The following is a 72,089-nucleotide window of genomic DNA, read 5'->3' as shown; positions in this document are numbered from 1 at the left end:
CAGGAAGCCCAAATAACCTGACCCAGACTGGTGCATCAAGCATTTTCTCCTTTTCAGGATTATATCTCTCCTCCCAAAACTTCATAAATAGACCCGCATTGTTCAAGAAATAAGGCCCCTCTTCGAAGATTCTGTTCTTGTCCTCCAAATTCGAAAATATTGCTGTGAAGAAACCTTGAGCACCAAGTTTGAGATCTACCTGCCCCTTAGGTCTCCAGCGCTGATCAATCCATCTGTATAGTTCCCGCTCAGAAGGCCAATACCCAACAAATCGGCAGATTAGAGCATGGTCCTTCATATAGCAGTTGTATTCCTCCAATTTATTATGGGGAACAACATACCTAGGCTGTTTCTGAGCCCTCGGTAAGCATTTTCCTCTCATTCGTTTCTGCCATAAGTTGCCCATTACTGGGATTTGATTTTCCCGTTCCTTATGCTTCTCTCCTCCCGTACTTGTCTCCCCCATTACCACGTTTTTGAAGGAGGGGATCTCTCCCCCCCCCCTTGACTCTCCCATTTCGTTCAGGGTGATACCACAAGGTTAGGTTCTCCCTCACTGGTTTTTTTTACCTAACCCAACCCGTGCCAGCAAACTGATATACTCTGCCCTGGCAGGTCTGCGCGCTCAGCCCACGGTCAAAACCAGTCCGTGACCCTGTCACCCTTGTCTGCTAGCGAGAACCCTAGCGCTCATCCCGTCGCCGGACTAGAAACATTCATCTTGCTCCCTCATCTTTATTTTCCTCTTCCACGAGAATTTGTTGAGATCGGTGAGCTTGGTCTTGTGAAGGTTGAACTAGTTTGAGCCCTAACTCCTTATAACATGACCTCATTGGGGACATGCATAGAAAAATGAAGAAAGAAAAGACTTATCTAATAACACTGATCCAGATATGTGAAGGAATGAAATGGAATATAGATATGACATGTACAATACCTCGTTAGAACTATTTATCCAGAATATTGACCTCTTCCTGGAAACTTCGACCTCGCATCAACTTTTAGCAGCTAAGAGCTTCCAACAACAATCCAACATGGAAGACTTCATTCTCCCAATCCAGAGCACGAAAGAAGGAGAGACCACTGCCGAAATTTTGATTTTCCTTGACTCCTTAGACTCCCCCAAACTCGCATTCACTTCAACTTCCCCACAACAAACTTTTTCAGCTACCCACTTCACACTTCTGCCCAGCAACAAGATTTTTCACACTTCTTCCATGTAGAGATAATTCAAACTTCATGAGAAGTGATGCTCCAAATGAATTCGATGTCCTTTGTTTTATAGGCTTCTTGTCGGGTGGAATAGGCTTTTAGGCTGACCTGATATTCCCTTAGGCCAATATGGTTTGGAGGTTCCATAATTCATATTTGACTCAATACTAAACCTTTTTATGTGATTCAAAATCCCAATACAATATCTACCATGGGGCATGATTCACCATTTTTGGAGTAAAAAAGATAAAAAATTAAAAAATAACACTGCTTTTTCAAATCGTATTTTCAACTTATTTCCCTAAGGGTTTACTCAAATTTAGGGTGGGAGTACTCGTTGGGTACTAAATTTAGTTCCTTATCCAGGGAGTACCCATGTTGCATACTTTTGATGGACCCTGCTACATGAAAAATAAGAAATACATGAAAAAATCATGATTGGATTAACATTTCTCATGTATTTCTCATTTTTCATGTAGTACGATCCATCAAAAGTATAAAACATGGGTACTCCTTGGATAAGGAATCAAATTTTGCATCAAACAAGTGTTTTCGCTCGAAATTTGAGTGAACCCATAAGGAGATAAGTTGAGAAAACAAATTATTTATTTTTCCCTCTAAAATTTGATGATGTAATGTAATCTTATTTTATTATTTCTGCTATTATTTTATTGATTCCAGAGCATCTAACCTCGGTCAATTGTTTATTAGAGAAGTTAGTTTAAAAAGCTAGGATTTAATCATTTACTGTATTTTCCTATAGTTTTTAAGGGAGAATAATTATTATTGTAAATAGGAGAAGAGTCGAGAGTATTGTGGAAGGTTTGAGAGGATTATGGATTAGTTAGCTCTTATCTAGGGACAAGGATTTGGATGAGAGATTTTAGGGATCAAGAGAGATTTTTTTGGAGTTTTTTAAGGGATCTAGAACCTACTTGGGTTCTAATCCATTTGTATAAATTGAGGAGAGCCTATGAGGTATGTAAGATGTAGAATTTTGAGACTTTTGATTTAGTTAGAGATTTTGAGTGTGATCCTTTTCGTGTGTTCAGGTATTGGAAGTGATGCACCATTTATAATTTCCTTAGCAGGCCCATTTTAGACCTCAAAATTCCTCTAATGAACTTTCAACTGCAAACACTTGTCGCGGGCCGAGAGATTGCTCGTTTTCAAGAATAAATCCTGAAGTTCACGACCCAAAGAAACTACTTAACATAGTAAATTGTGCTACAATTAAGAAAACTAAAAGATATAATGGTGGGATCCAAGTGGAATAGGTAGGTGGCTACTAATATTCACCTCGATTAATATTATAAACCCGAGGATTAATATATTGAACCATAGGATTCCTATTAAATCTTATGATAAATATTATAATCCATATGATTAAAATCATAAGCCCTAGGACTTATATTATAAAACCTAAAATTAATGTTATAAACCCTAGGATTATTATTATATATTAATATTATATAAACGCTAGTATAATATTATAGACCATAAGATTAATATTATAAACATTAAGGTTATAAAACATAGGATTAATATATCAAACCCTAAATTTAATATATTAAACCCTAGGATTATAAACCCTAATGTTATAAATCATAACATTAAACACTAATATTATAAATTATAAACCCAATATTAGAAATCCTAATAAAACCAAATATTAAGAGATAATATAAAACCTATCATTATAAAATCTCATATAATAAACCATAAAATTAATATTATAAAACCTAATATTAAACCTCAATATAGAACTCAATATAGTAAACCCTAAGATTAAAAAACTTAAGTTTATTATATTAAACCGTAAGATTAATATTAAACCCTACGATTAATATTATAAACACTAGGATTAATATTATAAACCTTAATCTTTTAAGTTCAATATCAAAAACCCTAATATTATAAATGTTAGGATTAATATTATAAAACCTAGAATTAATATTATAAAACCTAATATTATAAATTATAAAATTAATATTAAAACCTAATAGTGTCAACCCACTATTAAAAACTCTAATACTATAAAACCTAATACTAAGCCCAAATTTTCTAATTTGGCAATGAGACATTAAATAGATTGCAATGCAATATAATGTAAAGCTTAAGATTAATAAACCATAAGATTATAAATGCTCATATTAATATTATAAATAAAGGATTACAAACACTAGGATTAATATATTAAAACATAAGTTTAATATATTAAATCATAAAATTAATATTGTAATTCCTAATATTAATATATTAATATTTTAAACTTTGATGTTATAAAACCCAATATTATACGTCCTAATGTTAATATAAATATATTAAAAAACAATATTATAATCCCTAATGTTAATATTATAAACGTTAAGATTATAAACCTTAATATAAATATATTAAACCCTAAAATTAATATTATAAACATGAGACTTGGGCTCGATGGCAAGTTTCAAGACAAAATCTCGCAAAGACTTTGGAGGCACAAGGGATGGATGAAAATTATATTCTTTATGTCGTTGGTATACCACAGAAAAATCCTGACATGGGACAACATTAGGAAAAGGGGTGTTTTGGGGCCCTCTAGATGCCTACTCTGTGGGGAACATCAAGAAACAATGGAGCATCTTCTCAACAATTGCATTTTCACCTCCTCGTTATGGGACATATTTGTCGAAATCTTTCAACAATCAGACAGGGACAGAGGAAGCATTTTCAATACCCTCAATAGTTGGAGGGGAAATTTTTCGGACTATGAGATTCTCAATTCAACCTAGGCCCTTATACCAAGCTTCATCATATGGAATGTTTGGAAGGAGAGGAACAAAATAACTTTCAGGGAAGAAATAAATCCCCCTTATCGTCTATTTGAGAAAATTCTGAAACAACTTAAGGAAACTGTGGGTACCACTATTCACAACCACCCTAATAAGCCTCCCTTAGATTTGGATGGAAAAATTCTCAAACAACTCGGGCTGCAAGGTCTTACTCCTCAAGGTCTTATTAGGAAGGTTACAGATAGGGATTTGGAGAAGGACTTCTGGCAGCCTCCCCCAAAAGGATTTCTAAAATACAATATTGATGGAGCATCAAAAGGAAACCCGAGAACTACAAAGTTCGGAGGAGTCCTTAGGGATGCAAAGGAAAGTACTATCGTCATCTTCCATTGTCACATAGGAACAACCACCAATAACATGGCCGAATTAATGGCTTTAGAACATTGCCTGGATTTTTTAAGTCACGAAAATTATTGCAATGTAATAGTAGAAGAAGACTCTGAATTAGTAATTAACTCAGTAAAAAGAATGATTGGTGGAACAGCGCCAGAGAAAGTCTCCCAACACTGGAAAGTAATCACGGTTTTCTAGAAAATTCAGGGTCACCTTCAAAACCTGTGCACTGTCAACTTCCAGCATGTTTGCAGAAATACCAACAATCTAGCAGATCTTCTTGCCAGCTAGGGGGTCAGCAGTACAGAGGTCATGGTTTCAATGGAGTGGTAGGAGTTGCAAAAAAGTAGATTGAGAACTCTTTGCTGTGAACAAGAAGAAGAAGATATGAAAGTGTTCAGGTTCAAAGCTATGGAGGCAAGCTCTTAACCTTTTGGCCTTAATATGTGTCATAAGTCTCTAGCATGGAGGGTCACGAATTACCCTAAAGTCAGCGAGATGGTCAACACTATACACCAGCGGGATTGCAGCAGATACAATAGTTTCTTAGTTTCAGGCGAGCCTCTATTATTCTTTGGGATTCAGGTTCAAGAAAGAAATTCGGGCAGACGAGGTAGGAATCATTGTTTGACTGGCTACTAGAAGCTTCACAGTTTTGGGCCTTGGAGGAGAAAACCGTGTTCTTGGTGGTATTGGGAGGATCACACTGCTAAAAAATGGAATACGGTTTTAGCAATTTGGTTGTGATTCCATACATCTTCCTACACATGGCAGAGTGAAGGTGCGGAAAACTGCCCTCCATCGCACACTATTGTTTGGTCAACTTGTGCGATGTGATATGTTTCTTTACTGTTGGATCTTTCTGGGTGGATCAACGGCCATGATCTTCTCTGCAGCTTGGAGGGGCTACCCATTAATCTTCGGTCATATTTGTAGTGTGATTCCTTTCCTAACCGTTGGTTTAGGCAATGGAATGGACGACTCAAATTAAAGGAACTCACCTATGGTCAGTTGGGCGAAAAATCTCATGGGCTTCTGAAGGTTGGTTACAACTTTAGGTCTTCTGTATTTGGGTCAAGATTCAACATTATCTACTGGACATGATGAGCTGTGAAGCCAGAATTAGTGGCATTTGGGTGGATTACATGTGGGAGGTTTATTCTACCACGTGGACCCGAAATGGGTTTAGTATGAACTCTATTTTTCATCGGATCCGTTTTGGGAATCTGAGAATATACCTTTTTCGGTCCCGATATGCGTCTCTTCTGATAAGAACTTTCCAAACTATGAGGACGGTTTAGGCTTTAGCTTGTTTTTTGGAGGTCCCACAGTTAAGTTTGTGGGTTCTTAGTCCATTGGTCTAGTTTTTGGATGGGTGCCCAAGCCCTAAGTCTTTTTTTCCCTTAGGTCTCATTGGCCAGTTGTATTATTTGTAATTTGTAACTTTGTTTATAAGGAATAGAAGGCACGACTCTTGCTTTAGCAAGAAAAAAATATTAAAAACATGAGGATTAATATTAACCCTAAAATTAATATTATAAACCCTAGTATTATAAACAATAGGATTAATAATATAAACTCTCACATTAATATATTAAGCCCTAGGATTAATATTATAAACCCTAGGATTAGTAATATAAATCTTAAGATTAATATTAAATATTAGAATTAATATTTTTCCTTTTTGTAAGCATGGTCATCATGTTCAACTTCTCACATGCCAATTGAGTTATCCCAGACAAACCTTAGAATTAATATTATAAATTCTAGTAATAAATTTTAATATTTTAAATTATAAAGCTAATAATAAAGCTTGACATTATGTTGTAGTCGATATAACACCACCCAAATTTTTGGGCATATCCAAAATTTTTGGTACACCAATTCTTGGCCGCTGCTAACATTTAGTTAAAACCTTCAACGGGTTACTCTCCCCATGAACTTACCTACCCAACTGTTTTGATGCACCCACTCACGCTATATACATTGCATCCGCACATCAATTTTGATCTAAAATATAAGCCTTAAGATCGCCTTAGGGTTTTATAAGTAAATAGCTCCATTGATGCATTACGAGTCTCCCATGATTTTGAAACTCATTTTTGCATGATATATATTGCTATCAGTAATTTCCCTATATTTAGCATGCATTTCAATTTGGCTTTCCTTGCGATTAACATTATTAGGGTTTGGGAGAAACCCTGGATCTTCAAAAGGAGTGATCTCCTCCCTGTTTTAAACTAATTTCATTCCTTGAGGGGTGCTTTCTCATTAGCATCATGGTGAGAGTCATTGCAGGACATTTTCCCCTAGGTTCTTGACTAGTCTTACCCCTCTGCATGTGCATTCGAATTCGGGAGAATGTAGGGTTTGAAAATACTATGGTTTTTTTCATATACTATAAAAACCTAGGTTATCATAACCAATAATGTAAGTTTATACCTAGTGCTCTTAAGCTCCGCTTTGGCTGACATTACTCGGCTTGCCATCCACCAACTTTTAATGATTCTCATTTGCATCAACCACCCATCATGCCTTTAATTCTCATGATTGTAGGCATTCATTTCCGAGAGTAGGGTTTGTTTATGCATGGTAGTTATAGCCCACAAAACGTGGCATTTTTCTTCACATGTTAATATTTGAATTAATGTTTCAACATTCTAGTCATTTTTGTTTACCAAGCCACCTAAGGTATCTGTAGTGCATTCAAATGCGAAATCTACTTAGGCTAAGGATAATTTGATCATGCTTGCTGAAGTATTTTATTTTGGTTGATCACCTCGCTCTGATATTGCAAATATGAAATGACATTAGATGTCAATACGCTAAAGTCATAAAGGGATTTATCTTTTCTATTATGATCTGTATTATTTTAGGTTGTAGCTTATACCGCCTTGAAATATCACATGCAGTTCCAACCATGCCACGTCGGATTGGAATATGCCATGGAATAAGGGTTATATGAGGAAACACATAACGAATTAACTCTACACATCATAAGTCACATTTTTATAAATAATATGTGTGTTACTAGGCATGCAACGCCAAATGCGCACTTCTATGCAAGCCATATTTTTTTAACCCCCTAGAATAAACCAAGTCAGAGCGAAGGATGTATAATAAGGCTTTCTGAGAGGTCGTGTTCCTTGGTGATGAGGAAGGCATTTCTAATATGTGTCTTCCTCCAAAAATTTATGTGTGCCATATTACAAACCACGCACTCGATACATTCATTTGAAGGTGTGGCGATGGTACCTCCGTTCACCTTGGCTCTCATCCCTGGTCAAACTCATTAAATGCAACACAAGTCAACAACTAGTTTGAGATATTCATTAATGCATACAATAACTATTTTTTCAGATGTCTTGTGATTATGGGATTTGATAAAAAAAAAAAACAAGGAATAGTTTCAACCTCGTCTTGACAAAGATTCTTAGGAAGCATGAGCACAAGGATATATGATTCAAGTGCCTGAGGATGTAGAATGCTTGAGAGCGACAGTGAAAATGAAGAGAAAATCATGGTCCCAAATTCTACAAATGCCAAGATCAAAAGAGGAAGCCACAATCGATGAAATGGACTGATCTGGAAGAGTGAGTAGAGAAAATCAATATTGCATCAGTTCATAAACTTCCCATGCAGCGTTGGCTTTTTTTACCAAGGTTGGAAAGTTGCATAATTAAAGCTCAAGTTGGTGATCCTGAAATGTGACTAGCTCTTTGCTACCACTAATACCTCCAGTGGGTTGCATTTCCACCCCGGTCACTAGGTCGCACCTCAGGCAAGCCCCTACGACGCGACCTGAATCAAATTGTGACTATGCAACCTCTAGTGAGCCGCACTCCCAGTTAGAGTCATTGGGTGGCATGTTATCACCTATGCCAAGCCTCCAAGAAGTGCAACCTATCTGAGATACTAATTTTTGACCTCCAAGAAGTCGCACTCCCACTCATAGTTGTTGATCACATTTTAAAGCCTCAGGGATGCTGCCATAAGTGTGATTAACCATTATCTACGACCATGCAGCCCCTAGTCGTAGAGTCACACTCCAACCTACAGCGAGAAGTGAGACCTTCCCTCAAATGTAACCAGGCGACATAGATCACAATAGATGTGACTCCTCCTCTGCTCTGATTACGCAACCTCTTCGACAAAGTTACGACCTAAGGAATATGCATGTCCAAATCTGCATTCGCTAAAGGCATCTTCATGATAAGAGGAAATGGGAATAAGAGGGATGCACTATAACAACGCGCAGGCCCAAAAAGTCAAATTTAACTTAAAAAAAATATAGGTGGGCATTTGTCTTAGAGTCACAGTGCCTTCTTGGCATGGAAAAACATAAAACTCCATTCTATACTTGTTATGTGAATAATAACAGATCTACCTATTTGCCATGTGTGAAAAAATAGGCGCACGATATTATACTCATGCACTAGAACAGTTTCATAAAGCTCGCAATTGAAATATCCAATAGGGGTCGAAGAAGACTTGACAAACAAATCTCAACATAAATGTTTCAGGACTATGAGTGCTTCTCCATTTATGTCTCACTGTTGTTATGGGAATCGATTATTTTCGATAACAATTGTTTCTTATTTTATTGATTAAATCTGACACTTTATTAAGTGACCATGTGTCTACAATATATATGTGGATAATATAATTTGTTTTCTTGCAGATCACTGGAGAAAGCAGAAGTATGACCCAGATGAAGGGAGCTAGGTTTTCTACAGAACCCATACAAATAGGGCTTCAATGAAGAACACAACAAGAGGTGGTCAAGTGTGGGCAAGGCACAATGACAAGAACTTCAATGATTCATGTCTCCATGGTTTCTCAACAATGTCAGCAATGTGACCCAACACTAGGGTTTCCTTTCAGCAAGCCAAATGCCCCCTTCCAATTTCCAAGAACCTTTCAATAAACTGGAAGGTGCATCACTAGAAGATTGATGGATGTAAGCTAAGCATAGTAGCATCAAAATAGTATTGTCCTAGGATCAAGCATCCACAACCTGGCAGCATATATATAACATGGGTTCTAGGGTTTACAAAACCCTCTACACCCATTTCCTCCTATCCATCATGATGCAAATATTCATCACTGAAAACAATAATAACTATGCTAAGATCGACTTTAGCATGTATCAGTCTATTAGGCTTGACAAGTAGTATGTAATATCAAGGGTCACAATGGTAGTCGAAAGGGCATGAGGGGAGGTCAAGGGTCATGCTAGGTGAATGGTCACCGGAACTCTATAAATGCACCCTCACACCTCATTATATAGGACTTTGGCACTTGATTTGAAGCTAAGACTAGAGATAGTGGGTTTATGCTTGAGAGATAGAGCCACTCAATTCTTGGCAGCAAGTAGAGTGGATTTTCACTAGGGCTAGGGTTTTGGCATCATTCAATGATGTCAATAGCCCATGTTCCACTATTGGGTTTTGACCAATTGCATGATATGTATTTGAAGTTGCAGCAATATATATAAGATGGCATTTATCGTTTATCGTTGGCGTTGGTTTGCATGTTAACTCATGGTGGTTGTATTACTTGTCTAGTACTTCACTATATTTGTATGCTCCCTTTCATACATAGTGGTTGCATGTATGTTTCGATTTTGAAACTATGTTCACTTGTTCCTTAACTTGTCGATGACCTATTGTGAACTAATTTTCAATTGAATTTTGGCATGTTCCTGTTTATTATGTTTGATGAGGTTTTAACTCACTAATCCCTCTCATGGTATACCTATTTTTATTGTTTTTGGGAAGTGTTTCTACCTATTTCTACAATTTGTCAATCTTGGGCTAATTTTGTTTCACTGCCTAAGGATTTCATTCTTGTCCCACTCTCACACCTCATTTGATAACCAAGAGCAGAAACATTCATGGTGGCACCCAATCCCACATACCGGATGGGGCTCATATGGCAAACTATGTGGGGTTTAATTGGGACTTCACACTCGGAAGATCAGGTAACACATTATAAACCTAATATTTAAAAATCTAATATTATTTAAGTAAACCCTAATTTTTTACAACTTTTTTTTTTAACGATTAGACACTATAGTATTTATTTGTCTTTACTAAGAAATTAAAAAATATAGCAATTTATTTATTTTTACTCACATTACTCAACCTTTTACTATTAACTTTTATTTATTTATTTTTAAATTATTAATTATATTTACCTAATAAATAAAACCAAAAATTAATTATAACCTAACCACTCGCTATCACTCCTACTCCATCTCCTTTCCTCTCATGTTGGTCTAGTCAACCTTTTCCAACATAAAAGTTATCTTTCCTCTCTTTTTTATTTCCTTTCTTGCCTCAGAAAAATGACTTGCTATCACAACTCGACACTCCATCTCTTTTCCTCTCTTATTGGTCGAGCCAATCTTTTGCAACGTAAAAGTTTTCTGAGAATAAGAGGCATTTCCTCATCCAGCTATGGTTACCATCTAAATGTTCCTTTTAATTTTAAATATTTTAAAATTGAAGCACCCCAATTCAAATATAGACCGAGCTTATAATGATAAATATATTTAAAAAAAACAATCACAACTTATTTTTATTTTTATTTTTATCTTATAAAATGATATATTATTTATTTATATTTTTATTTTATAAAATGATATATTATAATTTCATTTGTAACCTAATATTATTCTATGTTTTTTCAATTTCTTCACTAAAGAACAACTTTGTTGTTCAATACATTTATTATAATATTGTACTAACCTGTATTTGTCCATTCGTTTGAAGGTAGCTTTCACATCATCAAAAATGGTGCGATTTTATATATGCAGGCTTTATGTTAGAATCTAATTCATTCAAATATTGAAAAGATAAAGTTGTTACATATAACTTTCAAGGTTTGGATTGAATGCAGTTACCATAACCATGTGATTCACTCTGTATTTGTCTTGTTGCGCTATGAATGGCTAGCTAACACTACATGTTATGGTGTCATTTATAGTGTATTTCACAAAGTACTTATTTAAGAAAAGGGAGTGAAATTATAACTAGCACAACCATATTTACTAATGTGGTTGATATAGGTTGATAGGCTTATATCAAACTATAACATACTTTACTTAATATTCTAAATCAATGGATTAATAAACACAAGGAATTTATATTATAAACTCAATAGATTATAAACCCAAGAGATTTAAATTAGACCCTAAGATTACTATTATAAATCTATTTAATATTTTTATACCATAGCAATATGAACTGTTCGATTAATAAATCGAATTGATTGATATAATAAGCACAAGGGGATGATAAATCAAGGGATTATAAACCCTAAACTAAAACTTAAATGATTAATACTATAAACACAAAGAATTATAAACTTAAGTGATTAATATTAAAGCCTAAGATTAATATTATATACCATAGGCTTAGTATTAAAACCTAACATTAATATCATAAACCCAAGGGATTAATATTTAAAACCTTAGAGATTAGGAACCAAAGGGAATAACATTAGACCCTAGGATTAACATTAAATCCTAGGAAGATAAACCCTATAATCAATATTATAAACCTTAGGATTAGTATTATAAACCTAAGGGAATAACATTAGATCCTATGATTAACATTAAAACCTAGGAATATAAACTATATGATTAATATTATAAACCTTTTATAAACCCAAGAGATTAATACTAAAATTTCAAGGGTTTATAAACCCAAGGGAATAATATTAAAGCCAAGGGATATAGACGTCAAGATAAATATTATAAACTCTAAAATAAACATTAAACACAAATATTCATATCACGAACCTTACGATTAATTTTAAAAATTCAATGGATTAATACACCCAAGGAATAATGTTAAAACCTAGATGGAATGTTAAACCATAGGAATAAAAACCCTAAAATTAATAAACTGAAGGGATTAATATTATAGACCCTAGGCTTAATCTTATCCTAGGTTAGAGAAACATATTATTTATGATTGTATTTGGGCTTAATATTAAAAACCCAAGGGAATAAAATTAAACGCTAGGACTATACATCTTAAAATTAATAAACCCAATCGATTAATATTGTTAAACATAGGCCTAATATTGAACCCAAGGAATTTATATTACAAACCCAATAGATTGTAAACGTGAGGGGTTTATATTAAATAGATTTATATTAAACTCTATATCAAACCCTATATCAATAATATGCTGGCCTAATAATATAAACCCTTACATTAATAAATGATCTATATTTAAACAGGAACACAACAAATTATAGAGATAACCACAAACAGAGAGATGTAGCAGAAATAATACTTCATTTCATTAATGTAAAATACTGAAATATGCTTAGAAACAAAGATGGAAATAAACCAGCTAGGGCGATTGTAGCTTATGTCTAAGAAGAGATGTGGCAGCTAAATGCCTTTGAACTATGTTACAATGAGGCTAGAAGGCATATTTATTGTTGAGAAACAATGGAAAACCCTAAACATCTAGAAACCTAACCCTAGAAGATGAAACGCCAAATTGTGGGCCTCGCTTGGGTAAATTGGTACATCAACTTCCCGGGGTCATAACTTTGGCATATGATCTCCATTTAACGTGCACAATATCTCATTAAAAATATCTATCCGAGAACTACAACTTTGAGAAGAGAAAAATTAATGTCATTTTTTCAAAAAAAAATGTTGTTTATGACCTCAAAACGGCTCTAGAAGTTCACGATCCGAAAAACTACTAAAAATAGTAAGTTGTGCTACAATTAAGGAAACTGAAAAAGCTGAGAGAACAATGGTGGGGGTCCAAGTGGAATTGGCAGGTGGCCACCAATATCCACCTGGATCAATAAACCCAAGGGATTGATATTATAAACCCAAGGCACTAATAAAATCAAGGGATTAATTCTAAGAACCCAGAAACCCCAAAGGATTAATATTATAAACCCAAGGTATATAAACCCTAAGATAAATATTATAAATCATAAAACAAATATTGTTGACCATGGCTAACCATGCTTTATTTTCATATTGTGATAATATTTGTCACAATGTGACATTAGACCATGGTTGACCATGGTTGATTTCCATATTGGGAGAATATTTGTCATAATGTGACATTGGACCATGGTTCAAAATGGATGATTTTCATATTGACAATATTTATCACAATATGATGTTGGACCGTGGTCAAGCATGGTTAACCATGAATGACCATGGTTGTGACAATGTGACTTTGGAACATGAGACAATCTTTGTCATAATGTGACCATGGCTATTGACGATCATTGACCATGATTAACCATAGCTGACCATATTTTATTTTCATATTGATAGAATCTTTGTCACAACGTGATATTAGACCATGGCTATTAATAACTAACCATGCTCGACCATTGTTGATGATGGTTGACCATAGTAATCATAGGGCATGGATATTATGTCTGGTTGGAATCACACTAATCATTGTTACTCTTTTCCTTAATATAGCACATATCTATCAATCAATTAGACAACGTATTGGTCAATATATATAAACAATCAATTGTAAATTAAAATCTTCAATCTATAGATTTAGATATCTTCAAACTATTAAGATTACACGATAAAGACTAAAAGAAAAATATAAAGATATTAAACCATCCATCACAACAATCTGCATTTCACTTTTAATTTTCTATTTCCAATATTTTTGAACCATATAGGCATCATTTCAATTTCCAAAATTTTGTACACATTGTATTTAACTCAGTCAACTAAGTAGAGAATTTGAATACAGAGCCTCCAAAGTTCAAACTAATTCCCAAAATTAGGTTAAAACAATGGGGAAAGAGGAATATTTTGTTGCAATCTGATCCTACTTTCCTATGTCATGTCAATCATCATTCTCATTTTCGCTATCATCACGCTGATTTTTTCTATCATTCTGCTTTTTGATATCAACGTACTCATTTTCTATAGCAACAGGCATTTCATGAGGCTCTAGGTGGACATTGATACAGACTTAGGTCTCATGATCAACATAGAAGTGGGCTGCAATCACCTCGGAAACTTCAACATAGTCCCAAACAATCTTCATATGATGGAAAAGGGTCAGGAATAGAAACTTTGCTCCATGCATAATAATCTCCCTCAACTAAATGTGTGCTTTCTTCCAGTGTTGACACTATATTTCCATAATTCTCATACCTATCCCAATCGTCTCATGAGACCTTAGTGTTACTATGCTTCCTACATTATTAATGTTTTCCAGTTTAAGCAATGTCTGTATGACTTTTGTTTCAAAGATACTCTCGCGGACTTCAAGGCTTTGGCAGAGTCATTCTTGTTAAAAATGCAATGTTCTGTATTAAATAAAATGAAACCCACTAGTCAGCTCTACTAAAGAGAGTCTGGACTAGGAGAGTCTGGCTCTGCAGAATGTTGTACATTGTTCATGTACATTGCAAATTATATAGTAATCATAGATTTAGGGAAGTTAGAACCATAACCTAAAAAGTATAAAGTAATTCCTATCATGAGGTCTTGTGAACCAACTCACTATTCTAAGATATTCTCCATTATCTCTAACACTCCCCCTTAATGGAGAAGGGGTTCACAAATATTCCTAACATCTCCCTAAACATTTCAAGTTTGATTTTTCCAAGAGGCTTAGCGAAACTGTCTGCAGCATTATCACATGTATTACAATATACCAAATGGATTTCTTTTGATTACACTTTCTCCCTGACAAAGTGGAACTGTGTATCAATGTGTTTAGTTTTTTTGTGAAACACCAGATTATTAGTAAGTTTGATTGAACTCTTATTGTCACATCTGATTTTTGTTGCATCTTTTTGTTCTTTGTTAGGGTCCCACCCTAACCCCCTTATTTATGTCATGGGATCACGTCATAGTCAAGAGTCAATAAAGCCCATATTAATATTTGTAAGTGGTTAACCCGCAATTAATGACGGGACCACAGTTAGTTGCAAATGGCCCGTATTATTAGATAGATGGTATTAATAAAACCCACGGTATTGGCCCGTGGTATTGCATGTATGAGTCATATATAAAGGATAGAGACTCCCTGCGAGGAGCATCGTGTCTTATTTTGTAGTCGAGCTCTGCTCTATTGGAGGTTTCCCCCTCGAAGAGGCAATTGAACATTACTCTCTAAATAATAAAATCATTGCTATTCTGTGTTCTGGGTATCTTTTCTTCGCATATTCTGTATTTGGGTATCATTTTGCAGGTTAAGAGCATAACAAGTGTTATCAGAGCACTTTACAGGGCCAGTGGGATCTCCAATTCTTAGCAAAAAAAAAAAAAATCGGCTACAGACGTGTTCAAGCGTCTTTAAACCACGGGATCTGTCGTTGAGTGCATAAACCTGCAGATTTGGGGAGGCATGCACGCAGGAAATACAAGAGGTGGTCACATCCGTTGGACTCCCTTGTAACCCCTGTGGATACCCCTTCGAGTAGTAGCGCATTAGAAAGAACCGCGCACGGATTGTCTTCCACGTACCCTCTGGGTATATCGGAAGCCCCCTAGTCTCCCTTGAATCCTCGCCATAGATAAACCATCGACCGTCTTGTGGCTACAGTACATGGATAACAACACTCAGAGAGATTACTCGCCCATACGATAGGGTAGTCAGGTTGTACGGCTAAGCGTACGGTAGATCCTCCTTAGTTAGAGCCCTGAAACATTGGGCCAAGTACTACTGCCAGACCCTTATGTATATTGCGATCTATAGCACCTGACACTGCTCAAGACCATAGTTCCCTTTTCTATCGGGGGATCGCACATCATCTATATCAGATCCGCTTGTGCAAAGGAGTGCAGTAGCAGCAGCAGACATCAGCCCCGCAATCTCGAGTTCACAGATCAGTCATTCCGATCTATTAGATCCAACCGATCCGCAGCAGCAGTCTGTTCTGCTGCCTAGAGCTATGTGATCCGCCATTCAAATCTCTCAGATCCACCAGATCGGAGTTGTTGTGAAGTTTTCCTATACCGGGGTATAATTTTTGCAGGACTTTTGGCCGCATTGACATTTTGATCATTTGGCGACTACAGTATTGATCATGAAGGAGTAAAACTCCGTTAGGAGTTTTCAAAGGAGAAAAAAAAAAGTCTGAGATCTTCTGGGGCTCTTATTGGTGATCTAGCCCATCAGAATCAGGACGACGAGCTGAGCACGGTGGTACCATTCAATTATTAGTGAAAATTTTTTAGGCGGTCCCAATTGTTCATCAGGTTGGTGTATGGTAGAAACTACATCCCAAGCGATGGCCAATGAAAGGATGGATAAACTTGAAGAATCCATGCAAACCCTCACCAATTAGCTTAACGGACTATGTATCCAGGTCTAGCAATTAATCCCGAAGGGCAAGGAGTAAGCCCACGAGGAGGCGTATAATGGCAATGAATACAATGAGGGTGAGTCTAGCCACTCTCCTCACATATGGCACACCCACCAAAAACCCATTCAGTGACCTCCGAAGTTGGATATGCATAAATTTGATGGTTCTCACCCGTCGGCATGGATAGCACAAATGGAGCAGTATTTCAAACTGAATCGCATCTTAGATAATGCGACTTAGCTTATGTTGGGGAGCATGTACTTGGACAATGGAAGGTGGCAATGGTGGGAATGGCATCAACATTGCAATGGACCTTTTAAGACTTGGACCTAATTTACAAAAGCTCTTCAAGACCGCTTTGAACAGGAAACCTCTTTTTTGGGTCGTCTTACTAAGCTATGACAGACGGGTACAGTGGATGAATATATTACAGCTTTTGAAGCCTTAGCCTTCCGCACTTGGAGTCTCTCAGATGTGTTCTACACGGAATGTTTTATCAGCGGTCTTAAAGAGGCCATCAAAGCTCAAGTCTTACTGCACCACCCTCTCACATGGGCAGAGGCTTGCAAGGTAGCCCATAACGTGGAACATGCATTAGCATCCCAATACAGTCGCCCAAATTTCTCCACTAAAGGTCGCCCCCCATAAGCTCACAACACGACTCAAACACTTAAGGTCCAAAAGGTGTCACCGGCGGAAATGGCTGAAAGAAGAAAGCAAGAACTATGTTACTACTGTGATGAAAAGTACTCCCCAGGTCATAAATGCAAGGAGCCCAATTGTTTTCAAATAGATGCCACTGACTACAACTCAACAAAGGAAGATCCACCACTTGAGGAACATGAGGCGCTAGAAGAAGACAACCAAAAGGACAATGTCTCTGATGAACCAGTTATTTCGTTGCATGCATTGGAAGGGATTTCTTCCCCTCAAACTCTCAAAATCAGAGGTTTTCTTAAACATCGCCCAGTAGTAGTCTTGATTGATAGTGGAAGTACACATAATTTCATCAATCAAAAAGTCGCAAAAGCAGTGCATTGTTTTGTACGCGCAATTTCTAACTTCCAAGTCCAAATTGCGGATGGGGGCACAATGAAATGTGAAGGCTGCTGTGAAAATGTCAAACTTAAAATGGGGGATTATCAGTTGAAAACCCACATGTTTGCCATACACATGGGGGGTTGCGACATTGTCCTCGGCGCTAAATGGCTCTGCACTCTTGGGCTAATCACAATGGATTTCCAGGAGTTATATATGAGTTTTAAGCAGAACAACTCCACACATACCCTCCGTGGACTCCAGGTGGGAGCCCCATCTATCATCAGCTCGCATAGGATGGAAAAATTGTTAAAAAAGGGCCATCATGGAGTGGTAGCTCAATTTAATGCCATCAAGGTCGTCGAAACCAAGTCTCTGCCAATTCACCCTGAGATGCAACAGATTTTAAATAACCATCTGCCGGTCTTTGACAAGCCTCATGAGCTTCCACCCTCATGAGGGGAACATGACCATAGCATCACCTTGGTTCCAGGGACCCAACCCCCAAATGTGCGGCCATATAGATATCCGTTAACCCGAAAGAATGAAATAGAAAAAGTAATCAAGGAACTTTTGGAAGCAGGTGTCATTCGTCCCAGCATTAGCCTTTATTCATCCTTAGTGGTCATGGTGCTCAAGAAAGATGGGGAGTGGCAGATGTGTCTCGACTTCAGCGCCCTCAATAAGTTGACAGTCAAAGATAAATTTCCCATCCCGATGGTTGACGATTTGCTGGACGAACTCAATGGGGCTCAATTCTTCACTAAGTTGGATCTTCACTCAGGCTACCACCAAATTCGCTTGAAGGAAGTCAACATTCCCAAGACTGCTTTCAGAACTCATGAAGGCCATTATGAGTTCCTGGTCATGCCATTTGGTCTTTTTAATGCCCCCTCTACTTTTCAGAGCCTTAAGAATCACATTCTCAAACCATATCTCAGGAAATTTGTCCTTTTCTTCTTCGATGACATCCTCATATATAGTGGCACTTGGGCTGCACATGTTCAGCATGTAGATATACTCTTGCAACTGCTCCACAAGCATAAATTATTTGTCAAGATGTCCAAGTGTTCGTTTGGCATGGAAGAAGTTGAGTATTTGGGCCACATTATGGGGCGCGAAGGTGTCAAGGTGGACCCCAAAAAGATCCAGGCAATGTAAGAATGGCCTCAACCTAAGACCTTGAAGAGCTTGAGAGGATTTTTGGGTCTCACAGGCTATTATCGTAAATTTGTCCGCAACTATGGCCGCATAACAAAACCCCTCACTCAACTCCTAAAGAAAAATTTCTTCTTATGGAACGAGGAAGCACAATAGGCATTTACCGCTCTCAAAAACGCCATGTGTTCCACTCCAGTCTTAGCACTACCTAACTTCACCAAATCCTTTTTCATTGAATGTGATGCTTCGGGGACAGGTATTGAGGAGGTCTTAATGCAGGAAGGGCGACCTTTGGCCTTCACAAGCCAACAACTAAGTGGGAGGAATCGCGGCCAATCTACCTACGAAAACGAAATGATGGGCATCTTACATGCAGTCGAGACCTCGCGACCTTACTTATTGGGGCGACGTTTTCAAATCCGCGCAGATCATCACAGTCTTAAATATTTTTTGGAGCAACGCTTATCCTCCTCGCAACAAAATAAATGGCTCGCCAAAATGCTGGGATATGATTTTGAGATCATTTACAAGAAAGGGAAAGACAATAGTGTAGCAGATGCATTATCTCACCAATTTGAGGAAGAAAGTACTCTTCTCGCAATTTCCCTCCCCATTCCAGAGTGGATTGAAGAGGCTCGCAAGGAATGGTTTTCACACCCCGGGCTATCCCAACTCATTTCTCAATTGTAGGTAGATCCAAATTCCACCAAGGGCTACTCGTGGTAGGATGATATTCTTCGCTACATGGACAGAGTCGTAATAGCACCAACATCCACCCTCAAAAGTTGCATTTTTGCAGAATTGCAGTCATCTCCAATTTCGGGACATTCAGGCTTTCAGAAGACGTATGCTCGCCCCAGAAGATCATTTTTTTGGACAGGCATGAAAAAGGACATCCTTACTTTCGTAGCAAAATGCGTTGTCTGTCAACGCCACAAAGGGGAAACCGTCAACACACTAGGCACATTACAACCATTGCCCATTCCGAAATCAATTTAGACGGAGGTTTCTATGGATTTCATTACAGGTCTTCCAAAGTCGGGGAACAAGTCAGTCATCATGGTGGTTGTGGACCGACTGTCGAAGTATGCTCATTTCTGCGCCCTACCCCATCCGTTTACACCAACTTTGGTCACTCAATCTTTCATGGATCAAATTTTCAAATTGCATGGCATGCCCACTTCTATTGTGTCCGATCGCGACCCAATCTTCACCAGTAATTTTTGGCAGGAACTTTTCAGGATACAAGGCACTCAACTAAAACTCAGTACTTCCTATCATCCGCAAACAGATGGTCAAAACGAAGTCGTCAACAAATTTCTAGAAACCTACCTTAGGTGTTTCACTTCAGAAAAGCAACACCTTTGGGTACAGTGGTTACCTCTGGCTGAATGGTGGTATAACACCAACTATCATGCCACCACAAAAATGAGTCCCTATGAAGTAGTATATGGTCAACTTCCGCCTTCCCCTACTTCTTATCTCAAGGGGTGCTCCAAAGTACAAGCAGTGGATCAACTCCTACAACACTGCGCAACCATGCTGGCCCATCTTAGAGAGAATCTTCATCAAGCTCAGAACTACATGAAGCAACAGATCGACCAGCATCGCTCAGAGCGCCAATTTCAAGAAGGAGATCAAGTCTTTTTGAGGCTACAACCATATAAGCAAACATCACTCAAAGACAAGGGTTGTCAAAAGCTCTCTCCAAAATTCTATGGACCATACCAAGTACTTCAGTGCATTGGAGAAGTGGCTTACAAGTTGGCTTTGCCACCTACTGCAAAAATCCATCCAGTTTCCCATGTATTGTGCCTCAAGAAAGTGATTGGGAAAAATTGCCGAGTTCAAACCAGTCTACCTGAATTGGACGAAGAAGGGTCAATCTGACTTCAACCTGACCAGGTTCTAGACACACGAGACAAGCACCTGCGCAGCCGCATGATTAAGGAAGTCCTTGTCAAATGTAAAGACACCTCTCCGGAAGATGCAACTTGGGAACCAGCCACTATTCTTCAGCAGTTTCCGCAGCTTCAGCCTTGAGGACAAGGCTAGTCTTAAGGGGGAGGGCATGTTAGTGTCCCACCCTAACCCCCTTATTTATGTCATGGGATCACGTCATAGTCAAGAGTCAATAAAGCCCATATTAATATTTGTAAGTGGTTAACCTGCAATTAATGACGGGACCACAGTTAGTTGCAAATGGGCCATAGTATTAGATATATGGTATTAATAAAACCCATGGTATTGGCTCGTGGTATTGCATGTATGAATCATATATAAAGGATAGGGAGAATCGTGTCTTATTTTGTAGTCGAGCTCTGCTCTATTGGGGGTTGCCCCCTCGAAGAGGCAAGTGAACATTACTCTCTGAATAATAAAATCATTCCTATTCTGTGTTCTGGGTATATTTTCTTTGCATATTCTATATTTGGGTATCATTTTGCAGGTTAAGAGCATAACATTCTTCCCTAACATCTTGGAGAAGTCTCCGCAACCAAACTGCCTCACATGTTGTTGCACACATAGCTTGATACTCTGCTTCTGCTGAAGACAAGGAAAGTGTGTTCTGTTTCTTATTTCTCGGTGTAATCACCTCGGATCTAATACTGAATGCATAACCTATTATGTTCCTACGATCGTCTACATTTCCAGCCAAGTCTGAATCTGTAAATCCTATAAATCTAACATTAGAGGAATCAATATAAATAATATCGTAATCTACAGTACCTTGTAGATACCTAAAAGCACTTTTCGCTGCATTCCAATGACTTTCAAGTGGCTTGGACATGTATTGACTTAGCACACTGACTACATAGGCCAACTTTGGTCTAGTAGTGGTCAACTAGAGTAGGCTCCCAATAGTTATCTGTAAAGTGTCGCATATGCCCCTTTAAAGCCATCCTTACTCTGCAGTTTGATGTTTTCCTGTAATGGTACTGATGCAGGTTTACACTGATCCATCCTAAATCTTTCTAGTGCTCCTTTGACATATTTTCCCTGGGACAAAAATGTTTTTACTAATTCTCTCCAGATCTCAAGACCCAATCAATATCTTAATTCACCAAGGTGTTACATTTCGAACACCTGTGACATATGTTGCTTGATTTCTTTGATTTGATGAGTAGCATCACCTGTAATAATCAAATCATCTACATACAAAGAAATAAACACTATGTGCCCTTGTTCATCTTTCATGGTATAAAGATTATGGTCTTTTTTACTTCTGTTGTAGCCAAATTGCAGAAAAAATGAATCAATCTTTTCATACCAAGAATTGGGTGCTTGCTTTAGTCCGTAAAGAGATTTCTTTAATATAAAGACTAAATTTTCTTTCCCTTTTTAGACAAACCCTTCAGGTTTCTCTAAATAAACCTCCTCTTTCAATTCCCCATTTAAAAATGCAGATTTTACATCTAGTTGGTGAATCATCCAATGTCTCTTAGTAGCTAAAGCAATCAACATTTTTATGGTATTAAGTTTAGCTATAGGGGAAAAGGTTTCTTCATAGTCAATGCCTTCTTTTTGTGAATACCCCTTTGCTACCAATCTAGATTTTAATTTATCTATGGTTCCAACTACATTAATCTTGGGTTTATACAACCATTTACAACTTATTGTTTGTTTCCCTCTAGGAAGTTCAACAAGTTCCCAAATGTTGTTCCTGATTATAGATTCATATTCCTGTTCCATAGATGTTTTCCATTCACTACATTCATTTGCTTCCTTATAACTAGAAGGTTCAACAATATTCATCATACTAGTTATAAAAGCATTTTCCCTATATCTTGTAGGCAATTGAGCTTTCCTACCTGATCTCCTAAGTAGTGGGGTAGCTTCAAACCTTTTCTGATCATCATTTTCTTTTTCTTCCTGTTGTTGTTGGTATTGATGCTATTGCTATTGTATCTGTTGTTGTTGTTGCTGTTGTTCATCTTATGCCTTTGTCTACTGTTGATCCTGATTTTTTCCTATTTCTTCACATTCTTCTTCCACCAATTACGGAATATCCCATTCCTCATTGTGCTTATCAGATTCTTCATGATCATGCTCATGGAATATGACATCTCTACTAACAAAAATCTTGTGAGTAGAGGGATTAAATAATATATAAGCTTTATATTGTGAACAGTACCCTATAAAGGTACATCTGATGGTTAAGAGAATGGTACTACAGGTGATAGGTCTGGATGCTGTTGACAAATGCTTATGGTGTAGATCATATATGGTGTATGATAGTTACTGATTACTATCATGATCTTGTTTAGATTGCTAGTCTTTGTTATAAAAGTCATGTATATCATTTGATGTAAAGGTCATGCAAAGACCTAATTTGTAACCCCATTATGCATGGGAAGGATGATGTAATAATTTCTATTTCAGTCATGTATAAACATTTGGTATATCCCCACTTGGTTGAATGGATGAGTAAATAATGGTGTATCCCCAATTGGTTGAGAGATTGATGTATGTATGAGTCATTGGTGATAGGAAGGTCATACTCACATAGTTGGGTCATAGAGTCATTTTATTCTTTTGAAAATATTTTTGTAGACTCGGCTTGTGCTTAGGGGGAGCATGGACGGATTAGTACATCTTGGCATGTACAAAAGGGGAGCTCAATGACAGATTTCAGCATGTACTCAGGGGGAGTATGGACAACATAATGTATATCAAAGGGAGAGAATACTTGGTCTACCCTTTGCCCTTCATGTCAAAAGGGGAGAGTGACTTGGTGTGGTTGTTGCCATCAAGTCCGAAGGGGGAGATTGTTGGCATTATGATACATGTGTCGTCCTTGATGGCAACTCACTTAGATGACATATCTCAGTGCAATAGAAAAGAATTACATATTAGACTATAGAGAATGAAGAAGGAGAGGTATACACAGGTTCACCTTGACAAAGGAGGGTATACACGCACGTTAATAGAGAAAAATGAGTGTATAACATACACACACACTTTTACAGAAGGAAAGGCACGTATATATTTCAAAAATAAGTTTCGGTCCATGGTATTTGGTCCATGGTATTTGGTTAGAAGTATTGACCCTAGGTATTGGGTTCAAGGTATTGGTCATAAGTGGTTTTGGTCCATGGTATTGAGATAGGCCTAAAACTATATAAGGAGGAGAAGATCATTAGGCCAAGGGGTGCAAGTGGTGAAAATATTGAATATCTGATTAAGTGCGAGATCCATTATGCAGGTTATGGGTTTGTGATGCGTTTCTTGAACTGAACCAAGGATGTACCTGTGTGGATGATTATGGATGATCACAATGTTTTATCATTATGTGGTTTGATCATGGATAGACTAGATCTGAATTACTGACGCATGTTTATTCTGCAAATGTAATGATCTGGTTATGATTGAATACTGAAAGAGTTATGAAGTTTATAAATTAGAATTTGCAGATTTGTATGCGGGTTCACTTTGGTAAAAGAGCATATACATGCTGGTTCGGTTCATAAGAGTGGCGTATACATCATGCAATATAATATCTAAATTTTCACGTGGTTCTAGTGGTTGTTTCAGAGTTCTAGGTTCTGCTCTGTGCTTTGGTGACAGGTCTTCAGTGATTTAGTGTTGGATGACTTAGAATTTAATGATTGGTTGATGCAATGGTTGTATTATAGTGGTGATTGATTTTGAGCTTCAATGTTGTTGATGGCTCTAATATGAAAATTGGATGAAATGTGGCCTTCATATTAGGGTGTTGTGATCCAGGAATATCTAATCTGAAAATTTATGAAACATGGTCCGTGGAGGAAGAATGAAGGTCGTAGCCTTCTGTAGGTCAGCTCCTATGTACTGGTAAACATATCGGCCAATACAATATCCAGGGGGTTAGAGCTCCCTTCCATGTAGCAACTGGAAAACGAGAGAGGGTTGTAGCCTTCTGTAGGCCGGTGCCTACATACTAGTAAATATATCGGCTAGTACAAGAGCCAGGGGGTTGTAACTCCCTTCCAATAGTAGCTGGAGAATGAGAGAAGGTTGTAGCCTTTTGCAGGTGGGTGCCTATGCACTAGTGTGAGTCTCTGTTAGTACAAGATTGTAAACAAGTTTTTCTTATATTAAAGGAAGACGATAGTAGGTGGTTTTTGTCCCGCATTGGGTTTCCACCTTATATCATGGTGTTCATGTGTGTTTCTTATGTGTGATGATCTGTTCTGTTTTACTGCACCTGTTGCCGTTTATATGGTTAATGAATTTCTAATGGACTGATTAAAGATGAACATATGATGAATTAACTGAATCATAAGTCTACTCGATATACTCTAGTTGCACTAAACAAAGCTGCATGTACACACAGGTTGCTTTAACTTAAGTACCGTATATCAATCTAATTATGGAAATGAAAAAGTTATTGATTTGATAATACTGATTCACCCCCCCTGCTCAGTATTATTTCAAACAATTAGAATGCACCCTTTCCTTGGAAACCTTGGCCATCTCAACCCCAAAAATAATCTTGGCAACAAGGTTGGAAAGGAACTTATGGGAGCCGTCCACAATATCCTCAATATTTTCCTTAATATCTTCCATACTCAATTCCATGTTATCCCTACCATCCACCTCCACCACAACCATAACCCCAACCACATCCATCTCAAATATCCACTCCCATTCAACTACCTGTACCACCATTTCCAGACTCACACAATCAAGTAGTTCAACCCACTTACAGTGTTGAGGTACAACACTTCCAAATATCTCCCCTTGATCTCAATGGTATTCATCTCAGCTCAGGAAGAGTATTTCAAAAAAGAGATTTTCTTCATATCATTGAAGGACCACATCTAGAAGAGGAAGATTCAAATGAGAATACGAAAGGATCATGGCCTGCATTTGATGAAGAGTAGACATCAAAATCATAAATTGAGAAAGTTCCCTCATGGTTACCATCAAATCCTCCATGTGTTCAAGAGAACAATGAACAAAAAGAGGAACATTTGAAGGTGATGGAGGAATAAGACATCCAAGATGATCCAACTTAGCAGGTGGACCAAGGGCATCACAACTATATTGAAATATGGTTCTAGACAGTGATTAAGTTGAAACAACACTCTCTTCTTCAACTATGCTTGATATCATCAATGTAAAAGCATTTTATCTCTCAAATTTAGGTACATGTCAAAGCATACATTTCAAGCATACACATCAGTTTGTCTCTCATCTTGATGTCCACATGGCTCCATTTGAAGTATTCTTATACTTGAAATTGATTTTGTTTTCCAAGTAGAGTAGCATAAAAAATATAAAAATTATGAAAAATAAGAGAAAAACTAAATAACTTAGGTGAAAACCTCCCTTCAGGAACCTGAGATTGGCTCATTGATTGAAAACCTTCATGAGCTAGTTAATGGGTTGGAAAAAATAGAAAAAAGGGAAAAAGAAAAGAACCTAGACAAAAACCTCCTTTGAGGGGCCTAGGGAGACCTACTAGTTGAAAGCCTCATTGAGGTGGCTAGTAGTCATAGAACAAAAAAAGGGAAAAAAATGGTCCATGTATCTCTCAGATGAAAGTGGGTTCTCCCCAACATCTGCGAACAACATAAACCAGTTGGCACCAAAAAAAGGAAAAATTGGTCAAAATTCTAGTCAAAGGAAGTCAAACTTGGATTTTCTCCTCCTTTACTTAGATGCTCCAAAATGTAAAAGGCCATTACAATACATCACCCTTAATTACCAATATTTTCCCATTCATTTCCTTGTTGTCCTAAAATACTATACGAATGCTTTGTTTTACCATAGGGAACATAAATGCATAGAGCATAAAACTATTTTTGTCATATCTTGAAAACCATGCATCCATTTTCCAATTTTTTTTTAGTTGGAGATGCATATAGATGATGGTAACATGCTGAAGTGATTTCAGAAAATTCCAGTGCACATTTTTTGAGAAATCGGCCTTCATCACCTATAGCCATTTCTTACTTTTATCGATATTAATTCATCCATTTAAAAATTTATTCCATGGGGAGATGCATATGGATGATGGTAGCATGACCAAGCAATTTCAGAAGATTCTAATGCACAGTTTCCAAGAAATCGATCTCCATCAACGTCAGCCATTTTCAATTTTTCTCAAGATTTGTGCATCCATTGGCCACATGTTTTTATGGGGAGGTGCATAAGGATGATGGAAACATGCTCAAAACATTTCAAGTCAATTCAGTATAGAATTTGAGAGATGTGTGTTTAAACAAGCTTCTACAAGTTTTCTTGTAGTACTATGCTCTATTTTACTATAGGAAATAGGCTGGAAGCTATAAGAAGATATAGAAGGTGAAATAAAGTGTGGGAAAGGTGTCTAGTGGTGGAATAAGGTATAGGGAAGATGAACATCACCCATGGCTAATATCAACACTCCAAGAAGGTCATATTTGACTAAGACAACTAAAAGAAAGAGGTTTAGAATCACCAAGCTATGAAGACCTCTGTAGAAGCAAGAAAATGAAATTATCACCTCCAGAGGACCATGGATCGATCATCAACTCAGTGGGAGCATGCGTGTATCTCCAACAACCATCAAGTAGATACAGGTACGAAATATTCTTGACCTCTTCTCTTGAGCATATTATAGTTATAAAATTATCGTCAATGCATGAGAGATGAGGTTTTATAAGCTAAGGATGGGTCAGCAATCTCGGTCACCTTCAACTAGTTAATTGTAGCTCACTCATTCACTCATGCAATCTGGAAAAGCCAAATTAGGAAGGGTGATGATTTCCAGGAATGGGGACAACAGTTAAAAGAATAAATTTCTGCAGAGGCCAAGTCACCATAGCACTCCAATCCCTCCATCCACTTCATATTCACTATCTATCCATCATTCATCTATCCCATTTCATAAGAAAAAAATAATATTTTTCAAGAACAAACCCTACACTCTGGCTCACCCGAAAATTTTCTTGAAAGAGCACATAGAGCACATCCTCTCCATTTTCACAAACCTACACTACTCCCTCTTAGCCCTAGCATCATCCTCCAAACCCACTACATCATTTCATATCACTCCCATACAGTTAGAAGATCTTGAAAGAGGAGGAATGACTGCTATAGGAAGGCAGAATGATGCTACAAGAAGGAAGAAAGGAACAAATTGTGCTAAAACCCAAAATGGCAATGCCTAAGAGAGACCTAATCAAAACAGATAACTCGAAGGCCATTAGGCATTCATCTAGGCCACACAAGAGAAGAATGCAACAAAAGGAATGAAGGCATTCACCATCAAAATAGAACTCAAACTACAGTGATGAAAAGAGGCTTCCCAAGAGGTCTCTAATCTCTTTCTAGCTTTTGTCCAAGGCCTAAAAGATGTTATATAAATGGGAGAAAGGCATGGAAGTCAATTTTAGGGCCTACCCTAGGCTGAGACTATCATTTATGCTAAAAACATGTTTAACCATGGTTTCGTGTAGTACTACATGAATTACTACAGGGTTTCGTGTAGTACTATAGGAACCGCTACATGGTTTCCTATAGATCCTGTAGTTTACTACAGGAAATGTATATTTACTATAAAACGTCCTAGTTCTCATATAAATTTGTTCTGATGGTTTCAAAGGTGTCCAAATGGTAAAAAAAGGTAGAGAAAGGTTGGAAAAGGATGTGGAACACCTTGCCAAAATGAAAAATCTTCAAGAACCCATATTGAATAAGGGAAAGAAGCTAGGCTAATGGTATTAAGAAACACTATGATTTTTTTTATGCACAAACAGTTTTGGAAAAATAAGTGAAAATGGAATGAAGGTTTTAAGGGAAAGGATACCAATGAAATGGATCTAAAAGCCAACAAAGTTCACTTGCAAAGAGGAAAGTTATGTTTTTTCTTGAAAGACTGCTAAACAATCATGAAAAGAACAACTACATTTTTGTGCTTGTCCTTGCAGAACTTACAGCCAAGATTTTTAAGAGAAAGGACTGAGGAATTCACAAGAGAGAGGCCACTACGGCAATGAATGAGGGACAATGAGGTCACTAAGTTGCTCATAGGATGAGCAATGCTTTCAGCAAGCGGGTATGATGGGCCTCTAAATTAGACATAAATTAAGGCCCATTTGACCATCCTTCGACACATTAAACCTCTCTTTTTGCATTACATAATGTATTTTTAACTTTAATATGTTCATTAGGAAGGTTTATGGGCAAATCATATTTGTGCCTAATATTATTTGTTTTCGTGGAATATTGTGAGAATATTGGGTACATTATGGAGATTTGGAGGAAGAGATAATCTAGGGACCTGCTCGCTACTACAGGAGGATCAAAATTAAATAATAAATGAATATATTCTAGAATTGTGGCATAGATTGCGGAGCTACAAAGATTGAGGAAACTAGCAATGTGTTCCCTACCATTTAATGTAGATTCCTAGTATTGGGAACCAGATCCACTAATCAAGGTATTTTGGTGGGGAATGATTCCTCCTCTCATGGGGAATGACTCCTAATTATTTTTTATAAGTGCCAAGTAAAATTTTCCTCTAGGAGTGGATTTTTCTTAGTCTTTTTGTGGTGAGAACTCGTATGTTTGCATCTCCAGTTTCATTTTCTACAAGGATGTAATTGTATTGATGGAAAAAATGAAGATTGGTGACCTATTCAACTTCTAGATCTTGGTCTCCATCATAGGACTTTGAGTTTCCTTGAGTTTTCTACATTTACTATTAATGGTTTCTTATTGTAGGATTGAGTTAAATGGTTGAAGTAAGTTATTGTTTAGGATCAAAAGCATAATTTCATCATTGGAAGTTCATAGTAATCATTAAGCTACTTAGATTAATTTGTTTATTCCCAAATCTAGATTTCTGGAAGTCATTTGTGGAAAATAATATTAAAATTCTGCTATTTTTTAGAGCATTCTAACTGGAATCAATTGAGTCCATTCCACTTGAATTATATCACAAAAGATTTCTAGTTAATAAAAAAAATTACCCCATTGCATTTTCAGTTGATTAGGTTAGGCATTTAGTAGATTTACTAGCTGACGAGTTCTCGAAATTCTAGATTTCATACTAGTAATTTTATGCCATTTTTTTAGCATGGGTTAACAAGGGTATTTTTGAGTGATTCCACTTCGAAAGGAGACCTAAGGCATCCTAGTCAATAAAAAGTATTGTCCCATCGAATTTGGATTTTATTTGGTTGGTCATTCAGTGAATTATAACTTCCTTTAGAAAATCTATTGTCTCTATTAGTAAACTATAGGAAACCTGTAATAGCATCCCAACATGCATATACTTTCCCAGATTTGCTCAAGAATCTTGGTTATCCCTAGGCTCTAAATAAATTATTAGGGAGTACTAAATACCACTTAGGAATTTCCTCTTTACCCATGCAAAACATTTCAACGATTTGGGTTAATGGACAAATTTATGAATTGGAAAATACAATGATGATTTTCTTGATTTCCACATCAAATAAACTATGTTAATGGATATAAACTCTTTGAAATGTAATTATTGATATTTATCTTTATTTTATGCAATTAGAATAGGTTTGTTTACTTATATTTTCTTTCTTGCAATAGGTTATGGTTTCCATTTCAAGCATTTCATTTCCTGCAATTAGTTTAAGATTTGATTTTATTACATTCACTCCATTACATCATGACATCAAAGAAAGGAAACATTGTATGTTGCACATATAGTGTTGATACCTCTTATTTTTTTATGAACCCTAAGTTGATAATTAAAGTTGGTAGAATTGGGAGTTTCAGAATTCTTGTTGCAATACCGAGACTCATGACCATGCAACTAGATGGAACAACAATAGATTGTGCCATGTTGTAGCACACTATCAAGTAAAAATAGAGAAGAGAGAACATCATTCTTAGTTCAGCAGAGGACAAAAATTATGGAGTGCAATTTAGAAAAGTGGGGGAATGAAGAATATATGTGAGTTGAAGTGTGCATTTTTTTGAGTGTGTAAGTGAAAGTATGACTAGGAAAAGTGTTAAATGAGATAAAATTTAGTAGAGGGATAATACCAAAACTTATTGAGTAGCAGAGAGAAACTTTCAAAGGAGAATAGTAGAGCTGAAGGAAATGAGTTGGTATTGTAGTAGATCTGATTTATATCTGTGTGTATATGTATTTTCTTCTGTTTTCAGTTTGAAAATTGCATGAAAAGTATAACAGTGGACAGAGAATATAGGTGTATGCATTCACAAGAGGTTGGTGCCTCTTGGGAAGTTGTGGCTTGCTATCTAAAGGTTGTTGGGGCCTCCTAGAGTGGGTGCTCACAAACAAATTGAACAATAAACAAATTGATTGTTTCTCCTTTTGGGTTCCCACATAAATAATATCTGATTCAATGTGTGTGTGCTTCTCATTTGATGGATTATGTGTACATATGAATGGATTATCTTTATCATTATTTATAATGTACTATGAATATCCTCAAAAGTAACTAATAGTAATGAAGAGAAAGTAATATTTGTCCTTAAATCTTTATGGATCTCTCTATTACTAATTGACTCCCCCTCTCAGTAATTCCTTATTCTAACATCATTCTCATTATTGGGTCTTGACTCAAAATCAGAAAATGCATCTGACTCTGAGGCCCTCAGTTTGGCCATGAGTGACTACTTGCCTCAACACTCACTTATGGAACTCACAACACTTTGTAGCGTCCTTATTTGTCTTTGTGGTTTTGTTCTTTACCTTAAGCTTTAACGAGTTGTCTTGGGTCACCCTGCCATGGATTTGTCCTTTCGTTTGCGGCATGGGGGCACTCTTTCCCTACTTTTGATTCATAAATCCAAAGTTTCTCTTATTTTGTTTAAACTTTATTTCAATCTTGGTAGCATATTGGTATGGTACACCAAGTGGGGAGATTTCCATGAACTCTATTTCTTCGTGAATATATTTGTCCAAACAGCCATGGTACTTGAGCAACAGATGTCATTCAAATTATTTGATACCCAACTTTTTGCATAGAGTATGAAAAATATTTGTGAGCCCATGCACATCTTGGTCCCTTTGTTTCCGTAGTGTAGTCCATTGTATGTACTTGTCCTCATAACTCCCCATGGGGTAATATTGTTCATTGACAGTATCTAAGAAAGAGTTCCAAGAATGGGTGGTTGTAAATAGAGAGTTTTCCTTGGCCCTTTTCTCATATTAATTTTCTCGTCGCTCCTTAAAATGGGGAGAAACCTTAAGTAGTGCAAAAGTAATATTCTCCCTATCGAAGAAACTATGGATCGAAAGGTAACCTTCCAATAGATTCAACCATATATCTAAAAAAATTTCATCTATTTAACCTTTGAATATAAGGATGTTGAAGTTTAATTGTACCTTGAAGGAGGTGGCACGTTCGAAGTGACTACAGGATGAAAATACATCGTCGGTGGGCATTCACTGAAGGATCTAGGCAAAGTTTTCCATCATCTCATTCCTTCATCACTCGACGGCTTCTTCGAGCAATATTTTGAAAGGATATCTTGCTCCCTCATCTTTATTTTCTTCTTCCACGAGAATTTGTTGAGATCGGTGAGGTCGGTCTTGTGAAGGTTGAATTAGTTTGAGCCCTAACTCCTTATACCATGACCTCATTGGGGACATGCATAGAAAAATGAAGAAAGAGAAGACTTATCTAATAACACTGATCCAGATATGCGAAGGAATGAAATGAAATATAGATATGACATGTACAATACCTCGTTAGAAATATTTATCCAGAATATTGACCTCTTCCTGGAAACTTCGACCTCGCATCAACGCTTAGCAGCTAAGAGCTTCCAACAACAATCCAACATGGAATACTTCATTCTCCCAATCCAGAGCACGAAACAAGGAGAGAACACCGCCAAAATTTTGCTTTTCCTTGACTCCCTAGACTCCCCCAAACTTGCATTCACTTCAACTTCCCCACAACAAACTTTCCGAGCTACCCACTTCACACTTCTGCCCAACAACAAGATTTTTCACACTTCTTCCCTATAGAGATAATTAAAACTTCATGAGAAGTGATGCTCCAAATGAATTCAATGTCCTTCCTTTTATAGGCTTCTTGTCGGTTGGAATACGCTTTTAGGCTGACCTGATCTTCCCTTAGGCCAACATGGTGTGGAGGTTCCATAATTCATATTTGACTCAATACTAAACCTTTTTATGTGATTCAAAATCCCAATACGATATCTACCATGGGGCATGATTCACCATTTTTGGAGTAAAAAAGATAAAAGATTAAAAAATTAAAAAATAAAACTGCTTTTTCAAATCGTATTTTCAACTTATTTCCCTAAGGTTTTACTCAAAGTTTGAGTGGGAGTACTCGTTGGATACTAAATTTAGTTCCTTATCCAAGGAGTACCCATGTTGCATACTTTTGATGGACCCTGCTACATGAAAAATAAGAAATACATGAAAAAAACATGATTGGAATAACATTTTTCTTGTATTTATCGTTTTTCATGTAGTACGGTCAATCAAAAGTATAAAACATGGTTACTCCTTGGATAAGGAATCAAATTTTGCATCAAACGAGTGTTTTCACTCGAAATTTGAGTGAACCCATAAGGAGATAAGTTGAGAAAACAAATTATTTATTTTTCCCTCTAAAATTTGATGATGTAATGTAATCTTATTTTATTATTTCCACTATTATTTTATTGATGCTAGAGCATCTAACCTCGGTCAATTGATAATTAGAGGAGTTAGTTTAGAAAGCTTGGATTTAATCATTTATTGTATTTTCCTATAGTTTTTAAGAGAGAATGAGTATTATTGTAAATAGGAGAAGAGTCAAGAGTATTGTGGAAGGTTTGAGAGGATTATGGATTAGTTAGCTCGTACCTAGGGACAAGGATTTGGATGAGAGATTTTAGGGATCAAGAGAGATTTTTTTGGAGTTCTTTAAGGGATCTAGAACCTACCTAGGTTCTAATCCATTTGTATAAATTGAGGAGAGCCTATGAGGTATGTAAGATGTAGAATTGTCTGTAGAAGTTTGAGACTTTTGATTTAGTTATAGATTTTTAGTGTGATCCTTTTTGTGTGTTCAAGTATTGGAAGCGATGCACCATTTATAATTTGCTTAGGAGGCCCATTTTAGACCTCAAAATCCCCCTAATGAACTTTCAACTACAAACACTTGTCGCAGGCTGAGAGATTGCTCGTTTTCAAGAACAACTCGAGAAGTTCACGACCCAAAGAAAATGCCAAACATAGTAAATTGTGCTACAATTAAGAAAACTAAAAGATATAATGGTGGGATCGAAGTGGAATAGGAAGGTGGCTACCGATATCCATTTGGATTAATAATATAAACCTCCGGACTAATATATTAAACCATAGGATTGCTATTAAATCTTATGATAAATATTGTAATCCATATGATTAAAATCATAAGTCCTAGGATTTATATTATAAAACCTAAAATTAATGTTATAAACCCTAGGATTATTATTATATATTAATATTATATAAACCCTAATATAATATTATAGATCCTAAGATTAATATTATAAACATTAAGGTTATAAAATATAGGATTAATATATCAAACCCTAAATTTAATATATTAAACCCTAGGATTGTAAACCCTAATGTTATGAATCATAATATTAAACACTAATATTATAATTTATAAACCCAATATAAAAAATCCTAATAAAAGTAAATATTAAGAGATAATATAAAACCTATCATTATAAAACCTCATATAATAAACCATAAAGTTAATATTACAAAACCTAATATTAAACTCAATATAGTAAACCCTAAGATTAAAAAACTTAAGTTTATTAAATTAAACCGTAAGATTAGTATTAAACCCTACGATTAATATTTTTTTTTTCTATATTAAGACTAACCTACGTACCCATGGGAGATTTGAACCAGTGACCTATCGCAAGGAGTGCCTTAACAGTGCACCCATTCACCGTCAATCCAAACCCCGTGGGCAACCCTACGATTAATATTATAAACACTAGGATTAATATTATAAACCTTAATCTTTTAAGTTCAATATTAAAAACCCTAATATTTTAAATGATAGGATTAGTATTATAAAAACTAGAATTAATATTATAAAACCTAATATTATAAATTATAAAATTAATATTAAAACCTAATAGTATCAACCCACTATTAAAAACTCTAATACTATAAAACCTAATACTAAGCCCAAATTTTCTAATTTGGCAATGAGACATTAAATAGATTGTGATGCAATATAATGTAAAGCTTAAGATTAATAAACCATAATAATATAAATGCTCATATTAATATTATAAATAAAGGATTACATACACTAGGATTAATATATTAAAACATAAGTTTAATATATTAAATCATAAAATTAATATTGTAAATCCTAATATTATAAACCCTAATATTAATATATTAATATTTTAAACATTGATGTTATAAAACCCAATATTATATGCCCTAATGTAAATATTATAAGTCTTAAGATTATAAAATTTAATATAAATATATTAAAACACAATATTATAAACCCTAATGTTAATATTATAAACCGTAAGATTATAAACCTTAATATAAATATATTAAACCCTAAAATTAATATTATAAACATGAGACTTGGGCTGGATCCCAAGGTTCAAGACAAAATATGGCATAAGCTTTGGAGGCACCAGGGATGGATGAAAATTAAACTCTTTATGTGGTTGGTATACCTCACAAAAATCCTGACATGGGACAACATTAGGAAAAGGGATGTTCTGGGGCCCTCTAGATGCCTACTTTGTGGGGAACATGAAGAAACAATGGAGCATCTTCTCAATAATTCCATTTTCACCTCCTGGTTATGGGACATATTTGCCAAAATCTTTCAACAATCAGACAGGGATAGAGGAAGCATTTTCAATACCCTCAATAGTTGGAGGGGAAATTTTTCGGACTATGAGATTCTCAATTCAGCCTGGGCCCTTACACCAAGCTTCATCATATGGAATGTTTGGAAGGAGAGGAACAAAATAACTTTCAAGGAAGAAATAAATCCTCCTTATCTTCTGTTTGGGACAATTATGAAACAACTTAAGGAAACAGTGGGCACCACTATTCGCAACCACCCTAATAAGCCTCCCTCAAATTTGGATGGAAAAATTCTCAAACAGCTGGGGCTGCATGGTCTTACTCCTCAAGGTCTTATTAGGAAGGTTACAGATAGTGATTTGGAGAAGGACTTCTAGCAGCCTCCCCCAAAAGGATTTCTAAAATACGATATTGATGGAGCATCAAAAGGAAACCCGGGAACTGCAGGGTTCAGAGGAGTCCTTAGGGATGCCAAGGGAAGTACTATCTTCATCTTCCATTGTCACCTAGGAACAGCCACCAATAACATGGCTGAATTAATGGCTTTAGAACAATGCCTGGATTTTTTAAGTCAGGAAAATTGTTGCAATGTAATAGTAGAAGCGGACTTTGAATTAGTAATTAACTCAGTGAAAAGAATTATTGGTGGAACAGTGCCAGAGAAAGTCTCCCAACACTGGAAATTAATCAGGGTTTTCCAGAAAATTCAGGGTCACCTTCAAAACCTGCGCACTGTCAACTTCCAGCATGTTCGCAGAAATGCCAACAAGCTGGCGGATCTTCTTGCCAGCCAGGGGGTCAGCAGTACAGAGGTCATGGTTTTGATGGAGTGGCAGGAGTTGCAAAAAAGTAGATTGAGAACTCTTTGCTGTGAACAAGAGGAAGAAGATATGAAAGTGTTCAGGCTCAAAGCTATGGAGGCAAGCTCTTAACCTTTCGGCCTTAATATGTGTCATAAGTCTCTAGCATGGAGGGTCGCGAATTACCCCAAAGTCAGCGAGATGGTCAGCACTATACACCGGTAGGACTGCAGCATATACAATAGTTTCTTAGTTTTAGGTGAGCCTCTCTTATTCTTTGGGATTCAGGTTCAAGAAAGAAATTCGGGCAGACGAGGTAGGAATCATTGTTTGACCGGCTACTGGAAGCTTCACAGTTTTGGGCCTTGGAGGAGAAAACCTCATTCTTGGCGGTATTGGGAGGATCACACTGCTCAAAAATGGAATATGGTTTTAGCGATTTGGCTGCGATTCCATACGTCTTCCTACACATGGCAGAGTGAAGGTACGAAAATCTGCCCTCCATCGCACACTATTGTTTGATCAACTTGTGCGATGCAATATGTTTCTTTACCATTGGATCTTTCTGGGTGGATCAATGGCCATGATCTTCAATGTATCTTGGAGGGGCTACTCATTAATCTTCAGTCATCTCTGTAGTGTGATTCCTTCCCTAACCGTTGGTTCAGGCGATGGAATGGACGACTCAAATCAAAGGAACCCACCCAGGGTCAGTTGGGTGGAAAATCTTGCAGGATTCTAAAGGTTGGTTACAACTTTAGGTCTTCCGTATTTCAGGTCAAGATTCACCGTTATCTACTGGACATGATGAGCTGTGAAGCTAGCATTAGTGGCATTCAAGTGGATTACATGCGGGAGGTTTATTCCACCATGTGGACCTGAAATCAGTTTAGTATGAACTCTATTTTTCATCGGATCCATTTTGAGAATCTGAGAATACGCGTCTCTTCTAATAAGAACTTTCCAAACTACGAGGACGGTTTAGGCTTTAGCTTATTTTCTGGAAGTCCCGCAGTTAAGTTTGTGGGTTCTTAGTCTGTTGGTCTAATTTTTGGATGGGTGCCCAAGCCCTGAGTCTTTTTTTCCCTTAGGTCTCATTGGACAGTTGTATTATTTGTAATTTTTAACTTTGTTTATAAGGAATAGAAGGCACGACTCTTGCTTTAGCAAAAAAAAAATATTATAAACATGAGGATTAATATTAACCCTAAAATCAATATTATAAACCCTAGTATAAACAATAGGATTAATAATATAAACTCTCACATTAATATATTAAGCCCTAGGATTAATATTATAAACCCTAGGATTAGTAATATAAATCTTAAGATTAATATTAAATATTAGAATTAATATTTTTTATTTTTGTAAGCTTGGTCATCATGTTCAACTTCTCACATGCCAATTGAGTTATCCCAAACAAATCTTAGAATTAATATTATAGATTCTCGTAATAAATTTTAATATTTTAAATTATAAAGCTAATAATAAAGCTTGACATTATGTTGTAGTCGCTATAACACCACCCAAATATTTGGGCATATCCAAAATTTTTGGTACACCCATTCTTGGCCCAAGTCTGCTAATGTTTCGTTAAAGCCTTCAATCGGTTACTCTCCCATGACCTTACCTACCCAACTGTTTTGATGCACCCACTCACGCTATATCCATTGCATCCACACATCACTTTTGATCTAAAATATAAGCCTAAAATCGCCTTAGGGTTTTATAAGTAAATAGATCCATTGATGCATATGTAGGGTTTGAAAATACTATGGTTTTTTTCATATACTATAAAAACCTAGGTTATTGTAACCAATGCAAGTTTATACCTAGTGCTCTTAAGCTCACCTTTGTATGACATTACTCGGCTTGCCATCCACCAACTTTTAATGATTCTCATTTGCATCAACCACCCATCATGCCTTTAATTCTCATGATTGTAGGCATTCATTTCCTAGAGTAGGGTTTGTTTATGCATGGGAGTTATAGCCCACAAAACGTCGACTTTTTATTCACATGTTAATATTTGAATTAATGTTTCAACATTCTAGTCATTTTTGTTTACCAAGCCACCTAAGGTATCTCTAGTGCATTCAAATACGAAATGTACTTAGGGTAAGGATAATTTGATCATGCTCACTGAAGTATTTTATTTTGGTTGATAACCTCGCTCTAATATTGCAAATATGAAATGACATTAGATGTCAATATGCTAAAGTCATAAAGGGATTTATCTTTTGTATTATGATGTGTATTATTTTAGGTTGTAGCTCATACTGCCTCGAAATATCACATGCAGTTCCAACCATGCCACGTCGGATTGGAATATGCCATGGAATAAGGGTTATATGAGGAAACACATAAAGAATTAACGCTACACATCATAAGTCACATTTTTATCAATAGTATGTGTGTTACTAGGCATGCAACACCAAATGCGCACTTCTATGCAAGCCATATGTTTTTAAACCCCTAGAATAAACCAAGTCAGAGCGAAGGATGTATAATAAGGCTTTCTGAGAGGTCGTGTTCATTGGTGATGAGGAAGGCCTTTCTAATATGTGTCTTCCTCCAAAACTTTATGTGTGCCATATTACAAACCATGCACTTTAGACATTCATTTGAAGGCATGGTGATGGTACCTACATTCACCTTGGCTCTCATCCCTCGTCAAACTCATTAAATGCAGTCGACAACTAGTTTGAGATATTCATTAATTCATACAGCAACTATTTTTTCAGGTGTCTTGCGATTATGGGATCTGCTAAAAAAAAACCAAGGAATAGTTTCAACCTCGACTTGACAGAGATTCTTAGGAAGCATGAGCACAAGGATATATGATTCGAGTGCCTGAGGATGTAGAATGCTTGAGAGCGATAGTGAAAATGTAGGGAAAATCATGGTCCCAGATTCTACAAATGCCAATATCAAAAGAGGAAGCCACAATCGATGAAATGGACTGATCTGGAAGAGTGAGTATAGAAACTCAATATTGCATCAGGTCATAAACTTCCCATGCAACGTTGGCTTTTTTAACAAGGTTGAAAATTTGGAAAATTAAATCTCAATTTGGTGATCTTGAAATGTGACTAGCTCTATGCTACAGCTAATACCTCTAGTGGGTTGCATTTCCACCCCGGTCACTAGGTCGCACCTCGGGCAAGCCCTTACGATGCGACCTGCATGAAATTGTGATTATGAAACCTCTAGTGAGCCGCACTCCCAGTCACAGTCATTAGGTCACATGTTAACACCTCTGGCAAGTCTCCAAGAAGTGTAACCTATTTGAGATACCAATTTTTGACCTCCAAGAAGTCGCACTCCCACTCATAGTCGCTGATCACATTTTAAAGCCTCGGGGATGCTGCCATAAGTGTGATTAACCACTATCATGCGGCCCCTAGTCGTAGAGTCACACTCCAACCTGCAGCAAGAAGTGTGACCTTCCCTCAAATGCAACCAGGCGACATAGATCACAACAGATGTGACTCTCCCTCTACTCTAATTATGCAACCTCTTCGACAAAGTTACGACCTAAGAAATATGCATATCCAACTCTGCATTCGCCAAAGGAATCTTCATCATAAGAGGAAATGGGAATAAGAGGGATGCACTATAACAACGCGCAGGCCCGAAAAGTTGAATTTAACTTTAACAAAAATATAGGTGGGCATTTGTCTTAGAGTCACATCGCCTTCTTGGCATGGAAAAACATAAAACTCCATCTATACTTGTTATGTGAATAATAACAGATCTACCTATGAACCATGTGTGAAAAAAGAGGCGCACGATATTATACTCATGCACTAGAATAGTTTCATAAAGCTCACAATTGAAATATCCACCAAGGGTCGAAGAAGACTTGACAAACAATTCTCAACATAAATGTTTCAGGAATATGAGTGCTTCTCCATTTCTGTCTCATTATTGTTATGGGAATTGATTATTTTTTATAACAGTTGTTTCTTATTTTATTGATTAAATATGACACTTTATTAAGTGACCATGTGTCTACAATATATATGTGGATAATATAATTTGTTTTCTTGCATATCACTGGAGAAACCAGAAGTATGACCCAGATGAAGGGAGTTAGGCTTTCCACAGAACCCACACAAATAGGGCTTCAACCAAGAACACAACAAGAGGTGGTCAAGTGTGGGCAAGGCACAATGATGGGAACTTCAACGATTCATGTCTCCATGGTTTCTAAACAATGTCAGCAATGTGACCCAACACTAGGGTTTCCTTTCAGCAAGCCAAATGCCCCTTTCCAGTTTCCAAGAACCTTTCAATACACTGGAAGGTGCATCACTAGAAGATTGATGGATGTAAGCTAAGCATAGTAGCATCAAAATAGTATTGTCCTAGGATCAAGCATCCACAACCTCACCCCATATATATAACATGGGTTCTAGGGTTTACAAAACCCTCTACACCCATTTCCTCTTATCCATCATGATGCAAATATTCATCACCCATAATACTAAGAACTATGCTAAGATCGACTTTAGCATGTAACAGTCTATTAGGCTTGACAAGAAGTATGTAATATCAAGGGTCACGACGGTAGTCGAAAGGGCATGAGGGGAGGTCAAGGGTCATGCTAGGTGAATGGTCACCCGAACTCTATAAATGCACCCTCACACCTCATTATATACGACTTTGGCACTTGATTTGAAGCTAAGACTAGAGATAGTCGGTTTATGCTTGAGAGCTAGAGCCACTCAGCTCTTGGCAGCAAGTAGAGTGGATTTGCACTGGGGCTAGGGTTTTGGTATCATTCAATGATGTCAAAGGCCCATGTTCCACTATTGGGTTTTGACCAATTGCGTGATATGTATTTGAAGTTGGAGCAATATATATAAGATGGCCTTTATCCTTGGCGTTAGTTCACATGTTTACTCATGGTGGTTGTATTATTTTTCTAGTACTTCACTATATTTAAATGTTCGCTTTCATACATAGTGGTTGCATGTATGTTTAGATTTTGAATCTATGTTCGCTTGTTCCTTAACTTGTCAATGACCTATTGTGAACTACTTTGCAATTGAATTTTGACATGTTCCTGTTTATTATGTTTTATGGGGTTTTAGCTCACTAATCCCTCTCATGGTATACCTCTTCTTATTGTATTTGAGACATGTTTGTATCTATTTCTACAATTTGTCAATCTTGGGCTGATATCCCAAACTGTGTGGATATAATTGGGACTTCACACTGGGAAGAACCCTTAGTTGTTGGCAGTACATTTTGACCCATAACACATTATAAACCTAATATTACAAAATCTAATATTATTTTATTAAACCCTAATTTTTTACAAATTTTTTTTCATGGTTAGACACTATAGTATTTATTTGTCTTTACTAAAAAATTAAAAAATATAGCAATTTATTTATTTTTACTCACATTACTAAACCTTTTACTATTAACTTTTAATTATTTGTTTTTAAATTATTAATTATATTTACCTAATAAATAAAACAAAAAATTAATTATAACCTAACCACTTGCTATCACTCCTACTCCATCTCCTTTCCTCTCATGTTGATCTAGTCAACCTTTTCCAACATAAAAGTTATCTTTCCTCTCTTTTTTATTTCCTACCTTGACTTGCTATCACAACTCGACACTCCATCTCTTTTCCTCTCTTATTGGTCGAGCCAATATTTTGCAACGTAAAAGTTTTCTGAGAATAAGAGGTATTTCCTCATCTAGCTAGGGTTACCATCTAAATGTTACTTTTAATTTTTAATATTTTAAAATTGAAGAACCCCCATTCAAATATAGACTGAGCTTATAATGATAAATATATTTAAGAAAATAATCACAACTTATTTTTATTTTTATTTTTATCTTATAAAATGATATATTATTTATTTTTATTTTTATTTTATAAAATTATATATTATAATTTCATTTGTAACCTAATATTATTCTATGTTTTTTCAATTTCTTCACAAAAGAACAACTTTGTTGTTCAATACATTTGTTATGGTATTGTACCTATATTTGTCCATTCGTTTGAAGGTAACTTTCACATCACCAAAAATGGTGCGATTTTATATATGCAGGTTTTACGTTAGAATCTAATTCAATGTATTCAAATATTGAAGAGATAAAGTTGTTACATATAACTTTCAAAGTTTGGATTGAATGCAGTTACCATAACCATGTGATTCACTTTGTATTTGTCTTGTTGCACTGTGAATGGCTAGCTAACACTACATGTTATGGTGTCATCTATAGTGTATTTCACGGAGTACTTATTTAAGCAAAGGGAGTGAAATTATAACTAGCACAACCATATTTACTAATGTGGTTGATATAAGGCGATAGGCTTATATCAAACTATAACATACTTTACTTAATATTCTAAATCAATGGATTAATAAACACAAGGAATTTGTATTATAAACTCAATAGATCACAAACCCAAGAGATTTAAATTAGACCCTAAGATTACTATTATAAATCTATTTAATAGTTTTATACCATAGGAATATGAACCATTAGATTAATGAACCAAATTGATATATATAATAAGCGCAAGGGGACGATAAACCAAGGGGTTATAAACCGTAAACTAAGCCTTAAATGATTAATACTATAAACTCAAAGGATTATAAACTTAAGTGATTAATATTAAAGCCTAAGATTAATATTATATACCATAGGGTTAGTATTAAACCCTAACATTACTACCATAAACCCAAGGGATTAATATTTAAAACCTGAGGGATTAGGAACCAAAGGTAATAACATTAGACCCTAGGATTAACATTATATCCTAGTAACATAAATGGTATAATCAATATTATAAACCTTAGGATTAGTACTATAAACCTAAGGGAATAACATTAGACCCTATGATTAACATTAAAACCTAGGAATATAAACCATATGATTAATATTATAAACCTTTTATAAACCCAAGAGATTAATACTAAAATGTTAAGGGTTTATAAACCCAAGGGAATAATATTAAAGCCAAGGGGTATAGACCTCAAGATAAATATTATAAACCCTAAAATAAAAATTAAACCCAAATATTCATATCACGAACGTGACGATTAATGTTAAAAATTCAATGGATTAATACACCCAAGGAATAACATTAAAACCTAGATGGAATGTTAAACCATAGGAATACAAACCCTAAGATTAATAAACCAAAGGGATTAATATTGTAGACCCTAGGCTTAATATTATACTAGGTTAGAGAAAAATATTATTTATGATTGTATTTGGGCTTAATATTAAAAACCCAAGGGAATAGAATTAAACCGTAGGACTATAAATCTTAAAATTAATAAACCCAATGGATTAATATTGTAAAACATAGGCTTAATATTGAACCCAAGGAACTTATATTAAAAACCCAATAGATTGTAAACCCGAGGGGTTTATATTAACCTGATTTATATTAAACTCTATATCAAACCCTATATCAATAATATTCTGCCCTAATAACATGAACTGTTACATTAATACATGATCTAGATTTAAACAGGAATGAAACAAATTACAGAGATAACCACAAACACAGAGATGTAGCGGAAATAATACTTCATTTCATTAATGTAAAATACTGAAATATGCTTACAAACAAAGATGGAAATAAACGAGCTAGGGCAATGGTAGCTTATCTCTAAGAAGAGATGTGGCAGCTAAATTCCTCTAAAATTTGTTACAATGAGGCTTGAAGGCCTATTTATTATTGAGAAACAATGGAAAACCCTAAACATCTATAAACCTAACCCTAGAAGATGAAACACCAAACTGTGGGCCTTGCTTGGGTAAATTGGTACATCAACTTCCTGGGGTCGTAAATTTGGCATATGGTCTCCATTTAATGCGCACAATATCTCATTAAAAAGATATATCCGAGAACTACAACTTTGGGAAGAGAAACATTAATGTTAGTTTTCCAGAAAAAACATCGTTTAGGGCCTCAAAATCGATCTGGAAGTTCACGACCCGAAAATATGCTAAAAATAGTAAGTTGTGTTACAATTAACGAAACTAAAGAAGGTGAGAGAACAATGGTGGGGGTCCAAGTGGAATTGGCAGGTGGCCACCAATATCCACCTGGACCAATAAACCCAAGGGATTGATACTATAAACCCAAGGCACTAATAAAATCAAGGGATTAATTCTAAGAACCCCGAAACCCCAAAGGATTAATATTATAAACCCAAGGTATATAAACCCTAAGATAAATATTATAAATCATAAAACAAATATTGTTGACCATGGATAACCATGGTTTAATTTCATATTGTGATAATATTTTCCACAATGTGACGTTGGACCATGATTGATTTCCATATTGAGAGAATATTTGTCATAATGTGACATTGGACCATGGTTCAACATGGATGATTTTCATATTGACAATATTTGTCACAATGTGACGTTGGACCATGGTCGAGCATGGTTAACCATGAATGACCATGGTTGTGACAATGTGACTTTGGACCATGAGACAATCTTTGTCATAATGTGACCATGGCTATTGACGATCATTGACCATGATTGACCATAGCTGACCATAGTTTATTTTCATATTGATAGAATCTTTGTCACAACATGATATTGGACCATGGCTACTAATAACTAACCATGCTCGACCATGGTTGATGATGGTTGACCATAGTAATCATAGGGCATGGATATTATGTATGGTTGGAATCACACTAATCATTGTTACTCATTTCCTCAATATAGCACATATCTATCAATCAATTAGACAACATATTGGCCAATATATATAAACAATCAATTGTAAATTAAAATCTTCAATTTATAGATTTAGATATCTTCAAACTATTAAGATTACATGATAAAGACTAAAAGAAAAATATAAAGATATTAAGCCATCCATCACAACAATCTGCGTTTGACTTTTAAGTTTCTATTTCCAATATTTTTGAACCGTATAGGTATCATTTCAATTTCCAAAATTTTGTACACATTGTATTTAACTCAGTCAACTAAGTAGAGAATTTGAATACACAGCCTCCAAAGTTCAAACTAATTCCCAAAATTAGGTTAAAACAATGGGGAAAGAGGAATATTTTGTTGCAATCTAATCCTACTTCCTTATGTCATGTCAATCATCATTCTCATTTCACTATCATCACTCTCATTTTTTCTATCATTCTGCTTTTCGATATCATCGTACTCATTTTCTATAGCAACAGGCATTTCATGAGGCTCTAGGTGGACATTGATATGGACTCGGGTCTCATGATCAACAGAGAAGTGGGCTGCAATCACCTTGGAAAATTCAACATTGTCCCCAATAATCTTCATATGATGGAAAAAGGTTAGGAATAGCAACTTTGCTCCACACATAATAATCTCCCTCAATTGAATGTGTTCTTTCTTCCAGTGTTGACACTATATTTCCAGAATTCTCATACATGTCCCAATTGTCTCAGGAGACCTTAGTGTTACTATGCTTCCTACATTATTAATGTTTTGCAATTTAAGAAATGTTTGTATGACTTCTGTTCCAAATATACTCTCACGGAATTCAAGGCTTTGGCAGAGTCGTTCTTCTTAAAAATGTAGTGTTCTGTATTAAATAAAATGAAACCCATTGGTCAGATCTATGAAAGAGAGTTTGAACTAGGAGAGTCTGGCTCTGTAGAACGTTGTACATTGTTCATGTACATCGCAAAGTATATAGTAATCACAGATTTAGGGAAGTTAGAACCATAACCTAAAAAGTATAAAGTAATTCCTATCATGAGGTATTGTGAACCAACTCACTATTCTAAGATATTCTCCATTATCTCTAACACTTCCCCAAATGGAGAAGGGGTTCACCAATATGCCTAACATCTCCCTAAACATTTCAAACTTGATTTTTCCAAGAGGCTTAGCAAAAATTTCTGCAGCATTATCACATGTATTACAATATACCAAATTGATTTCTTTTGGTTGCACTTTCTCCCTGACAAAGTGGAACTGTGTATCAATGTGTTTAGAGTTTTTGTGAAACACCAGATTATTACTAAGTTTTATTGAACTCTTATTGTCACATCTGATTTTTGTTGCATATTTTTGTTCTTCCCTAACATCCTGGAGAAGTCTCCACAACCAAACTGCCTCACATGTTGCTGCACACATAGCTTGATACTCTGCTTCTGCTGAAGACAAGGAAACTGTGTTTTGTTTCTTACTTCTCCATGTAATCACCTTGGATCTAATACTGAATGCATAACCTATTATGGATCTGTGATCGACTACATTTCTAGCCAAGTCTGAATCTGTAAGTCCTGTAAATCTAACATTAGAGGAATCAATATAAATAATACCATAACCTATAGTACCTTGTAGATACCTAAAAACACTTTTCGTTGTATTCCAATGACTTTTAATTTGCTTGGACATGTATTGACTTAGCACACTAACTGCATAAGCCAAATCTGGTCTAGTAGTGGTCAACTAGAGTAGGCTCCCAACCAGCTATCTGTAAAGTGTCACATCTGCCTCTTTAGAGCCATCCTCACTATGTGGTTTGATGTTTTTCTATAATGGTACTGATGCAGGCTTACACTGATCCATCCTAAATCCTTCTAGTAGTCCTTTGACATACTTTCCCTGGGACAAAAATGTTTTTTTTTTAATTCTCTCCAGATCTCAAGACCCAAACAATATCTTATTTCACCAAGGTGTTTCATTTCGAACACCTGTGACATATGTTTCTTGATTCTTTGATTAGATGAGTAGCATCACCTGTAATAATCAGATTATCTACATACTAAGAAATAAACATTATGTGACCTTGTTCATCTTGCATGGTATAAAGATTAGGGTCTTTTTTACTTCTGTTGTAGCCAAATTGCAGAAAAAATGAATCAGTCTTTTCATACCAAGACTTGGGTGCTTGCTTTAGTCCATAAAGAGATTTCTTTAATATACAGACTAAATTTTCTTTCCCTTTTTAGACAAACCCTCCAGGTTGCTCTAAATAAACCTCCTCTTTCAATTCTCCATTTAAAAATGTAGACTCTACATCTAGTTGGTGAATCATCCAATGCCTCTTAGTAGCTAAAGCAATCAACATTTTGATGGTATTAAGTTTAGCTATAGGGGCAAAGGTTTCTTCATAGTCAATGCCTTCTTTTTATGAATACCCCTTTGCTACCAATCTAGATTTTAATTTATCTATGGTTCCATCTGCATTAATCTTAGGTTTATACAACCATTTACAACCTATTATTTGTTTCCTATAGGAAGTTCAACCAGTTCCCAATTGTTGTCCCTGATTATAGATTCCTATTCTTGTTCCATAAATGTTTTCCATTCACTACATTCATTTGCTTCCTTATAACTAGAAGGTTCAACAATATCCATCATACTAGTTATAAAAGCATTTTCCCTATATCTTGTAGGAAATTGAGCTTTCCTACCTGATCTCCTAAGTAGTGGGGTAGCTTCAAACCTTTTCTGATCATCATTTTATTTTTCTTCCCGTTGTTGTTGCTATTGATGCTATTGCTATTGTATCTGTTGTTATAGTTGCTGCTATTCATATTATGCCTTTGTCTACTACTGATCCTGATTGTGTCCTATTTCTTCACTTTCTTCTTCCACCAAGTACGGAATATCCCATTCCTCATTGTGCTTATCAGATTCTTCATGATCATGCTCATGGAATATGACATCTCTACTAACAAAAATCTTGTGAGTAGAGGGATTAAATAATATATAAGCTTTATATTGTGAACAATACCCTATAAAGGTACATCTGATGGCTTTTGGATCTAGTTTTATTCTGTCTTCCTTTGGAATATGGGAAAATGATTTAGACCCAAATACTCTTAAATGTTTTACTAAAGGCTTAAATCCAGATAGTGCTTCATAACGAGTTTTAAAATCAAGAATATTTGTAGGATGCCTATTTTTCAAATAAACTGCAGTATTCAATGCTTCAGCCAAAAACCATTCGAGAGATTCTTACCTTTCAACATGCTTCTAACACATTCAACCAATGTTTTGTTCTTTCTTTCTGTTACTCCATTCTGCTGAGGAGTATGGGGTAATGTGAATTTCTAGAACATTCCACGGTCTTTAAAATACTTGATAAGCTCATCCTTCCTGTATTCGCCCCCTTGATCGGAGCGGAGAATTTTTATCTCCTTCCCTATTCGCTTTTCAAACATGTTTCTAAATTGCTTAAACTATTCAAATGTGTGACTCTTCTTACTCAAGAAATATACCCAAGAAAACTTTGTGCAATCATCAATAAATGGTAAAAAATATAGTGCACCTCCTAATGAATTTGTTTGCATGCTTCCACAAAGATCTATGTGCACTAATTCAAGTATATCTCTTTGTTTCTTCCCTACTTGAATAGGGAATTTTTCTCTATGCATTTTTCCTAAAGTACACACATCACAATCATTATGCACTTGTTTTAACATAGGAAGATCTCTTATCATTTATTTTTTCTGAAGTAACAACAAATCATTGTAGTTGATATGACCAAATCTTTGATGCCACAACTCTTTTGTACTCAAACCTGCTAATGTTAAATCTTGAACTGGTGTCGGTCTTACATCCAATTTATACAAACCTCCTGTTTGAATTCCTGTAGCAATAGTCTTCATGCCATTTAGTATATCTTTAATATAGCAGTTAGATTTTAAAAATTCAGCTTTAAGATCTCGATCTGTAATCATAGATACAGAAATCAAGTTCTTTGTTATATCGGGAAGATACATAACATTATAAATTTGTCTTACATTACCATTAGGTAAAATGCCATAAATTTTTCCACATCCTTTGATCTGATGACTTCTATCATCACCTAGATAGTTTTGTGCTCCGTTGTTGATTTCTTTAAAATCTTCCAACCATTGCTTGTTCCCTGTCATATGTGTTGATGCTTGTGAATCTACATACCAAATGTCTGCATCAACATTCTCATCATGGTCTGCCATGAACAATTTGAAATTTTGCTCATGATTATCATTCGCGAGATGACCTGCATGTCGTTTCTGCCTCTGTTGTTATTCATGATATTTCTACTTCCTATGCTCCCTAGCTATATGACCAAGTTTTTCACTATAAAAACGTTTAATTATAGAGTTGTTTCTATTCAGACTCATACCTTGTGTCAGATTTGGTCTTTTCTGTGAGCTTCCTCCATTTTGCTGTTGCGGATTTCCTTTTCCTTTGTAAAAGTTCTTTTTCACCATTAATGCAAGATCGGAAATTTGGGGCTTCAGTGTTGATATTATTTCTTCTTCTTGCATTAGTATTCCTATCAATTTTTCAAACTTTGGGATTTTCTTTGTCGCATTTATCCCAGTGATGAACATTTGGTAGTCATCGGTCACATCATTCATGGTAATTATTACAAGATCTGTATCTTCAACTGTATGACCAATGTCTGCTAATCTGTTCTTTAGATCTTTGATCTTTGCTATGAAGGCAACAACTGTTTCATTCTTCTCCATCTTTAGGGATAAGATCTTGCTCTTCAGGAATAAAAGACGATTTGTATTACTGATCTCATACAGATCCTTCAAAATTCTCCAAATTTTGCTTGTTGATTTACATTCTCTGATATGTGGTATGATGCAGTCTTTCACTAGCATATTCAGTAGCATCCTTGCTTTCCCCTCACACTTCACCCAATATGGGACTGAATTTGATCCAGCTGCTGGCTTATACTCATCCCCATTTGCAATCGTCCAAGCACTCTGCACTTCTAGCAGAGTCTACATCTTCAATTTCCAATTCACATAATTGGAGCCATCGAGCTTGTTATGCTCATTCAAGCATGCTTCAAACATTTGATTATTCATCTTGGATATTTAAAAAGGTTCGAAAGGTAAAAAGAAAATGTTAGATTTACCCCATATCTGTGTCAAAGATAAAGATCACTGATATCCAATGTTGTTTGATCTCGCAGCACACACAAATCATTGTGGCTTCCTTAACGGCCTCCAGACAGTCTTCTTATGTCAGCCTCTACTAGGACGTAGCCTTCTCTCGGCCTCCACGCAACCCCTCACTTGTTTTCTCAGCCGACACGAGTTAGCATCACGGACTCGCGAAGGTCTTCGTGCATGTACACTTGATATCTGCGATTATCGACAAAATGAAAATGCGCAGAAGGTCTTCAGTGGAATTGTCACATTTGTCCACTTAAAACCTGCAACAATTTTGGTTCAGTCACACCCTCCACTCAGCGTACACTTTTCTTAGCCCTAAGGCTCTGGTACCATGTTAAAAATGCAATATTCTCTATTAAATAAAATGAAACCCACTAGTCAGCTCTACAAAAGAGAGTCTCAACGAGGAGAGTCTTGCTCTCCAAAACACATTACGTTGTTCATGTACATCACACATTATAGAACCATAACCTAAAAAATAGAAACTAATTCCTATCATGAGATCTCGTGAACCAATTCACTATTTTAAGTTATTCTCGATTATCTCTAATAGTTCTAAGGTGAAAAATTGTTTCAAGTACAACCCAAAATTCTAAATCTGGTTATTGGACCACACTTCCATGGCTAGAAATGCTACAATTTCTTCCATTTTCCCTTCCATTGAGGAAATATCACCATTGTTGATGACTAGCACTAAATAAAATTTATGAGTCCATGTTTGAAATCTTGATCATGAATCCAGGTTGTTCTTTCAGTGCATCATTAATTGGGCGTAGGAGGGAGTAGTTAGGGTGTATCCGTGGGTCTATGCCTTCAAGGGCCACTAAATTATCACCACTATGAACATAGATAGCGAGAGAGAGAGCAGTGGAAACCCATTTTCCAGAGGAGGGGGGTTCACATGAAAACAACCTGGCCATACACCACATGCCCCATCTGTTGCCCAGATAATGCAATGGTCGGTGTTTCATTACCGCTACGAATTCATGTAACAGGGATTCCTTGCGCTTTCTTGCTATAGAAATTACCACCAATGAAGAATCCTCGGTCGAAGCCTCAGCTATTCATGGAATCAAAGGGGGGTCGATCTTGTATTGGGAGAACCAGGCATCCATTCTTTTTCTTATTCTTAGATCGGGCAACGCATATTTTAGAGCCTTGTGCAAATGTTCCACGGATTTTCGATCATAGGTGAGGTGAGAATTAGGGATTGTAACTGGATCAGCCATGAATTTCTTTGAAATTAGACACAAAATTTATCTTGGTACAGGTGCAACACCTCGCCGATCAACGATACCTCGTGCTCGATTTCGGCTTGAGTGACGTACATCATAACGTTTTATTCGTCTTCGCTCAAATTCTCCATAATTGGTTGACATTTTTATAGATTTTGTAGTGTGTGAACTCTATCTAGATTGAGTGCTTTTGAGCTATGATTTATATGAATCTCTTGCCACCTCTTTAGTTCTTCGCAACAGTCGGCCTTGCTTATGTCTTCACATTGGAAGCCTCGATATTTTTTAGGATTGCGATTGTTTTTAGTATGATAGATTAATTTTGTAATTTATGAGATATGAGTAGGAGGTTTAGTTTTTATTGAATTTTAGGTTCAAAATTTTTGAAGAAGAGTTATAGTGAAAGTTGTTATTGGTTGAAAAGTATATGATAGGGACCAAGTTTTCCATTTGATAATGAATAATTACAATTTTTTTAGGTAAATAACTATTAGGATATTCCGACACATAGGAAATAGTTAAGTATAACTTAGTCTAGTATAGAGTTAGGTATAAAGTTAGGTAAAGTGTGTTTCTTTACTATGTACATTTTGTAACTTACAATCTGACGGTCACGATATGTACTGATCTGACGGTTCATTCTCTCCTCGGTATTACCGACACTTGATCCGTGGCTTAACACCCAATTGGTCCATGATCTCTATTTAAAGAGCATGGAGGGTAATTTGTAGGTTAACCATTCATGAGAGAAGCTTATGTAAATTTTCATTCTTTTATTAATAAATTGCCTAAAGTGGCCGCTTTGGCTCAGGCCGTCGACTGTTTCCCTCTTTGAGGGTTTTAACCACGTCAAAAGTACTGGTGTATTGATCTGTGATCTGTTTGTGAACGGTGTCCTTTGGTTTTCTGTCTGAGGAACTTACCCTGTAAACTCATACATGGTTTCAGAGCTATTTGAGGGCTGCGTCCGTTGGTGATCCAAATCTGATGCCGGTAGAACTGCATCCGACTACTGTTTCCTAGATCTACTGTTTCTGACTACTTTCAGGTTGAGGGGACCACTCTGTTGTGTTGGGGGCATCTGTTCCAGTGAGGAACCCCTTTCGTTTCACGCGAAAAGGTTTCTGGTAGCCCTAGCTGTGTCATTTTTAAGATCTGGAGGTATATAGTGTTTATTTGCAGTTTATAGTTATTTTCTCTCTGTTTATTTCGATTTTCGGTTTATTTAGATTTTTTTATTACCGGATCTACCTTTAATTTCTGCATATTCTCTTTTCCCTACGACTCTGTGCGATCTGGGCAAATCAAAAACAGAAAGGAAGGATTTTTCTCATGCGTATGCTCTTTTCCGCTGCGCCTTAGTGTGATCTCGGAAAATCAGAAACATTGAGGAAAATATTTAGTTTTCGGCCAAAGCTAACTTTGAGCCGCAAGGTTCGTTTTTGAAAATATTTAGTTTCTAGCTAAAGCTAACTTCGAGCCGCAAGGTTCATTTTTTTTTGTATGTCCGTGTTGGGTTTTGTGTATTTTGTTTTGTAGGGAAAAAAAGCTTTCTCAAAGCAAGCACACAACCCAAAGTATCAACCCCTCGCTCTCTCTCTCTCCCTCTCTCTCTCTCTCTCAAACTTTTTAGCTAATTTATTAGAGTAGAGTTCTTGGGTTCAAGTCTCCATTTTGTGGGGGCGGATTTTTCATTTCCGCACATTCCTGCACTTCCTCGGCGACTTCATCAAATTTTCTTCAAAAAGCTATAACTTCTTCATCCAGAAGCCGTTTTCAGAACCGTTTTTTTTAAACAACCTAATTTTTCGAGATCTTTCCATTGAAGCACTTAGCTTCAGCATCTATAGCTTCAGTTTTTTTTAAAATGGAGAGTCCATGCCAAGTTATTCTTGACAGCACCAACTACTTCCAATGGTGGTCCTACATTGTGGATTTACCTCTCTCTCTCTCTCTCAAACTTTTTAGCTCACTTGGTGCAAAGCTAATTTATGAGAGTAGAGGTCTTGGGTTCATGTCTCCATTTTGTGGGGGCGGATTTTTCATTTCCGCACATTCCCGCACTTCGTCGTCGACTTCATCAAATTTTCTTCAAAAAGCCATAACTTCTTTATCCGGAAGCCATTTTCAGAACTGTTTTTTTTTTTAAAGCCTAATTTTTCGAGATATTTCCATTGAAACACTTAGTTTCAGCATCTATAGCTTCAGTTTTTTTTTTTAATGGAGAGTCCATGCCAAGTTATTCTTGACATCACCAACTACTCCCAATGGTGGTCCTACATTGTGGATTTACTTAGAAGTAAAGGTCTTTACAGAATAGCCACAGGCCAAGAGACCAAACCGAAAGATGAAGACAAGGCAGCCAAATGGGAAAATAGGCAAGACCAAGCTCGTGGGTTGATAGGGATGTCTATTTCTTCAAATCTTAGATTCCATATTGCAGAACTTGATACTCCTGATGAAGCAATGAAATAGATTACTAAAGTCTTTGGAATTAAAAATGAACTTAAAGCCCATCAACTTGAAAATGAATTGCTTACATTGGACCCCAATAATTTTTCTTGCATTGATGCTTTTTTTTCCAAGTTCAAGACCCTTAGACTTCTCTTGGAAGGTGTTAAGGTTAAGAAACAAGATAGTAGCCTTATCTACTCCATTCTTACTAAGTTGGGACCGGCCTATTATGTGTTTGTTTCCACCTTCCATTCTATAAGAGAAGCCTTCATTTCACAAGGACAACCCTACAAGTCCCCTTCCTTTGATTCCTTGTGTGATTCTTTAATAAGAGAACAAGAAAAACTCTTACACCTTGGTCTCCTTCATCTTGGAAACTCTTCTAAGAAAGCGTTAGCCGCCCAGCAGCAACCAAATCCAAAGAATCCTAAGAAGTTGTATCCTAAAAAGAATGGTCCTAAACCAAACAAGGGTCCTAAGCAATTTCAGCCTCAAAATGAAAAATCACTTCAACAAAATGATAAGACAAATAAAAACAAAGGGAAGAAGACTGATAGACATTGCAACTTTTGTAATCGAGATGGCCACTTATGTTATAGACATTTTTGTGCCTTACAGCATTGAGCATGAAATGTCCATAATCTAAGGGATCCAAAGTCCCTAAACATGTTGTTCCTACCCCTAGAGGAACAAGGCTAACAAACCACAGCAATTCACAGAAGTTCTCCACCAGAAACTGCTCAAAAAAAAGTCAATTTAGGATCATGTCAATGGCTCCACTAGCTGTCTGCGCTGAATGTCAATGGCTCCACTGGCTACCTACGCTGAATGTCAAAGCCTCCACTGGCTACCTGCACTGAGCGAGAGTGGACATGTGGCAACCTCATTTCTCAAGGTGTCAAAACCCAGGAAGCTTCCAAAATGACACTTGCCTCAGGGAATTCGACTGGTGATGAGTAAGAGGTTCCAAATCTCCAAGTGGAAGCAAGAACCTCCAAGTGGAATCAAGAACTGACAGAGGGAGAGGACACTAGTCAGATCTCAAGCTGACTCATCCTCTCTCCAAAACATATATATATGGATCTCTCCTCCATGAGATCTAGAGGCTGGAATTTTGTTATTGCAAAGAATTGTTGTTGGTTTGAGACTGGAATCATCGGGTGCTTAATGCTTTGAAGGGAGGTGAAGATAGGAATTCCATTCTGCTGGGAAGGAGGTGGTGGATTGGAGCCCTCTGTGTTGTATCTCTTCCTCAACCTTGTTATTTATCAATAAAGTTATCTTGGTTTTCTCCTATATACTGATGTATCTTTGATGTATGATTGCATTAGTATGTTTAGTTTACTTCTAATCCTGAACTAGTTATGATTATGAATCAATGTCTTTTTGTAGTTTTCTTCTCTTGTGATCTTGCAGAGACCTGTTGAGGCTGGGTGAGCGAGAAGGCAAGTAGCTGTGAACACCCAAAGAGAAGAGGATCTGGATCGAAGGACAAACGGAAGACACTGGTTAGTCCATCCATCTCTCTTCATTCTTAATTCATAAAGGGAGAATACTAGAATAGCTGTCTCTGTTTGTTGCTAATGCACTGTCACACCTTAGGTGGATAGGATCGTCCTGCATAGGCATTTTTCCCCACAAAAAATTGGCGACTCCGCTGGGGAGAATTGTTTTAGTCATTTTATTTGTGTCTCTATCATTGTTTGTTTCATAGACTCAACAGCAACAATCGAACTGCTTCTGCTATTCTCAGTTGCAAAGTAGACAGTTGCTGCCTTGATCCAATCATTGGATTTGTCTATGATCTGAACAATGGACTCACAAATGATTTGATGATCCTTTGTGATAGATCTTAGTACCCCCTCAAAGCATCCCTTTCATTGTACCTTGCTTGTGGTTTTGGTTTGGCCTGAAACCGTTGATTAATTAGCAATCTGTGACCCAGAACCCAGTGAGAAACGAGAGTTTCTCCTTCAGCGTGACCACTGTGAAGGCATTCTGCATTTCAACGCAGGTCCCATGAAGGCTACCTGCGCTGAATGTCAAAACCCCAGTGTTGAGGTTGCACTGAACCAATTTTGCCTTGTGCAGCTGGGGTTCTCTGCTCTCTGATGCCCTGTTTTGATCTCTGTTTTGTGCAGCCTGTAACCAGCATAGGTACCAGTCTGATAACTCCTTTTCTCTTCTTAAATTCTGCCTCCTTTTGTACAAAAATACTGTGAGTGTTTTTATGTGTTTGTGGCGTCATTTACGGTTTTCCTTTGCATGAGTGAAATAATCATCCTGTAGCGCTTGATTCAGATCTGTTGATTGTGATCTTAGGAGAGAGTTCATTGGCTGTTTACAGTTGATTATATATTTGCTTTTTCTTGTTGGTTTGAGTTTGTCTCTTTTAAGTGTCGAAACAAGTGTTCATTTCGAAAGTCGCAAAGTGTTGTAATCTCTTCTACCCTTGTTGATTTCGAAAAAGTAAACTTGTTTGTACTTGTCATTTAAAAGAAAATTCAAAGTTGTACAAAAAGCTTTCTTTGTAGGCATCAATACTAAGAAAGCGGAAAACAAACACCTGCATTGTGCATTTTCATTTTGATAAGTTTGCATGCTTGATTTAGGAAAAGTGCATTAGAGTGTGCTGATTGCTATTTGAGAAAAGATGGTGTCTTTCTTTTCCCTTAGTAGCTAGGAAGCCGTGTCGGCCGCCCTACTGATCGCAATGCACTAAACACAGCATTCAGGAAGATCGACCGCCCGTACCTTAAAAATTATTCTACGGTTTTGCGAAACGTTTGGCACACCCTCTACATAGAACTCCAGAGCAGTTTCTTTTGGCCTTTTTCAGACTCTATAACAGAAAACGTCCACTCGAGCATTTGTCACTTCGGGCTCGTTAAAACATCGAAGGAGACTAGAGTCATCTTTAGCTTTTTCTCGACTCTTTAAAAGTGAAAAAGCAAGTTGTGTCTAAAGCGTTGTTAACAATTTATTTTAAACGGAACAATCACCCTTTATTCCCGCGTTGATCTTTAGGTTGAAAAGATGGAGCAAACCAACCAAGGAATTCCCCTTGGTGGAAATCCTAGTCCCTTCTCCTCTTGGGGAGATGTTGGTGCACCCCACATGGCCACTTTGTCACTTCCAGGATTGACAATTGGCCTGCCGATTTGGCTCTTTTCAACCAATGTCGTTCAGAACACCACTATTCCTGAACAGTCGAGTCAACAGTTAGATCAGACAAGAGTTGCCCACCAGCCTTCCACTTCATCTTCCTCTCCTCTTTCCTCTTCGCTTGATGGAACTCGTAGAACAAAAAAATGAGTTCCGAAGGAGAAGAAGGAGAATAAGAAGAAAGAGAAGAAGAAGAAGGAGCCTAAGGTGATTGGGGGCAAACAAGTGTCATCTGACAAAAATCCACACACAGCACTCAGTAGGCCTAAATCACCATGTGCCATATGCAAGGGAGACCACTTCCACAGAGATTGTCCCTGCATCCCTCGGATACTAAGGGACTGGTCCCCCCGTTTGAACAATTCGGTAGCATCGACCTTTGATAGCCATGTTGACTACTCACCGTCAACTAGTGGGAGTGAAGCCCCAGGACAGAGAGGGAAAGCTAAATTTCCCTGCAGACTGTGTGAAGGCGATCATGCCATCCACCGTTGTCCCTTCTTAGACGAGGCAAAAAGAGTTCTGGAAGATCGCCCGATTTTACGAGCGCAACTTCCTCCTGGATATCAAAGACTCCTGCCAAGTCCTTCGCTAGTTGAGAACCCGGCTGGCCCACTCAGGTGGTCAGCCGAAGCACCTGTCATTGAAGATGAGCCGTCTGAATCCATACCTGACGAAAGTCTAAAGGTTGAAATGGCAGTTGACCCGGTTTTGCCTTCACAGGCTCTATCTTCGAATGATACCATCACAGAGGAGAATAAAGATGACACCATCCAAATTCTCTTCATCAACACTGACTCTGATGAACAAGGGGGCAATGCCCCCATTCCTTTATCGCAGGAAGAAAGTTCATCAGAGCGATATCCGGCCGTCTATTAGGTCCCACCACCAAGAAACCTAGTTGTCTCGTTCTACTGGAACCAACTAGGTAGACCCCGGTTGTCAGCCAGTATACCATTCAGAATTATCATTCAAATATATAGAATGGTAATGGCTGGCACTATCATTGATGAGGGGGCATCTGTGAGTATCCTTTCCTCTATTGCTTGGAAAGCGCTTGGTTTGCCAACGCTTTTGCCTGAAATGAGAAATCTATCAGGCTTTGGTAAAGGAACCAGTCGACCTTTAGGGATCCTCCCCAATGTGCCCATAACATTGAAAGGGAAGACCGTTCAAATGAACGTGATGGTCGTTCAAGGACCCTTGGATTATAACCTACTCCTTGGACGAGACTATATATATTGCATGGGAGCCCTCGTCTCCTCACTCTTTAGAGTAATGTGTTTTCCGCATGAAGGAAGAATGATCAAGCTCGTGGACCAACTTTCGTTTCCCGGATCACACATCGCAAATAGTCATATACCATCCCTAAATGGTATCTTCACGCAAGAAGTGTCTCAACCCACGGTCTGTCCTCCTGATGAGCGCGAGTAATCCAGGAGGATATGACTGGAACCCAGGGGGCATGCGTCCTGGTCTGCTTCGGCAGGAAAACTTTGGGTATAGGGTAGGTTTCCATAGGAGAATATGACTAGTCCGTACCCCGTCCATCTAGGAAGAGGGTTGTTCTAGAATAAGATTATTTTGTCAAAGTTATGTGAGTTGGCGGGCTACGTCGCTCACCTTTGTCTATTTCGGTAGACATCACCGAAGAAATGTTTTGTTTTCTCCGTGAACGAGACAATCTTTGGGTAACCTGAAAGAGGTAAGCCTCTCTCGTTAAAACAAATGTTTTGGCGGAAGTGAAGTAGAGGTAACCTTGAAATCGTACTTTATGCCTGGGGGCATGCAAACCTTTTGGAGTGCTAGCAAGGGGCGGCTATTTATTTTTTAAATTTTTAGGACCTCTAACCCTTTAAACTCGTAGGATTAGTCGTTTCCGAACTTGCATAAAGAAAGGATCTGGAGCAAAGCTTACGTAAGATCTAAGCTCCCTAAGAAATAGCATCTTCAATGAGACACTCTTATCATATGATTGGTATAAACGAGCAGTTTTAGCACAAAGTTCATGCTCGTTAAAAAATAAACGCAAGATCCGAGCAGTTTTAACGTGAACTTCATGCTCGTTAAAAAATAAACATAAGCAATACCTGATAGATAACCACTGTGAATGTAACCTTATCAACTATTAAAGCCTTGGTCGTGTTTGCACCATGACCTCCACTTTTCATTTGGCCGATCGTTCACCTCCATATGATTGTTTACCCATTTTGAGGAACAGCTGCAAAGAGTGATTTCACCTAGCCATCCTTGTGACACTGTCGTGATTGGAAAATTCCAACATGTACGTGGAATCAGTTGCTAACCCTGTTTATCACTCGTTCCTCAAAAGATGAGTATTCTTTAAGCTCTTTTCAACTGACTCGTAAAATATGAAAAGATTTTCCTTGGCCTTCCAGCTCGTTAAAGGGACAGGAAGTGCTATCCCTCCTCTAGATTTTAATCTTTTTGGACCTGAGGGATTATTGCACAAAAAGATCGAGCGCTTGTTTTATTCGGCTCGTTAAAACTATCGAAAACTCATCCATTTTGTATTGTTTTATACTTTTTCGGACTTAAGGGATTAGATGACAAAAAAGGACTTTTGGAGTTAACTTTATGTACCTTTTCAAACTCTCTAAAAATGAAAAGGACCGAGTTATCTTTGTCGTTAGACTCGTTAAAATCACTAAATAGCGACAAACTTGTCTTTAGACGAGAACGAGTTTCACTATCGCTAGGCTCGTTAAAACATAGCGATGGGCTTGCCCGAAGGGCAGGTTATAGAACAAGCATATGTTATCCTCCTCAAGCTTGACAAAAATAAAGAGGTACTGGTCAGCAATGACTAGGGAAAAATTGGGAGAAACTAAAGAAAACTTTGACGGTAGCAAGTCGCTCTTGAACATGACACTTTTCCTCCGTACCACAATCGGGTTGGTTTGTTTCATTCACCGGTCACATCAACATGGTCTCGCCATACCATCCATAATTGGGGTAATGCTACCGATCCATCGCATCAATGTCGCCATATGTTCAAGAGAAGTCGTTCAGAAAGAGTCAACTGTGTCCCATCCACTGCCATACATTATCCTTCATCCGTTCATGAACGCCACCCTGAATCATATGTCACAGATCATTTTCACCTCTAGTAAAATCATTAGCTCTGTTCCGTGTCACTGGTGTGGGATTCATTAAGGCCCTCCTTTGACGGATCGCTTCTTGTCAACATCAGCTCATTATCCAAGAAGTTGATCTAGGAACAACCCCTTCAGTACTTTGAAGCTTGCATGCCTCAATGGCAAGTTTCTCACTTCCGGCGACAGGTATACATCAATGACCTTCGACCAGAAGATTTTGCGTGGTGTTCGACGCCAAGTCCTTTATTCACACCACGTGAATTGTACTGCAGTACCTTGAGGGTCATTATCATTATCGGTGATTCCTCTCGCGCTTGTTAACGGTTTACCTTATTGATCGGTAATCAAGCGATGTCTTTCCATGTTCGACTTCAGAACAATTCTCACATGGATCGACTTGTGCTTAGAGTGAAGATCGAATGAATTTGAAGACCCCGGATCTAGTTTCATCCATCCGGGCTGCGATATATATTCAGGAAATATAAAGACATTTGACATGTACATCCTTGCAGCAGATGATCATCCTACTCAAAGGATGATAATTTCACCAAAATTATCAGTCTACCATCAGACGATTGTCTATTCTATGTACAAAAAATGAATTTATAAAGCTAAGCATGGGAATGCTCACCTCAGCTAGATCATGAAAGCAGTATGAAAAATAATTTATTGTATTGTATCTTATTACAGGTCTCCTCCCAGCATTGGATGAACTTCAGACCCTCCTGGATAAAGCATTTCACCCGATAAATGACCTCATACTTTAGGGGGCAATTGTTATAGACATTTTTGTGCCTTACAACATTGAGCATGAAATGTCCATAATCTAAGGGATCCAAAGTCCCTAGACATGTTGTTCCTACCCCTAGAGGAACAAGGCTAACAAACCACAGCGATTCACAGAAGTTCTCCACTAGAAACTGCTCAAAAACAAGTCAATTCAAGATCATGTCAATGGCTCCACTGGCTGTCTGCGCTGAATGTCAATGGCTCCACTGGCTACCTGCGCTGAATGTCAAAGCCTCCACTGGCTACCTGCGCTGAGTGAGAGTGGACATGTGGAAAGCTCATTTCTCAAGGTTTCAAAACCCAGGAAGCTTCCAGAATGACACTTGCCTCAGGGAATTCGACTGGTGATGAGTAAGAGGTTCCAAATCTCCAAGTGGAAGCAAGAACCTCCAAGTGGAATCAAGAACTGATAGAGGGAGAGGACACTAGTCAGATCTCAAGCTGGCTCATCCTCTCTCCAAAACATCTATATATGGATCTCTCCTCCATGAGATCTAGAGGCTGGAATTTTGTTATTGCAAAGAATTGTTGTTGGTTTCAGACTAGAATCATCGGGTGCTTAATGCTTTGAAGGGAGGTGAAGATAGGAATTCCATTCTGCTGGGAAGGAGATGGTGGATTGGAGCCCTCTGTGTTGTATCTCTTCCTGAACCTTGTTATTTATCAATAAAGCTATCTTGGTTTTCTCCTATATACTGATGTATCTTTGATGTATGATTGCATTAGTATGTTTAGTTTACTTCTAATCCTAAACTAGTTATGATTATGAATCAATGTCTTTGTGTAGTGTTCTTCTCTTGTGATCTTGCAGAGACCTGTTGAAGCTGGGCGAGCGAGAAGGCAAGTAGCTGTGAACACCCAAAGAGAAGAGGATCTGGATCGAAGGAAAAACGGAAGACACCGGTTAGTCCATCCATCTCTCTTCATTCTTAATTCATAAAGGGAGAATACTGGAATATCTGTCTCTGTTTGTTGCTAAGGCACTGTCACACCTTAGGTGGATAGGATCGTCCTGCATAGGCATTTTTCCCCACAACAACTTAGAATCGAAATGCTTTAAGAAGATGGAAGCCTTGGAAGCAGCAATGAAGAAGCATAACATCCATTTGGAGCACTCTTCAACTTCAACTTCGTCTTCAGGAATGGCACTTTCTGCATGTGATTGTCAAGCATCTCGGTCTGGCTTTGCACTAAATGTATCTTCTTCTTCTCATTATCATGAGTGGCTCATTGATTCTGGAGCTTCTTATCACATGGCCAAAAACAAAGCCATGTTTTCTTCTTTAAATGATTGTAATACCAAAAATATATATGTTGGTGATGATAGATCTCTTAGTGTTGTAGGGACTGGAACTGTTCATCTAGACAATGGTCAGTTTAATGATGTATTATGTGTTCCAACCTTATCCTACAACCTTCTATCTGTATATCAGATAACCCAATTAGGTGAAGGTAAAATCGTTGAATTTTCACCTCAGGATGTTGTAATTAAGGACCTAAGAAATCCTAGACAGATTTTAGCTACTGGCATTGTTGATGATTCTACAAGGTTGTATAAGTTTCACAACTTTGGGTCATCAAATCTTCCCTCAGTATTTGTTGCTCATAATGATGAAGTGAGCAAACTTTGGCATGAGCAATTTGGTCACTTAAACTATCGCTCTCTTCAGAATCTATGTAAATAAAATATGGTGACAGGTCTTCCAATGGTATCTTGCAGAGATGGTGTTTGTTTCGGATGTGTACTCGGAAAACATCATCGGGGCAGTTTTGAAAAACGTGCCTCTTGGCATGCCTCAGCCCCTTTACAGCTCGTGCATAGTGATTTATGTGGTCCACTTCTAGTTGCTTCATTCTCTGGCTACAAGTATTTCTTATCTTTCATTGATGATTTCTCCAGACGCACTTGGGTATACTTCTTAAAAATCAAGACTGAAGTATTTAACATGTTCTTGGCCTTTAAGGCCTTTGTTGAAAAATAATCTGGACATCAAATTCTTAAGCTAAGATCTGATAATGGCGTAGAATATGTTAAAAACACATTCATCAACTTTTGCACTGAGAATGGAATTCAAATGCAACATGTTGTTCCATATACTCCACAACAAAATGGTGTAGTTGGAAGGAAGAATCGCACCTTAAAGGAAATGGCTAATTGTATGCTTCAATCTAAAGGACTTAGTCTTAATTATTGGGCAAAAGCAATTAACTATGCAAATTACATAATAAATCACACTCCTACTAAGGTTTTAAAGAATATCACTCCAGAAGAAGCATGGAGCTCAATCAAACCAGATGTAAGTCACTTTCGTGTTTTTGGAAGTGAAGCATGGGCCCATATTCCAAATGAGAAACATAAAGCTTTAGAACCTAAGAGTGAAAAATGTATTTTTGTTGGATATTCTGAAGATGTAAAAGGATATAGACTTATTCCACTTAAGTCCAAAAATGTTATCATTAGAAGAGATGTAAAGTTTGTTGAAAATGTATCGGCCTGCGAGCCTAGTTTGGAGGATGTGCCACCTCTCCCTATCTTCTACTTTTGAAAATATTTCTTCTTCCGATGATGAAAGTGAGGATGAAAATCCTCCCCCACCTTCTCAGGATCCTCCTTCATCTCCTTAGCTTCCAAAATGCGTCTGTGCTACTCGGGATGCAGTAGGTGATCTTGTCGGTGATCCTATAGATCAGCAACGTACACATTCTCAGTTCGAGAGAGCCTCTTCTTTACTGGCTCAAGCTTCAGTGAATTATGATCCTGACACCTTTACAGAAGCTTCAGTCCGTCCAGATTGGGAAGCAGCTATGAATGAAGAATATCACTCATTATTGGCAAATGATACATGGGATCTTGTTCCTCTACCAAAGGGATGAAAACTTGTTAGATGCAAATGGGTTTACAGAACCAGGTATGGACTAGAGGGGAAAGTTGATAAACATAAAGCTCATCTTGTTGCTAAGGGCTTTTCACAAGTTGAAGGCATTGACAATACTGAAACCTTCTCCCCTATTGCCAAAATGAAATCTATCCACCTTGTTATTTCCCTTGCTGCCTCTTTCAAATGGGAAGCCAATCAGATGGATGTTAAATCCGCCTTCTTGCATGGGGACTTGCATGAAGAAATTTATATGGAACAACCTAATAGCTTTATACAAACAGACTCCATCCTTGTATGTCGGCTTAAGAAATCCCTTTATGGTCTCAAGCAAGCTCCTCGAGCTTGGTATGCCAAAATGGATAACTTTCTTTTAGAAAATGGCTTTTCTAGGTGTCATTCTGACAATATTGTCTACACCAAGAAAGTGGGCAAGTATCTTATCATTCTTGTTCTTTATGTTGATGATCTTATCCTGACTAGTAGTGATCCCAACCTAATAAACCATGTGAAGTCTAGCCTTAAAAGGAAGTTTGAAATCACAGACTTAGGACACTTACATTATTTTCTTGGTCTTCAAGTCTTGCAATCCAAGGAAGGTATTTCCCTTTCCCAATCCAAGTATTCCTGTGATATTCTATGCCATTTTCACAAGGAATACTGTAAGCCAGCCCCTTCTCCCTTTCAGTCTGGAGTCAAACTTTCAGTCACTTGTACTTCTCTTGAAGTTGATGCTACCTTATACCATCAACTTGTAGGAAACTTTCTGTATCTAACCCATACTCGTCCTGACCTTTCCTTTTTTGTTGGCCTTGTTGCTCGGTTTATGCAAAACCCACGTGAAAGTCATTGGAAAGCAACTAAAAGAATACTTTGTTATGTTCAAGGTACAGTTTCGTTTAGGATTCATTACACTGCCGAAGCATCTCCTCTATTGGTTGGTTTCATTGATTCTGATTGGGCTGGTGACCCTGATGATCAGAAGTCTACTGCAAGTTATGTGTTCACTCTTGGTTCAGGGCCTATTACATGGGCTTGCAAGAAACAAGGTGCCATTTCTCTTTCTTCAGTAGAAGCAAAGTTTCGTGGTGCCGTAGAAGCTAGTAAGGAAGACTTGTGGCTTCGTCAGATCCTGTCAGATTTTGGCTTTCAGCAGTAGCATCCGACTACACTTTGGTGTGATAATCAAGTGCCATTCAACTATGCAAAGATCCACTCCAACATCAACGCAGAAAACACATTGAACTGCACATGCACTTCATCAGAAAGCTCATTCATGACCATGTTATTGAAGTGCAATATTGTTCAACAGATGATCAAGTTGTAGACATATTTACAAAGGCTCTCATAGAGGCAAAGTTCACTAAACTTCGATTTATGGTTGGAGTTCAGGAAGTTGTCACTAAGGGGGGATATGCTCTAGTGCCTGCTTCCTTCTCCTATTGTGTCATATTTGTAAATCCTTCAATCCTATCCCAAGTTGTTCTTAAGGGGGGATGTTAGCATATTCTGACACATAGGAAACAGTTAAGTACAACTTTGTCTACTATAGAGTTAGGTATAAAGTTAGGTAAAGTGTGTTTCTTTACTATGTACATTTTGTAACTTACAATCTGACAGTCACAATATGTAGTGATCTGACGGTTCATTCTCTCCTTGGTATTACCGACACTTGATCCGTGGCTTAGCACCCGATTGGTCCATGATCTCTATTTAAAGAGCATGGAGGGTCATTTGTAGGTTAACCGTTCATGAGAGAAGCTTATGTTGGCATTATGATACATATGTTGTACTTGACGGCAACCCACTCATCTTAGATGATAAATTATAGTGCAGCAAAGTTCACGCACTTTCATGAAGATAAAAGTTTCTTTCATGAAGAAAAAAGTTTCCTTCATGTAGAGAAAAGTTCACGCACTTATATGCAGAGAAAAGTTTATTTCATGTAGAGAAAAAAAAAAGTTCACGCACTTATATGCAAAGAAAATTTTATTTCATGTAGAGAAAAGTTCACGCACTTTTATGCAGAGAAAATTTTATGTAGAGAAAAGTTCACGCACTTTTATGCAGAGAAAAGTTTATGTAGGGAAAAGTTCACGCACTTTTATGGAGAGAAAAGTTTATTTCATGTAGAGAAAAGTTCACGCACTTTCATGCAGAGAAAAGTTTCTTTCATGAAGAGAAAATTTCACGCACTTTCATGGTTGGCTCATGGTATTAGTCCGACAGTTTTTTATTCTATGGTTTTGGACCGTGGTATTATGGAAGGCCTAAGACTATAAAAGAGGAAGGAGATCATTTGGCAAAGCATCATTGAATGAATTGAATATCTAATAAGTGCTAGATCTGAAATATTTGTGATTGGGTTATGGTGCAGATCTGGATCTGAATGAAGGAGGAACCTTAGCGCATAAAGAAGGATAAGTTCTTTTGATGGGTCATAATCTTTATGCTTGAATAATAGTATCTTTGCATGATTTTGATCTGTTAAATGAGGCGCATGCTTGATCTATAAATCTGACAATCTAGGTTAATTAGTGCCTGAATATTTGAAAGAAGGAATTATCCTTTATAGATCTGCATGCAGGTTTCAGGTTGTTGAAGTAGCGTATATCTTTAAATTATGATCTAGCTGCCTCTGTCTATTGCTGCAATATTCTAGGTTCAGAATGTGGTGTGTCGTTACTCTTACTGTGTTCTGGGTACAACTGTCAGAGAAGTGTTTACTTGATTCAGTGCTAATTGGGAAAGGAGATTTTTTAATGCAGATATACTTGATGATTGATTGATGTTCATGGATCGAGTCAGAAAATTTATGAAATTTAGCCCCTGGAAGAAAGAGAAGGTTGTAGCCTTCAGTAGGTGAGCACCTACGTACTAGTATCTTGGCTAGTACAAGAGCTAAGGGGGTTCTAGCTCCCTTCCAGGAGAAGCTGGAGAATGAGAGAGGGTTGTAGCTCTCTGCAGGTTGTAGCCTGCGTACTGGTAAAGGACTGCACCAGTACAAAATCATTGTAAAAGGAATTTCTAATTGAAAGAAGATAGAGACATATTGCAGCAGGTGGTTTTCACCCACATTGGGTTTCCACCTTATATCTGGTGTTCTTTTGTGTGACTATTTGCTTTTCTTGTTCCTGCTCATTATTTTATGATATTGACATACAAAGTAATGATCAATATTTGAAGAATTATTCAAAGTATAAATAAGGAAGATAGATTGATAAGAATTTGATAATACTAATTCACCCCCCCCCCCTCTTAGTATTATTTCCAACAATTGGTATCAGAGCAGGTCCTTTTGAAGAAGCTTGATCGCTTGAAGGAAGATCTAACATCATGAGCAACTACGAGAGGGAAGCATCAATCAGGCCACCGATCTTTGATGGAACAAACTTCGTATATTGGAAGGTAAGAGTTACTGCCTATCTTCAATCTTTGGGTACAGAAGTATGGGACATTATAGAAACAGGGTAAACTTTTCCATCAACTACTCCTACAGATTCAGCTGAGAAGAAGAAATATGAAACAAATGCAAAGGCAGTTAATATTCTTCTAGGATGTCTATCTCAATCTGAATTCCTGAAGGTTATGCAATATAAATCCGCAAAAGAAATATGGGACAAGATTGTTTTGAGCTACGAAGGAGATGAACAGGTGAAACGTGCAAAACTTCAAACCCTCAGGATTCAGTATGAGAATCTCAGAATGTATAATGATGAAAGTGTGGCTAACTATTTCCTTCGGGTAGATGAGTTTGTTAATTGTATGAAAAACTTGGGTGAAGAAATAAAAGAGGCTGTTGTGGTTGAAAAAGTCCTAAGATCATTGTCCCCCAAGTTTGAATCTAAAGTGTCTGCAATAGAAGAAAAGGAAAATCTATGAACTCTTACTATGTCTCAGCTACACAAAATTCTAACTGCTTATGAAATGAGAAAAGGAGGTCCATCAGATAGGAGAGAAGCTGCTTTTAAGGCTTCAGGCAAAGGAGACTACTATGAATCAAGTCACGTGCCAGAAGAAGAAGAAGAATCAAATTTTGTCAGAAATCTTCAACGGGGTACTGGAAGGTTCAGAGGTAAGCTACCTTTTAAATGTTTTTCTTGTGGAAGAGTATGTCATTATGTTGCCAAACGTCCTCATAAGGATAATATTGACAAAGGAAAGGAACCTGCCAGATGGAACAAGAAACAGAATGCAAATAATAAAAGCTACTACACTCATGAAGACAGTGATGGTCTATCAAATAGTGATGAAGATGAACGAGGTAATGACTATAAACTTTTAATGGCATTTGAAGATGATGATTACATGAATGCTATAGATGTGAATAGTTTTTATGAAGAGATTTCTAGACTTAAGACATGTATAGAAGAAAAGAATATGATCATTGATACTCTACAATTTCAAATTGATGAAAAAGAAAAATATCTTGAAAAGTTAGAAGGTGAAATTGTTGGCCTTAGAAAAGAAATTGAGAAAACAAAGGCTATTAATCTCAATTTTGTCAAAGGATCTAAAACTCTGGATGAGATCATCAATGTACAACATTCTCCGCTAAACAAGACAGGTCTAGGGTATAATGGAGAAACATCTCAAGCATCCACCTCAAAGAGTTATCTTGATGAAGCAAGAAGGAATGAGCAAAAGCACAATGGAGATCACCAGGTAAAGTAGGGACAAATTACATCAAGAACGAACAAAGACTATCAGGTAAACCAAGGGAAATATGTCTTAAGGATGAACAAAAGCTACAACCAGCCACAGGTAAAATCTTCTCAATTTGCTTCAAGAATGGATGACAATAGAAATTACAATCATTTGGCCGGTAGATTTGATAATCGCAGAAGTTTCTTCAATGGGCAATGTTTCTCTTGCCATAAATTTGGTCACAAAGCAGCTCGATGTGTTTCATATAAAACCATCATGACTAGAGAAGCTCAAAAACAAAGAAGTATGATCGGGATTACAAAAAGGACATATAACAACTTTTTGGCTCTTGAAAATGAAGTTGAATGTTCTATTTGCAATAACTTTGGTCATGAAGATTCTGAATGCAGGAGCAGGTTTCAGCAGAAAAAGGAACAAGCCTCAAGCACCAGAACATGGAGAATAAAGGAACCACAAACAGAAATATGTGGGATATGATTTTATGCAGAAGGACAAGAAAATCTATGGTACATTGACAGTGGATGTTCGAAACATATGACAGGTCATAAAGAAAAACTTGAATCATATTCTGCTTTAGAAAAGGGAAAGAAAGTCTCTTTTGGAAATGATACTCCTGCAGCTATAAAAGGAAAAGGCACTGCTCAGTTAAAAGAAAAGGTCAAAGCTGGAAATGTTTTGTATGTTGATGGATTGAAGCATAATCTTCTAAATGTCAGCCAGATGTGTGATCAAGGAATCGAGGTGATATTTAGATCAAATGGATGTCGTGTTTGTGATCTTGATACAGGTGAAACAGTGATCAAATGTAGAAGAACTCCAAATAATCTATACATATTTGAAGAAGGACAACAACAATGCTATTTGAGCAAGGATGATGAACACTGGTTATGGCACCGGAGGTTGGGGCATCTAAGTTTTTCACAAATAAGGAAATCATGCAATATCAGGCAGTTCGTGGTCTTCCAGATATCAAAATTCCAGACAACACCATATGCAAATCATGTCAGTTTGGAAAGCAAACCAGAACTAAATTTCCAGAGAAGGAAGGATCACCTAGCATGCCTCTTGAGCTAGTCCATATAGATGTATGTGGTCCATTTAGGAAAAGGACACCTCGAGGAGAAGAATACTTAATATTATTCATTGACGATTTCTCCAGGTTTGTTTGGTTAGGACTTATGAAGCACAAAGACAAAGCATTCGAGAAATTCAAATCCTTCAAATCCTTGGTTGAAAATGAATCAGGTTACAAAATTAAGTGCCTCAGGTCTGACAGAGGTGGGGAGTTTACCTCAAATGAATTTTTCGATTTCTGTGAAGAACATGGGATAAGAAGAGAATTCTCTATAGCTAGAACTCCTCAGGAAAATGGAGTGGTGGAAAGGATGAACAGAACAGTCGAACAAATGGCTCGTGCTATGCTAGAGGAATCTGGAACTCCCACAACTTTCTGGGGTGAAGCCGCATATGCTGCAGTTGTTATTCTCAACAAAACAAATGTCTGAGTGAACAACACTCAAACTCCTCATGAGCTCTGGTATGGTGAGACTCCTTCGGTAAAGAACTTCAAAATCTTTGGGAGGAAATGCTATATTAATAATACTGATGAGCAACTTGGAAAACTTGAACCTAGAGCAGATGAAGACATTCTTCTTGGTTATTCTCCACACAACAAAGCATATACGTGCTACAATAAAAGACTTGGAAGAATTGTTGACAGCATTGATGTAGTGGTTGATGAAAAGGGATACATTCCTAGGCAAGTAAATCATGAAAATATCGAAGAAGAAGATGAAGATTACCCTCAAAGACAGAATGATGAAGAAGAAGAACCTCAAGAAGCACCAGAGGAACAGATAAGGATAGAAGAGAATACTCCATCCCGGTACGTTCAGAAGAATCATCCAGAATCTCAGATTTTGGGGCAGAAAGAAGTAGGTGTACAAACAAGAAGAAAATTTGCAGAAGCTTCAAGCTATTTGGCATTACTCTCCTCCACTGAACCACAAAATTTAAAAGAGGCATGCAAAGATGAATGTTGGTGTTAGGCCCCTATACTACTAGTGTAACCCCTTATTGTTATTAGTACAACCCCATTATTATATTGATGTACCCATGTAGTGCCCATATTGTTACTCTTGTGCCCCATAGAAGCCCACTACTGTTATTATTGTGCCCTTACATTATTATTGTTATGTCGGCTCTGATTATGTTATGCCCCCTTAGACTCCTATATATAGAAAGGAGGTATTTTCATTTGTATCATCCAAGAATTGTTCATTTATGTAATGTAAAGGATGTTTCCCCCTCGAAGAGGTTGAATTCTAAGGCGTTGATCTATCTTTTCTCTCTTTTCTTGAGCTGGTTTCATAACATTTGGTATCAGAGCTTTGGATTCTAGGGTTTCGCTGCTCCAAACAGGTCATCGTGGAATTTTCGCTATAAGTTTTTTTTTGTGATGTTTCAGAAGTCACAAAAAAAACCTATTTGAGAAGAAATCACGCTGAACCTTGGGTCCAAATGTCAGAGCTTTTCGCGCGATATTTGCGGAGATATGATCTGAGGAAGTTGGTCTTTTTGCAGACTCCTGAATTACATTCAAAACAGGTGACTTGGGGAAAATCATCATAACGTTCTCTCTGAGCATCGGATTGAAATTTCGTAAGAAGGTATAGAAATAGGACGGACTGTAGTTTCTTTTATATATTTTTCAGAACCAAAGGTTGAAAAATTGACACGTGGCACTTCATACAAGTTCGCTCTTCTGGAAAGGTCTATAATCAGGTCATCTTGGGATATTGTGCATAACTCTTTCTTGGAGAATCCGATTTGGATCAGACTAGTGGAATTGGAAAGAGGACATATAGGGCTACTACAAGTAGCAATTTCAGAACTTAAATATCCGAAATTACAGAGTTACAGTCGTTGCAAGATCGAGATCCTAAAATCAAGAAAAAACAAGATGAGGAAGTTTGATGGCAAGGATCTGGTAAATTGGATACTTCAGATGGAGCAATACTTTGATCTACATGGTGTACCACTATTACAAAAGGTATGTATTGCATCTTCATATTTAGAACCAGATCAATTTTTATGGTATAAAGGGCTTTGTTCTCGTAAAAAACTTGTTACGTGGTCAATTCTCACGGAGGAAATGATAGCACATTATGAGGATACAAAGAGCAACACCTTCTTTAGAGAAACACCACAACAATTGGAAAGAGTAAAAGGCTTTTGTGACATATTGGAAAGTAAAATTATGGCAACAAGGAAGTCTACCCCTCACAACTATAAAGATGGAAGTGTTGTTTCTCCAAGCCTTCCAGAACCTACAAGGGTTAC

This window comes from Pinus tabuliformis, chromosome X (assembly GCF_031772625.1).
Source record: "Pinus tabuliformis cultivar Carrire ecotype Pingquan chromosome X, CPIR1, whole genome shotgun sequence".
NCBI classification, from domain to species: domain Eukaryota; kingdom Viridiplantae; phylum Streptophyta; class Pinopsida; order Pinales; family Pinaceae; genus Pinus; species Pinus tabuliformis.
Note: the sequence above shows the minus strand (reverse complement) of the source record.